Here is a 71,593-nt window from a genome sequence, read left to right as displayed (position 1 = left end):
TCTGTCCTGGGACCGGTGCTTTTCAACCTCTTCATAAATGACCTGGAGACAGGGTTGAGCAGTGAAGTGGCTAAGTTTGCAGATGACACCAAACTTTTCCGAGTGGTAAAGACCAGAAGTGATTGTGAGGAGCTCCAGAAGGATCTCTCCAGACTGGCAGAATGGGCAGCAAAATGGCAGATGCGCTTCAATGTCAGTAAGTGTAAAGTCATGCACATTGGGGCAAAAAATCAAAACTTTAGATATAGGCTGATGGGTTCTGAGCTGTCTGTGACAGATCAGGAGAGAGATCTTGGGGTGGTGGTGGACAGGTCGATGAAAGTGTCGACCCAATGTGCGGCGGCAGTGAAGAAGGCCAATTCTATGCTTGGGATCATTAGGAAGGGTATTGAGAACAAAACGGTTAGTATTATAATGCCGTTGTACAAATCTATGGTAAGGCCACACCTGGAGTATTGTGTCCAGTTCTGGTCGCCGCATCTCAAAAAAGACATAGTGGAAATGGAAAAGGTGCAAAAGAGAGCGACTAAGATGATTACGGGGCTGGGGCACCTTCCTTATGAGGAAAGGCTACGGCGTTTGGGCCTCTTCAGCCTAGAAAAGAGACGCTTGAGGGGGGACATGATTGAGACATACAAAATTTTGCAGGGGATGGACAGAGTGGATAGGGAGATGCTCTTTACACTCTCACATAATACCAGAACCAGGGGACATCCACTAAAATTGAGTGTTGGGCGGGTTAGGACAGACAAGAGAAAATATTTCTTTACTCAGCGCGTGGTCGGTCTGTGGAACTCCTTGCCACAGGATGTGGTGCTGGCGTCTAACCTAGACGCCTTTAAAAGGGGATTGGACGAGTTTCTGGAGGAAAAATCCATTATGGGGTACAAGCCATGATGTGTATGCGCAACCTCCTGATTTTAGGAATGGGTTAAGTCAGAATGCCAGATGTAGGGGAGAGCACCAGGATGAGGTCTCTTGTTATCTGGTGTGCTCCCTGGGGCATTTGGTGGGCCGCTGTGAGATACAGGAAGCTGGACTAGATGGGCCTATGGCCTGATCCAGTGGGGCTGTTCTTATGTTCTTATGTTCTCTCCCACTGAAATGCAGAGGAGACACCAGAATGGGCAACACAGGAGGTTCCAAAATGCACGTGGCCTGTCAAGGGCCTAAGACAGTGGTTCCCAAACTATGAACTGGGGCTCCCTGAAGAGCCATGAAAACCAGCAAGGGAAGCTGTGGATTCCTCATGAAAAACTAGCCGCCCTATATGATGTATAGGAATGTGGTCCTAATGGGGAGCCATAGCCAATGGCCCAGTAAGTCAAGGGAGCTGCCAGTCAAAAATGTTTGGGAAATGAGTGTTGGGAGAGTTAGGACAGACAAAAGAAAATATTTCTTTACTCGGCATGCAGTTAGTCTGTGGAACTCCTTGCCACAGGATGTGGTGATAGCGTCTGGACTAGGTGCCTTTAAAAGGGGATTGGACAAATTTCTGGAGGAAAAATCCATCACAGGTTACAAGCTGTGATGTGTATGTGCAACCTTGTCTTGTGTGCTCCCTGGGGCATTTGGTGGGCCACTGTGAGATACAGGAAGCTGGACTAGATGGGCCTATGGCCTAATCCATGTTCTTAACTGCTAAAAGAAAAGTTAAAGCCCCAAAGAAGCTTATACCCATCAGTGCTAGTGACAGGCTTAATATCACACACAGGGTGGTCCTAAGTGTGTAGAATGAAGCGGGGAAGTGCCTGAGAGCCAAAATCTCAAGCAGAGCAAAAGAAAAGCTCTTTTCACATGAACTTTGTGCATTTGTTGAATGTGTGGTTTGAAAAGGTGGGAGTGGGAGGCAAGCTGTGGCCCAGAAAATGGAAAATGCCTTAGGGCCCGATGCCTGCACAACTCCCTGTATGCCCAGAATCTCTGTCAGTGAGATCAGGGATCCTGCAAGGGGGGAGGTTCCTGACTTTGTGTGCAGCTTTTATGTGCACACAGTTCTAAGTGCACAGGACTGTATGCACACCTTCAGCTGAATGCCTAGAGGTGAGTGTCATGGAGAGCAGGTGTGGCCCCTCTCCCTCCCTTTCATGTATTCTTTGAATGTGTGAAAGCCCCTGCTGTCCTAGGTGCATGACAGGCCTATGTAGCTGATGAACAGAAGATCCTCTCAAAGTGAGTCAGTAGCTGGCAACAAACAGACATGGAATGATCAGCAGCGTAAAGGCCACAGCGGACATGACGCAGGAGATCAGCGATTTGGGTCTCATGAGGTTGGTTTCTTTGTTAGTAATTAGCAGCCCCAGGTCACTGCTTTACAGATTGGGGAAAATGCATGTCTCATCCCAGTACACTCATCAAAGAAGGTGAACTGGCTGTAACTGCGCTGAGTATACTGTTGGCAGAAGGCCTCAATTTCTTGCTGGATTTCGCTGTGCAATGTGTGGACAGGCAACGCAAATCCCTGGGTGGTGAACTGCAACCTTGGAGCTCACGGCACAATTCAAGGTGACATTGATGACCTATAAAGTGGGACACGGCTTGGGCTGGAAGGACTAGCTTCCCCCTGCACCCACCCGCCTGCATCAGATGAACTGAGGCTGTGCTTGCACCAAGTTACTGGGCATGATGCCAAGCCCTGCCTTTTGTCCCCCCATGGCACCCTCTGATGGGCTTGCCACTATTACTGAGGGGTTGGTCTGGCCAGGTGGGCCCTTTGATATGGTGGGTCCTCCTGAGCTGGCTGACCTCTGATGCCAGCCCTAGGCTGCAGTTCTGTTCCACATCCCACTGCCCTACAGTTAGTGGGGATGCAGGACGGGGCCTTTACAGTGGTGTTTCCCAACCGCAAAATTCCCTTCTCTGTCAGGCTCAACTGACCTTACACTGTCTGCTAAGTGGGCACTGAAAACATTTTGGTCCTTTTTTGCATTTCCTTAAGCTGTATCTTATTTTAATGGTTATATTTTGTTATATAAAAATTGATACTCGTATTTGATATTTTAGCTGGATTGTTTCATTGAGGTTGTAAGCTGCCATGATAGCCCTTCAATTGGGGTAGAAAAGTGAGCTGTAAATGGTTTAATACATTAAAAAATAAAATAAATTGTAAGGATTATTGTCCCAGTTCAGCCCATTGTTGAAGGGTCTGCTTCATCTGCAGGGGTTCTGTCTTGCACTGTATGAAAGCCAAGGTTGCTGTTTTGGCTATAGGTACATTAGCAAAATGTAACTATCCCTCTGCACACTTCCCCATTCCCCACCCAGAGGCCCCCTTTCTAGAGGAGGGTCAGGGAGATGAATCTTGAAGTGCAGCCAATTGAGCTACTCACGTTCACAATAAAATGAGGGACAAAATAGGGGGAAGTCGGTTACCAGGGATGGGTAGCCAAAAATTGAGACCTGATGGCTGAAGCATGCACAGAATCCTTTTGCATCATTGCAGCAGGTGCAAGGGAGATGGGGAGCCACCCAGGCTGGAAAGAGCCCAAGCTGGTGAGCAATGTTTGTCACTGCCTCCTGCCCTGATCAGTTGAGATCCCTGTCCTTGCACAGCACTGCGGAAGATTCTGGGGCACAGTGTTAACCACGCCAGAAGCAGCATGACAGCTCACTGCATGGCACTCAGGCTCCACTTAGTTTGTGCCACCTGCTTTGCCTGTCTGAGAAAACGGGCCCTGTGCAAGACAAACTGCTTTTATTCTAGTCCACGAGCAACTGCTGTGAAACCACCAGAGTCGCCTTGACACTCACATTGTGAGAATGTCCAGGCTGCCACTGCGTGCTGGAGAGCAGCCTCCACACATTTCCAGGGCCTCCTAAGTTGCCACACGGAGAGGCATATTCCCTTTCTGCTCCTTTACTGCAGCATCAGTGGAACAGAAGGCAAATAAATAGGATTCTGATTGTCATCTAATCAGTTTCAAAAGTACTAATGGAAAAGCAGAGAGAGAGAAAAGCTCCACTCCCTCATAAGAAGGTTGATTTATTTTCTTTAGCAAGTTATTCTAATCATTGGCTCCCATTAACTACAGACCCTGATGTTTATCCGGAAGTAGATGACTCACCCATCGACTGGGATGAAAATTGATGGGAGATAAATAAGATGAACCAAAATTAGGTAGATGATCGGAATGTGGGGCGGGTGTTGAAATCTAATGGCTTTGTGGTGTTACTGGTGATGCCTTTGCCCTCCCTTTGCAAATCATATTTCTTATGGGAGAAAGTAAACAAGCAAAATAATTTGCAATTATTTTCAGAGAAGGGTGGGAACCAAACATATGAAGCTGCCTTACATGAAGTCAGGCTGGTGGTCCACCCAGGTTTGTCTTGCTTACACAGACGGACAGGGCCTTCCCCCCAACTCTTAATCAAGATGTTCTGGCCTATGCCTGGGGCCTTCTGCTTGCAACTCAGATGTTCTGCTACTGAGCAGCATCACCTCCCTAAACTGAGTTGTAAAAGTCCATGCTTTGCACGCAAAAGTCCCAGGTTCAATCTCTAGCATCTCAGTTACAAGGAAATCTCAAATTGCAGGGCTAGAAATGACCATCAAGAGTTGCTCACAGCTGATGCTGGGCTGGATGGCCTAGTTGTCTGAGTCCCCGTAAGGCAACTTCATATGCCTCTAGAACAGCCATTTTCAACCACTGTGCCATGGCACACTGGTGTGCTGCGAGTGGTCCACAGGAATTTGGGTGAAGATCATTTATTAATAGGGCCAATGGGAGATGTGAGCCCCCACTGGCAGCATGGTATGCCTGGTCAATTGTCAATTGTCAAAACCTGGTGGTGTGCCTTGACCATTTTAGTGCCTTGTCAGTGTGCCATGAGATGAAAAAGATTGAAAATCACGGCTCTAGAATAATATTCAGTAATTGCCAGCCCCAGCCTGGGGCTGCGGCCTCCCTATCCAAGTTCAGACATGGAACTTGGCATCTCAGGGTCCTTACAATCAATGACTGAAGGTGATGCCTGAAGCACTGGAAGCAACATACATTGCTCTGTTCTCTCAGTAAAGAAAGGAGACCAAGCAGCTAGTATTCATCCAGGGTGGGCCAGTTCTGCCAGTCACAGGCAAGACTTGCCACAAGTCCCTAGATCCACGCAAAGACTGTGATGTCTAGACCATGGGTGGGAACTCATACAAGGGTATCTGTGAGAGTGCACTAAGCAAGGCCAGTTGGCACTGCAGAACCCAAGTGAGCAACTTGCTCTGACCAGGGCTAGAGGTGGGCTGGGGCTGTCAGTCTTTAAATTCTTGGGAGGGACAGGCTTAGCTTGTCCCTCCCAGGATCCACCTCCCTGTCTTGTGAGTGGAGAGTCTTAAGAGAGCAGCCCTGTGGCTGGACGTCTTGCTGTCCTTTTCCACTCTGTTCAGTTTTACTGGGCTCAAGTGTGCTGGCACTGGGGAATGCAAGGTTCCAGGGCTTCTTAAGACTCTCGTCCTATGTGGAGCCTAAGACTTGAAATGTTTGATCCGTCTGGTCCTCATTTGTTAAGATGGGGCTCTGAGTGCTACTCATGTTGGGGTCAGGACACACACTCAGGCAGGTAGCTTAGAATCCCCTGCATTGGAAGTTCATCCTTGTGCCACCCCAATGGTAACTACAGTTGGAAGCTAGGAGTGTGTCGTGTGACTAAGCCGTACCCGGCAATCTTGAGTCTCCACCTGCCTACTTTGGTCCCTCTCATCTGAAATCTTTGTACATTTTCAGAAAATGTTCTGAAATATTCTCCAATTGCCCTCCCCCCCAAGTCATCTTTTTTTCCTGCCTCCTCCTACCTTTCTCAGACACCTACATCAGACACTGATTACTCCCTTGACAAGATTCATTGGCCAAGGATCATTCAAGACTTAAAAGCCCAATTATATATAAACACTGCAGTCTGGCAGCTGGAGCCCATTCGCTGATGCCTCTGCCCATGGAAAAAGGAGGCATACAAGGAAGGGGTGATGGGAGCTGGCGATGGTGAGTTACCAGCTTCCAGAGAGTGGCCCATGTGGGAATTATTTCCCCACCCTCACCCTCAACTCGGTTTCTGTTTTATTTCCTTAACTGTGTTTATGCAGCCTCTCAGGCACACAAAGCAGCTAAAATGGGAGGCATATTTCAATCATCGACATGAAATAATTAGGAATATGAAAAAACACTCAATGAGTAAACAGTAATGCAATCAAACACCATTAATAGCTAGGGGGAAAAATTTAAAATGCATTTGCTTGATGTTTCATTGCAGTGAGGGTGAGGGCCTGGGAGGGGGTGGCCATGGGTTTGCCATGGGTTTCTTCCAAAGGCACCACCACTCACAAGGCCTGGCTCTGTGTCTCCACTGATGGCACCTCAGAAAATGCTTAGGGGTTGGGCAGATCTGCATGGGAGCAGCTGGCCAGGCCCAGGCTCCTTGGGACTTAGAGGCCCTTATCAGCACTTTAAATTGCCCTGGACACCATTTAGTAGATAGTGTAGCCCTTGGCGTATGTTCTGCAGCTTTCCACCCACGCCACTCCTTCCCCCGCCTCTCCCTCACACCCACAACTGAAGTTGATTAGTTTCACCTTTGTTGGAGAAGATTTACAGGCTGGAGATCATTCAAGACATAAAACCCCAATTATGTAGCCGTGAAAACAACACGGCCATCCAAATGGCTGGCACAAACTCTGTCTGTGACTTCTACACCTACACCTTCCCTAGGTATTGTTCCAAGAAATTATAAAGATAAAAATCTCCCCACTACCAAGGATTTTATTGTTCAATTTCACACACCGAGCTGTTGAAGCCATTTCCCATCCATCTGCTGGTCACTTAGGACCAAATCATGGGCCCATTGGAACAAATGAGAGTTTCGACATTGATGTATGGCAACAAGGCCCAGGGATTTCAACAGGCAGATAATTCATAGCACTTCTTCATGGACATTCCGATTGTTGTCAGTAGCAATCAAGAAAGGGTTTCTTCGTTCCAAAGAACTCCCACTCTTTAAATTGCAGACCTGAGGAACATTATCCTTCCCTTCCCCACCCCTTGGGCATTACAAAAATGAAATGTAAAAAATAAGATGATCAGCTGTCATTGACACAACAGGAATCTTCTGTTTTGCAACCAATAAAGCTTAGCAGAAGTTCTAACAATAGACTTAGCAGCAGTTCCACCAGCAGGGAACAGCAGGGAACCCTCAACAATAGTTGTGAGGAGTACATTAAAAATGCTGTTGATGACATCACTTGTAAGGTCTGCAGCTTGGGATTACTCCTTGCCTATTACAGAGGATCCAGTGTCAGTTGTGTCAAGAAGTGCCTTTAACCAGCTTTGACTATTCCTGATCCATGCTCTGGCCACTTCTAGTTTAGATGACTGTAATGTGCTCTATGTGGGCTGCCCTTGAGAACTGCTTAACTGTTTCTGTTGGTGCAATATGCGGCTGGGGCAGGGCAACAGGAACACAGAACACCTGTGCTGTGTGGGTTGCATTGGCTTATCATATGCTTCTGGGCTCAACGTGCTAGATTTGATCTTTAAAGCCCCAGGTGGGACCAGAATATCTGAAGGAACTCTTTCTCTTGGATGTACCTCCCCGTCGATACAGGTCATCACATGAGGGTCTGCTTTTGTCCAGGTCCTCAGAAGTGTAACAGGCATCCACAAAGAGCAGGGCCATGTCAGTGGAGGCATCAGCCCTTTGAAATATCTTCCTTCCACCAGTCAGTCACTCACAGGCATTGAATGCCTTTAGGTGGCTTGCTCCAAGAAGGCTTTTGGTGGCGCCTCTCATTTGGGCTCTTTTATCTTGCTTTTCATTTTATTCTATTTTTTGTTTTGTTTTGTTGCTGATTGGTTGCTGTTTGATCAATCTTTGATTATTTTGTTGTTATTTGTCATTCTTGTTGGTAACCACCCTGGAAGGAGATGGTCGATGGCACAGTTCCTGACAAAGAGGAATTGAAAAGTGAGGTGGTTCAGGTTTTTTGTTGTTTTTTTTTAAACCCGCGACTTCAAACTATCCTGCAATAAGCTTGGCCATGATGAATTGTAACTCATAGCAAGAGGAACAGTATGGTTCAAAGGAAGAGATAAAGAGCAAATTAAATTGTAAATGGAACATTTTTAGAAATAATCCCAATGGAGGAAATGGCTGTTCAGTGAAGTGTAAATAGGAGGGCTTCATAGGGGCGCCAGAAGAACAAAACCTTGAGGAACAGTTGGCAGAAGAAATGGAGAGCCGTGGTGGTGTAATGGTTTAGGAGGTGGACTTAGAGGTTCAAATCCCCCCTCAGCCGTGAAGCTCCCTGGGTGACCTTGGGCCAGTCACTTTCTCTCAGTCTCACCTTATTGTGAGGACAGAAGGAGGGAGTGTTGGAGTTGGTACAACTCCGTCTGCTTCCAAGAGCTGGCAGGATACTGTGCATTGAAAGGGTTAAGCGATGACCCAGTGTCATCACCAATTTACCTGTCCCTTTTGGATGACCTATGTGGGGGTGTGTGGCCCAGACCCTATATAACTTTCCTTTCCCCCAGGCTTGCTCTCTTCCTTTTTTTACTTCGCTGACCACTGACCCCTTGGGATGGCGCGCAGCAGGGCTCTGCTGGCAACGCCATCTTGACCACATGGCACACGCAGGACAAGGCAGCTTTAGGGCCTTTTATTAAGTTAGTGTACCTCTGAACATATTCAGATGCTGTAACCATACTTCTATTGGAACCGTGAGTAAATGACTTTCTTTTGAAACTTCAACCAGCCATTGTTGTCTGTTTTTATTGATTAGCAGTCAGTCGGGTGTGGGAGGCTCCCTGGGTTGATTCCCAGCAAGGGGGGGGGTCTGCTGCTGAAGCTACTCTGCTTCCCCCCCTAAAGAGGAAACCAGTTTTAAGAAATTCCTCCAACAGGGAGCAGCCGTGTACACCACCCTGAGCTCTTTGAAGGAAGGGTGGTATAAAAATGTGAAAACTAAATAAATAATAAAAGAAAAATTAACAATAACCATGATTGCAGCTCATAGGAAGTGCCCCTAAAAGAGGTCCAAGTTCCATGTAAGAGTGGGAAAAGACCACCGCTTTACCCTGCACATGCCTAATCTCGTCTGATCTCAGAAGCTAAGCAGGGTCAGGCCTGGTTAGTACTTGGATGGGAGACTGCCTGGGAATACCTGGTGCTGTAGGGTTATACCATAGTCTTTTGAGACTGAAGGTTGCCAACCATCATCAGCAGAAAGGTGATGATTGGTGCTTGGCTGTGGAGCTGAACCTGGTACCTACAAGCTGGCCTTGTAGACTCTGGCACAGAGTCTGGTATCAATGTTCTAAGGAGCTTATCTTGCTCTGCTTTGCTTTTCTAGTTTTGTTAAAACATAAGCAAGTGTACTTAAATTATAAACTGGTGGTTTGTGAGTGTGCATGTCTTTCAATTAGAATCCAAAAGAATCTGGTTTATTCTGGAATCTGCCAGCAGGAGGTGCCAGAGCAAAGTTCTCCCCAGCATGTGTTTAGATCTTCATGCTGGGAAAAGATCAGATGATTATGCTATAAAGATTTCCATCATGAATAGGAGTGTGGGATCCAATCCTGATGAGATGGGACCAGCTGGATGGGATGAACCAGTACTGGACAGAAGCCTGAAGAGACCTTGCAATGGAAGCCCTCAGAGACAGCACCCTATGAGTTCAAGTATCCCCACCCCACACCAAAGAACCAGATGCTTCCATGCCAGGATCTTTATGCTTCCCAGTGCCTGCACACCAATGCCAGCAACAAACCAGGTAGGACTTTATGAAGTCAAGAAAGGGTGTGAGACTCAAGGTCAGAGGGCTGCCCTTTCAAGACTATCTACGAGGAAGGCAGAGCAGGGAGAGGTAATTTGGGCAAGAGGAGCGATTAAAAGCCTCTCTGCCTGTCCCTCTGGGCAGAGCGAATTGCTTCCTTGGCGCTCTCCATGGTCCTGCAACTCTGACCAGCCTAAAGCCACCCAGGTCTGAAAACAACCCTTTGGCATCACAAGCCTCGCAGCCAAGGGAGCTCTTGCCTTCCCAGTTGTTGGCTCTCTGCCCTTCTCAGCAACAGCAGCCCATGCCCTCTTCTTTTCTTGCAGCCTCAGGCCAACCAATCTCTAGTTTCCCTCCAAGTTAGAGGCAGAGATTCAAACCAAGCAAAGCTGAACACAGAACAAACAACTCCCCCAGGTGAACCTTGATATGGTTATGTAAATAAAACAACCAGGACCTGAACTAGTGACTGGAGAATCTGAGAACCCTAAATAGAACACCAAAACCTTTTAAAAACAGCAACAAAAACAGTCAGTTCCATCATTCAAAATAAGTATTTGAACAATGAAATGCTGGTATCATTGTTTTCTCTGGCCCCAACCATACTGCATCACGAGCATGTGAAACTCAGGAGTATTTTGCATCATTACAGCCAAGCCAGTTCACTCTATTGTGCCAAATGACCACAATTCTTCTCCACGCATAATTTTGCTGTAAGCTGTGTGTGTCCACTTCAAGGTGAATGGGAGCCCTTTCCTTTCTCCATGCAAACAGATGGAATAAAGGGAAGGGGTAGATAAGATAAACTGATAAGACTAGACCCCCCACCTTCAAACACCTTGAAGGCCTTGGATATAGATCTGAATGCAGGTGAAGTTATCTCAACAGGCCTAAGCAGGCTTGGTTACGTTAACAGAACCAAAGGCTAGGATCTGTGGTGGGGTGCCAGAAGGCACATGCTTTCATCTTGTCCCATGCTCTCATCTTGCACAGAGAACTTGCTTTCCCTACAAATGTTTCAATTGGGCACATTCTTTTGGAAACTTCATTGAGGCATGTGGATGGACAGGAAGAAGATTCAGATCACAAGGAATTTGCACCCAGACTGGGAGTTGTGTAGGTAAGGAGCAGGTAGGGGTGAGTCTCTACTGCAGAGAGGAAAGAGTGTGTCCAAAGAAGGAAATTATGCTATATTTTTAGACTGGGTGACTGAGAATCATCATGCAGGTCTCCCTATGATCCTATGATGAAGAATAAAAGCCCCCTTCACCCCCAAGTTACTCACTTGGATCCTGTTCTTTATTTTAGTATATACAGTAAATCATTAATAGAAGGTTAGCTGATTTACTTCTGAGGTTTTTTTTCCTATTTTTGACTTGTAATCAGCTCCTCAATAAAAAAAATTGCTTGTTTGTTGCAGATTGGCAGACTTGAATCATGCAGACCTGGCCACGGTGATCCATGCCTCGGTGACATCGAGGTTAGATTACTGTAACACGCTCTATGTGGGGCTGCCCTTGAAGACAGTTCGGAAACTGCAACTAGTGCAGAATGCGGCAGCCCGTGTGGTTACTGGAGGTAGGTGGTTCGACCCTGTCAGTCCGCTTCTCCAGCGGCTGCAGTGGCTGCCCATTCGTTTCCAGACCCAATTCAAGGTGCTGGTTTTGACCTTTAAAGCCCTATACTGCTCTGGGCCAGGGTATCTTAGAGATCGCCTACTCCCGTACAATCCGGCTCGTCCTCTTAGGTTGTCAGAGAAGGCCTTTTTACAAGTGCCGCTGCCTAGGGAGGTACGTGGGGCGGCGGCAAGAAATAGGGCCTTCTCAGTAGTGGCACCAGTGCTATGGAACTCCCTTCCCCTTGACTTAAGAATGGCTCCCTCTCTTGAGACTTTTCGGCGAAGCCTGAAAACCCTTCTGTTTAAACAAGCCTTCTGAGTTTTCGGCCTTTTTAACTTCTTTTATATTTTTTACAGGCCTGATTCTTTTATGATTTGCTGCTGCTCTATGCTCTTTTTACCGGACTATTTTTTATCTGACTGCTGTTTTTATGATATGTGTTAATATGTTTTTTATTTGTTTTAAATTATGTTTTTAATCTGTTTTAACCTGTTGTAAGCTGCCTTGAGTCCCTTTGGGGAGAAAGTCGGGGTAAAAATAAAGTTGTTGTTGTTGTTGTTGTTGTTTTTGCGTGGATCCTTAACCATTTAAGGAATACTTTCATACCTGGTCCAAGCTAGTGCATCATGCCAATGAACAAATGATCCTTGAAGGCATGCATTTGGGTACAGGTGTTGAACAGTTGTACGCAGGAGGGTACTGTGGTCAACACTCACTTGTGTCAAACAAAGAACAAAGGAACAAACAAAGCTTTATGTTGGGAAAAATGGGGGTTGGGGCAATTGCTCTAGCTCCTCAGACCAACAAGATGGTGCCAGTGTTGTCCTTCCCTGGAGTATTTTTCTTGATGACCTTGAAGCCCCTGGAGTTCTATTGCCCTAGGAAGCTGCCTGAATGAGGCTAAGTGAGCAGGCCCTGATTCACACATACAGCATTATGTTTCACTTGCAGTTTCATCACGGAGGGATTTATCATTCATGGAGCTGATTCACACATGCATCACTGGTTTCTTATCATTCACTGACTCACAGCTAAAAGTGTGAACTGATTCCACTAAACACTGTCTCAAGTTAAAAAGATCTCAGGGAGCAGCAATGGGAAAAACTTGCTCTGCTTGAAGGCTTGGAGTGCCACTGTGAGTCAGAGTAGATTAGAGGCCTGGGATCCAGGGAGGCAAGATGGACTCAAGAGGAAGCATCAGCTGCATGTGCTCACCTGGGGTCAGGTCAAAGGGCCGCACCTGAAGGCAGTTGGCAGGGTAACCCCATCTCCTGGCTGTTTCTTACATCTAGGCAGTTTGGCTGGTGGAGAGAGGCAGTGAACTATTGCAGAACTGAAGGGCAGAGCAGGGCAGGAAGCCCTGCCATGAGATAGTATGAAGACAGGGCTGCTCAGGGCAGAACATAAGCCTTGCATGCAGAAGGGCCCAGGCAGCATCTCCAGGTAGGGCTGGGGAAAGATCCTGCAGGGATGTTGCCAGTCCAAGAGCGAGGCAGGTTAATAGTCTGATGCAACAGGAGGCAGCTTGCTGTCTTCATCACTCCATTCCAGTCACCAGACATGAGCCACACTAACCTGGTTCCTTTGCTGTTTCCTAAGTGGAACAGATTTTGGGGGTAGGAAAGACATCATGTTCCAAAGAGGCCCTTATGTTGACCAAGGATGACTAGAAATTAGTTTAGCAATGTATTTCAAAAATATGTTGAGGGGATGGGAGACTCTCTTCCAAGCAATATTGCAATGTCTTACTATTTTATTTTATTAATTATTCTATTTTTAAAATTTATACCCACTTCTCTATTTAGGTTGTTTCCAACAAGAAGAAACACTAAAAATGAGACTGCAATAGAATAAAAGTCAATGACAAAACCAAGGCCAGTCAATCCAGTTCAACAAAAGTGGTTTGAAAGCAGCCACTAGCCAGAGAGATGGACACAGGCAGTATACCACAATGCATGAACAAAAGCTGTATTTTGCATTTCCCCCTACAATTTGAATTTCGTATTGTGTTCCTCCTAAAGTTGTATCATTTTTGCACAGTTGTCTTCCCCAGGTTGGGTTGGGTTGGGATGGACTGCATGACAGCAGGGACCGCAGGGAGGGTCATGTGCAGCAGTTGGGAGCCTTACCAGTATGGCCCAATCCTTTGCAGAAGTAGTCCCATTTGTGGCAGTTGTTCAATTAGGCTTCCTGCTCCCAAGTAACAGTGGAGTGCACAAGAGTCTGCAATTGGAAAGTATGATCGCTACAAACTGCCTCCCCCTTCCTGGGCTTCTCCAGCCAATTCCAAGGCAAGAACCTCCTTAAGTTCCTCTTTCTGCCCTACCTCATCCAAAGAAAAAAAGCAGACCTCCCATCCTTTGTCCAATGATCACTGGTTTCTTCAGAGATGGACAAGAGAGCACACTCCCATCTCTCCCCCTCCTGCCCAATGCAAAAGGAAAATATTAACCCTTTCCCGCCTCCTGACTGGAATGTCCCTGCTGCACACCCAGTCAGAATGATGGCCCCACAAGGTCTTTCATGCCATGAAATAGTAAGCAAGCACATCCAGACACAGATAGACTGGAGTCTTCATGTGTGGGGACTGAGTGCCGTGTCAGTGGCCTCAGAATCAAGTCAATGCCTGAGTCATCGATGGAAGTGACTCAAGTCTGCAAGAGTCCACAAAAAACACGTGTTTCTGCGACTCAAATTTGAGTCACCTGACGAGTTCCCATCCCTAGTCCTTATCCTCAAAACAGCCTAATATCCATGGACTCTTTCTTTCCTATCCATTTCTCCACACAATTAATTTCGGCTTTGTACAAGCTCTCACATTCACTTATACTTTTTCACCACTCATTTTCATGTTGCTGCCAGTTACACACTTTCTCACACTTATACTCACTTCCATATTGTGCTGCACCCTTATTGTTTCACAGTGCAATCCACCATAACTTCCCACCTAGCAATGCTGCAGCACCAACATTTGTTCCCTTGCCCCAGGATAAGCCCCTGCTGGCCTGGTGGGTCTAGTTGGACCTCCACTGGTGATATTGCTGGTGCAAGTCTGCATAGACTTGAAAAGATGGATTTAGGCCAGGAAGAGGATTATTTTAAGCACTGGCGACTGCTGCCAAAACCATCCCCTTCCTGATTCTGATCTGCCCTTCTCCCTGCCCCTGTCATCATCAATTTCTGCGCCACCCCAACCTTCTTCCCACCCCCTGTGCATACACTTTGGGGTCAGTGAGCATCCAGAGTCTGCTGGCACAGAGCCAACCAATTGCTGCTTGCGGAGGTGGCCAGGTTGCACACTCCAGCATGCTGCCTTTTGCAACAGCCATAAAAGCACTTAGTGCCACTGGAACACTTGTTCTGGTGGCACTAGGTGCCTTTAGGATTGGGCCATCAGTTTCACATATGAAAGGAACTCCTATTGAGGATTGCTAGCTCAAGACAACAAAATGACCAGCAACAACTACAAGGGGACCCCCATATCTGCAGATCCCATATCTATGGTTTCATGTATCTGAAGATCGGGTCCATGCCCCCACCCCACACACACATCCCCTCTGGAGACAAGAAGAGCTCCACTTCCCTTGCCTCCCAAGGATGTCATGAGCCCCGCAGAGGTCATGCACATCCACCCACAGCCGCTGCAGGCTTCAGAATGAATGTTTGGGGCAAAAAAAATATGATATTTTTATTGCCTTTTAAGGCATTCTGAGGCCCAGGGAAACTTGAAGTCATTTTTTGGGGGGCCCAAATGGCTATTCTGAAGCCCACAGAGGCCGCAGGAGGATATGTGCGGCCTCTGCGGGGCTCAGAACAGTCTCTGGACCCAATCAGAGCTCAGCTCCGATCAGGTTTGGAGGCCTGGGGACATCCCTGCTTATTCACACAGTTTCGCTTAACTGCAAGGGGTTCCAGAATGAAACCCCCATGGATACATGGAGACGCCTGTAGTGCTGACTCCTTTTAGCAGGGCAGGAGCAGCAGATGAATATTCTTTGTCCTGCAACAGTTACTGCCATCCAAAAAAGGAGGAATTAATCTTTGCAGGCTCCTGATCAAACCAAGGATGCAATATTTCCTGGACCTGCATAATAGGTACTCCATCCAGTCTCCTTATGAATAATTATATGTAGGTTCAATTCTTGCAGACTCTTAACTGATATCATGGGTATAATTTTTCCCTGGTCTACTTTCAGGTGCCCAACCCTACTCCAGAAATCACCACAAATCTTTGAGTCTAGCATTTCCCAAGTCTGTGTTCCAATTACACATTCCTTTTCTTTCTTCCTTCAACTCTAGATTGGCTTTTCCTAATGTTCCAGACCAGTGTTTTTCAAACTGTATGTCAGGACCCACTAGGTGGGTTGCGAGCCAATTTCAGGTGGGTCCCCATTCTTTTCAATATTTTATTTTTAATATTTTAGACTTGATATTACCATAGTTTGTTATTGCATTTGGGGAAAAGTTACAGACCTGTACTTTTAACAAGCTACTATGTGTATTTTTTTAACAATGATAGTAAATGGGAGTTACTCCTGGGTAAGGATGGGTAGGATTGCAGTCTAGGATTGTTAAACATTTTCCTGCTTGTTGATCATGGCATCATTTCCGGTGGGTCCTGATAGATTCTCATTCTAAAAAGTGGGTCCCAGTGCTAAAAGTTTGAGAACCACTGTTCGAGACTGTTTAAAAGGATCTCTGCAAAACTGCCAATAGACCCTGTGATACTTGTGTCACATTTGATATGACTAACACATCTGCTTCATTCTCCACCACTTAAATGTTACCAAAAGAGCTGGCAAGGGGAATTAATTTATACTCCTTAAGAAATAATAAAAAATATATACCCCTTTCACCCAAAAAAGACTGATAGAGAACTATTGTTATGCCCTCACCAGAACGTTCTATATTTGTGAGTACAGGGTAATGAAAGTGTATTTGGTGCATCCAAGGAAAAGAAGGGGGGGGGCAATGTTTAGGCAAAAGATTTCAGGGGTCCCTGCTCTTCCACCCCACCTCCTGGTAACTAGAGATGGGTGGAGAGAGAGACAGAAGGGAGGGATGGCTGCAAGGGAAGGTGACAGAGGCCACATCGCAAATATAACTACCTGAAGAGGATTACCCTGCCAAAGTCCAGAGTGGAAGTTTGAGCAGTGAGTGGAAACCCTGTCCTGACACACAACACACAGGAGTATTGTACTAGATTGGAGTGACAACTTACTGGTCACAATCCCTTACTATTAAAGGATTTGGGGAGTTGCTATTATATGCAGAACTGGGGACAGACTGATTAGTGGGGAAATCAGGATGATAAGGAAGGCTTAGGGTGTTCTGTTTTAATGTTTAAATGTGTAACTTGGTGTGTGAATCAGAAGGGAATTCTTCAAAGGTTAAACAGTGTCAGCTAAAATGCAAATGTATAATGGTCACCAAGCAGAGGTGCCAGGGGGATATCTGACATCCTGAAATGAGGTTTACATAGGTTATGTGCACAATTCAGGTACAATACAACAGGTGAAATGCAGATCTGTTGGTACACAGTACAGAGATTACTGAAGTTGCATTCACTGAGAGCAAAATGTAAATACAGACAGGAGATGCATAGAAAGGATTACAACAAGGGTGTCAAACATAAGGCCTGTGGCCAGATACAGTCTACAGAAACTCTTTATCTGACCCCTGAGATAAATGAGCTCTCCCACTGCTGCCAACAGCTGCTGACAGCTGCTGGGCTTCAGCGGACCTGCTGAAAGGGTGGCACAAGGAGAACCCAATTATCGTGTAGTTCACCCTTTTAGCTGACTTGCTTCTGCTGAGGTGTCACTGCTGAAAGGGCTGCCCACATTATAACTGGACTTGCCCAGCACCGCCTTTTCATCAGCGCTGCATCTGCCAAGGTGTTGGTAGGGAGAGACAGAAGGAGGCCTCAGAAGGAAAGCAACAGTACAGGGGAAGAAGCAGACCTAGAGAGTTGAGGAAGAGTGAAGGTAAGCACTGCTGAGGCTCTGGGGAGCCCAGTTATCATGCAGGCCACCCTTTCAGAAGCGCCGCTTCTACTGGGATGTCACTGTGCAGAGCACCACTCAGCTGCAAAGTGATGTCTCAGCAGAAGCAGCACCGCTGAAAGGGCAGCCCTGATAACTGGACTCTCTCATCGCTTGAAAATATGATTGAGTTCTGCATACTTTCTCTTCTGTCACTTGCATATAATGAAGCAGTTCCCAAAGTCCTACTCAGACTTGAGATCATGGTAAGTAGTTGCAGGGACAGTGTAAGGGTGAGGAGAGAGACTTTGTTTTCACACAAAAACTGGAAGTGGGCTCTGATCGGAGCTATTTGTTGCAGCTCGAAGGCCCACAGAGGGGCCTGCATGCCTCTGGGACCCTCCTGGAGGCATGAGCAACCCCCAGGTGAGTTTTAAATCGACTTGCTCCTGGTGGCGCCATGATCTTTGCGGCACTATTGGGGTACCTATTTCTGGGCCACTCCCCTTAAGGGGGAAGGGCCCTCTTTTTGTTCCCCTGGTGGGTCACTGACCTAATGAGTTCCTAAGTGAGAAAAAAGTTTATTTCTGCTCATAACCTTCTTAATGAAGTCAGTTCCTCTTTCCTACTTAATGACATCACATCCAGCTCTCAGCAGGTGCCATGAATGCTATTTGGCCCACTGTATGAAATGAGTTTACACCCCAGGTGAGAAATTTGCATTTGATTAAGACACAAAGTGAGAGCTCTTCCTTCCAGGATGTGTGACTGGGGAGAGGGGAGAAAACATGTGTACAACCATCTGCAGCTTGACCAGAGTTCTTGAGGAACATGGCCTGCATACCAGAGAAGTGGTGTCATTACTGTCCATTTTGTGTGCAGAAGTTCTGGGAAAACAATTCATCTTGCAAACTGGCATCCACTGATGTTGGCATATGAAACTGGGGGTAAAGTTGCTTGGTATCAGAGTCCATATTGTCCTTTATTGTAACATGAGAACATAATGTAATCGGGAATGGAAAGAAAAATAAAGAAGAAAAAGGGGAACATAATGAGCCTAACAAGAAAAAACGGTGGTGAGGAGATCCATTTGTAACACACTGGAGTAAGCAGCGGCATGGGGGCAACATAATCGAGGCTCATGGATGGGAGAGAGATGAAGGGTCAGGGAGAGGCCTCTACCATCCTGTAGAACCGCCTTCACCCTCCCTGGCAGGGCTCATTTAAGGCACTGGCAATCCTTAAATGAAGAAGAAAAATGCATCCCATTTTGTGTTTGTTGTTCATATATATAAGCCTAATTAACAGGAGAAGGAAAATAGAGACAGGAGGAAACATTGCTGTTAGCCATGCTGTTGTTGTTAGATACAATAATAATACGAATACAGCATGAGTTAACACACTTCAGGGGTTCCAGGGGTTCCCCTACATTAGCTCACTGTAGGCCAAGAGTATTATTGCCATGTTGCAGGTTGTGGGGGGCACTATGGTGCAGTGCCTTGCCCAAGGCCACCTAGTGAGCCTGTGGCAGATCCGAGATTTAAACAGAGGCTGTCCCGCTCTTAGCGGAGCCTGACCTCCCTGGGGTCTCATCAGGGATGCCTGAATGAACAGCTTTGCTTTGATCCTTGCTGCCAGAGAGCCAGTCATCTTGAGAATGAGCCCGCAGCAAAAGCTTTGCTTTGTCCGGTGGTGTGACAGTGTGTCCATGCTGTGTATGGGTGTGTGTGAGTGCTTGTGTGTCTGTGCCAGGGTGCTGGTAGCTCAATGTGTGATAAACACTTTCTGGAAAGGTTTTGTTGGGGAGTGCCATGGGGTACCCAGCTGTTAGTCAGTGTATAAATCAGGTGGCTTCTTAAGAGGGTTGGACTCAGAGATGCACGTGTTCTTGGTCCAGGGAGGTGTGTGTATGTGTGTGAGTGCCTACCATGTACATATAGAGGGGCCACGGTGACAGAGGCACACAGTACAAGGCTCGAACATCAGAGGAAACCTCGGGACTCAAGAGCACACGCAGGTAGGTGGCCACTTGATCTAATTGCCAGCAAGCGGCTGGGTTTTCTTTGTCTTGGCAAACTGAGTTCCTAGCACGGTATGCTCTGTAGCCAAACCCAGAGGTTTACATCTGGGAAATTTGGGCAAGATGGGACTGAGGGGGAGGGGAGCTTTAGGCTTTCCTAGTGACCTTCCTCCCCTGTTCCCAGCTTCTTATTCTGGGGATAAGCCTCTTAAAGATGCCTCAAACAGATGATGAACAGAGTTTGAAAGAATGGTCCCGGTTTTAGGAGGTTCTACTTGGGATGGTTACAGAGTCGGGGATTTGTCACTGACAAATTAGCTGCTACTTTTAAAAAAACCAGCCTTTGGAAGAAAAAGAAGCCATGGGACAATGAAGCAAATTTCAGGCAGAGAGAAATGGCACTTTCTAGCAATGTACCGATTTTCAAAAGGTTTATTTCGCCTCAGTGCCTTTCTCGCTTTTGTCAGGATTTTTGTCTGAACTGATTAGCTCTGAACTGGCTGTTCTTTTTAGAATGAATTGGCAGGAAACCTGCTCAAAGCAAGTACCCTGTTAGCGCTGCTTTTGTTTCATTCTCTCGCAAAGGGAATAATCTCCTGAAAGATGCTGCTATAGCTGGCTTGCGACAACACTCCTTCCCACCTAGGCTGAAAGTTTCCCTCTCCATTGTTACCTGCCCACCGTGGAAATGTTCACGTCCCCTCACCCCATTGATAAACCAGAACCCCCCTAAACTTGGGAACTTGACTATGGATGACGGAAGGTTTGTGCAGAGAAACAATTGAGTTAGAAGGAAATCTTTTTAAACCTCACATGGGGCAAAAGATGAATACTTTTCTCAGAAAAATGTTCTCAGAAAATAAGCCATTTTCTGAGAACAAAAGCAAACAGGAGTGGCAGACTGACTAGCTTTTACTGGAAGCAGTGAAACTTCTTTTCCCTGCCATCCTCTGCCTCTCTGAGGCTGCTTTCCTGTGGCTGTGGGTTTCCAATCTTTGCTTGATGATGCCCAGGCACCGTGTAATTTAGTCAATTATGGTCAATTTCATGGCAGGTTAGGCATCATGCTTCTTGGGCTTCTACAGGCATCTGACCAGCTGGGGAAATCTATAGGAAATGCAGATCTAGGGTATTTTTTCCTGGCTGTTTCTCAAAAGATAGGACAATTGTCCTGCTGTCAGATTTAAAAGATGGTGAGGAAGCAGCCTTCTAATATTTCCAAATTCCATTAAAATACTATCAGGGTTCCAGATACCTTGATGAAGAAATATATTCTGTATATATAGTTTTGTACAAACCGTTGTTTTCCTTTTGGATTGCTGTGCTTTTCAGTAAGGAGGTTAATGAGATCTATGTGGTCCCTTTTGTGTTGAAATCAATGGCAATGCTACTCAGGAGGTGTGTTGCTACTTGGGTGTGTGTATGTGTGTAAGTTTCTAGCCAAGATCTGAAATTCTCCGATGCAGCTCTCCAGCAAGTATTGAGAGAGAAGGAGGCGATGAAACGTGGCACGGGTTTGCCTACAGCCACTGAAGAATGCTGCTTAACAATGCCTGCCTATTTGCAATGCTGGATTCTTTCCGGGTCTATCAGATGTAAGCTTATCTGCTAGGCACACGATGGTCAAATCATGACACGGCTGCGGTATGTGGCCACATTTCAGCAAGGCTTTAGATAAGGAAAGGAAGATATGCAGTATCTTGTGCATATACTTGTGCATCTGCCTCTGCACAAGCGAGAGAAGAAAGATGTGACTGTATGTGCCCAGAGTAGTTCTCAAAGCGCACTTTCTGAAAAGCAGGTTCCGTGGAAATTAGAGGCACTTACTTCTGAGTCTCTGCTGACAATAGGGCTTCATTTCTGTCCCACTGTGTGAGCATAACAATGTTCAGTAAGTTGATGCAGTTAAGCACTCGCTTGACTCCTCCACTGAAAATGTGGCTGGGTTGTGCCGAGGCATTGAGCACAGTGTGTAGTGAGAGACCCTTGGGAGCTGGCTGTCTCTTTTGTCCTGCCAAGTGTGGAAGAGGACCTTTCCTCACTCCTGCACCTAGCCAGAAATCTGGGGAAGCTGCAGCAGAGGAGGAGGGCTTTTGTCCCCCGGTTTCCCACTAGGCGACTGGCTTAGGAACCTGTGATAAACAGTTGCCTGTATCTACCCATAATGTATATAAGTGGCGTTTATGTGTAGGCAGGTTCAATTGCTAGACGACTTCAGAATCAGACAATAACTTAGACTGCAATCCTATCCACACTTTCCTGAGAGTAAGCTCAGGACTATAATGACTATAATGGGACTTACTTCTCAGTAGGCAGACATAGGATTGGGTTCTTAGTTGTGTGAATGGGTCAACACTAGTTTCCCAGACATAATGCAACCATAAAACCTACAGTAATGTCACATGCAGAGAAATTGCAGTGTGCATTTAGGTGTGAGCAACCTCCTCATGCTTGCCTCCCCCCCCCCATTCTTCCACCCTCATAGTCTGATACATCCCTAGTTTCACACCATGATCCTCAGTCATCTGAAGATCTCCTGCTCCACTCTCTGTTTCTTGCTGTCATTAGTCCTGAAATGCTCTGTGAGCATGACAATGAGATACCCCCTCTCTAGCGTCTTAGCATCTCCAGGTAGGGCAGAGGCAACTTCCAACCTGATCCCTGGAGTGCCACTGCCAGTCCGTGTTGACAATACTGAACTAGACTGACCCCTCATGGTCTGACTCAGTCAGAGAAGCTCCCTGTGCTCCTACGGTCTTTCAAATCCTTCCTGAACACCCATCTTTTCTGCAAAGACTTTGGCACACCCCAGAGCAGTGGTTCCCAATCCTACCTGGAAGGTGACACCCTTCCTCCCACTCGTGCCCATCTGGAACCCGGAAGTAAGTGCCAATGACACAATGACGTGTGATGTGATTACGACATTGGCGCTAACTTCCAGGTCCTACGACCAGGAAGTGATCCTAAAATGAAAGGTAACGAGGGCAGGATAGCCCAAAACAGCCTCCCAAATGCTGCATGTGATATATAGCCCATCTGCCATAGCACATTGCTGTCGCACTGCCAACCAGCTCAGCCAGTGTACATTTCATATCACCCCTCACAGTCTGTCATAGTTCCCAGGGGAGCCATGATGCACAGTTGGGGAACCACTGCCCCAGGATGACATTGGAGGTGAGCCTGATCAAGCAGTGGCCAAGGCCTACACCCATCAGAGGGCACATTTGGCCAGGCCATCCTCTGAACCCAGCTGGCAGTGATGGGCCTATGGCCTGATCCAGTGGGGCTGTTCTTATGTTCTTAATGCACCATCAGGGGACAGGCAGAGGAAGGGGATGATGGGGGTTCGGAGCAGGACACTGTTGTCAGAAGGCTAACAACATGCAATGCAGATGCTTTCATTGCTGCTCAAGCCCTCCTCCCCATCTTCTGCTCCCTCCCCATCAAAGCATCCCTACCCTGTTGTAGTTTAGACAGTCAGCTGCTTGGGGTGGACAGCTGCCTTTTCATTTGCTGTTCTGCTACCAGGAACCTTGCACAGTGATGGTGTTAGTTAAATACTAAATGCAGTGCACTGGTCTTGCTTGTGCAGCACACACACGCACCAAGGATCTCGCAGCCACTCTGTATCTCCCTGTCTGTCTCACACGCAGGATGAAGTTTTTTCTTGAGGTCGTATTTTTAATTGTGGGAAATCATAAGCGTTAGTGATGTAAATAAAAAAGAATCCAAAACAATTCCAATGATCCCTTTTAGGGAGCAAAGGGAAGGCAGGATAACACAACTTTGAGTCACACAGAAGACTTCTTCTAACAATGTAGGAAGAGCATAAGAATATCCCTATTGAATCAGACTAAGGTGGGCCCATCAAGTTCAGCATTCTGTTTCTCGCAGGGTCCATCCAGATGTCTCTGGGAACTCCACAGCAGGGCAGGAAGGCCAGAGCCAAGCTACTGCTACTACCTCCAGCAATGTGTACTGTACACAGAGGGTATACTGCTTCCACAGAGGGAGGTTCCACGTAGCCATCATGACTCCTAGTCAGTTGCTAGATCTTCCTCAACTTGGTGTGCTGCTCAAACATTTGCCAGCTTCCATAAAGAAGGCACTCAGAGCTGTCACTTTGTCAAATGGAAGTAATCACACCACCTTGGAAAACTAAGCCTCTTCTGAAAACAGCATGAGACCTTGTCATTCCAAGTGCCCCTTGGTGAGATGAGCATTTTTTTAAACTAAGGCTTGGGGCTGGGTTACAAACACAACTTTTTTCGACCGTACAAAGCTGGCACTTGTAGTATTAAATCTAGAGGATGCAAGGCCTCCTCTATTGCCCATTTTTAATCCTCACCCACCCATTCAGTACCTCAATTCTAAATTCACATTTTATAAGGAAGTCCATTACCATCAATGGAGCCTCTTTGCACACAAGCCTGAAACTCAGACTTTGTTCTCTGTACATGTGAAAGTTGGGACTACCAGTTCCTTTGGGATCATACCTATGGAGCCTATGCTGATGAATGTACTTTGCAGTAATCCAACCCAGATGAACTAAGAGCCGAGTCCTATCCCCTTCTGTGCCATAGCATGAAGCACTCCCAACAGAGGCAACCAGGAGGCAAACCAGAAGTAACAAAAAATAAAATTATTTACCTCTGTGTAGGTCTTCTGGCCACCTATGGGTCTCCTTGTACCCATGCCAACTATGGAGCTAAGGAGAGCCAAGGAGCATTCTAGGAGGGGCTACAGGCAGTGTTTCTCAAACTGTGCACTGTGGCACCCAAGGACACCACAGCAAACTCCCAGGGATGCTGCAGGATGTCCCCACAGCCTCTTCTTACTGGCTTTCCCAGGCAACACCATCTTGAATCATGTGAGATCACACACGATTTTGTATGATTCAAGATGACTGTGCCCGGGAGAGCTGAGCAATGGCACCACCACAACAGGGCACTTTTTTTGTATTGGCAACCTTCAGTCTCGAAAGACTATGGAATCGCGCTCTGAAAGGTGGTTCTGGCACAGCGTCTAGTGTGGCTGAAAAGGCCAATCCGGGAGTGACAATCCCTTCCACACCGGGAGCAAGTGCAGTCTGTCCCTGGTCTGTCTCCCTGGCTATGGGCCTTCCTTCTTTGCCTCTTTGCCTCAGACTGTTGGCAAAGTGTCTCTTCAAACTGGGAAAGGCCATGCTGCACAGCCTGCCTCCAAGCGGGCCGCTCAGAGGCCAGGGTTTCCCACTTGTTGAGGTCCATCGCTAAGGCCTTCAGATCCCTCTTGCAGATGTCCTTGTATCGCAAACAGGGCACTATGACTGTGCTAAGTTTGGGAACTGCTGAGCTACAGTGATAAGTTCATGACTGTGATCCACCCTCTGCCTCCCCTGATGCCTCAGTTCCTCTCCTGAAATGCCCTGTTACTCCTCCTCCCCACCCAACCCTGCCCGACAGCTTACCAACATCAGTGGGTCTGATGTACATGCAGTGCCCCTGGTCCTTTCCTCGAGCAGCAGAATGCTTGTTCCCCTTCTGTAAAAGACCCATAGGATGGGGCAGTTCATTTGTGTGTTACAGTTTACTCAGACACAAATCCCACACCACTCAACCGGCTTACTCTGAAGTTAAGCTTGCCCAGGATCACAGCCTTCATTCTTTTCCCGCTCCAACCTAAGCCTCCTCACTCCTTTCAAGGTGTATAGTAGGACCAATACGGTTCCCCCAATTCGTCTCCTTGACAAGGTGTTCAAGGCATCTTCTTGGGCTGTGGAACCCAGAATGGGGAGTCACGCACCAGTTTCACCTTTGCTGCTGTGGCACTTTCTGTCTCAAAAGGAGCTGGCGGCTGGAGCTGCATAAGGCACAAAGGTTTTCCGTGCTGTACCTCTTGGTCCAGCAGTATTCATGCATTTTTTTCCACTTATTTTTCCTAAGTGAAGAGTGAGAGAACAGCCCACCAGCTACCCCCTACTATTCTGCCTGCATCAGCAGATGAAATGTGTTCAAAAGGACTGAAATGTGTTAAAAGGATGGTAAGAAGCAGTGTATTTCATGGTTTAAAAAATAAACCCATTGCATCTCATGGTGCATTATCTAAAATGCGTCTCTTTCGTGTGCTCTTATGAAATATGTATGACTATTGAAATAAAGCTTTTATGGTGTTTGGCAGATTTTTCATGGAAATCAGTCAGCAATACATATTTATTTATTTATTTATTTAAAGGATTTTTATACTGGTTTTCTAAAAACCCAAAGCAGTGTGCAACAAAACATAAATACACCAAAAACATCAGAATAAAATATTAAAATAAAAACCATAAAATAATTTTAAAAATAACAACAATAAAAGAACAGATAGCAGATAAAATAATGTATAGCAGCATAAAAGTTACAGGGTCCCTAGGGAGTACCTCCCTTCCCAAAGGCCAGGTGAAACAGATGAGTCTTCAAAAACCACCAGAAACCATATACCGAAGAGGCTGCACTCAGACCTTCTGGCAGGCATGGTTCCGAACATGTGGTGCCACAACTGAGAAGGCCCTTCACTTACACCTACATATCATGCCTGGACACAACCATAAGGATAGGTCTCCATGCAAGCCTTGTTGTAAAGGACAGAAGTCACACAACAGCATGACCAAGCTCTTGTGCAGCTCTGGTTCACCAATGGGGTGGTTGCAGGAGAATTTTCCAAATGAATTGTGCACTGTGATTGTTCGCAAGCCAAAGTTACTGGAAAATGTCACCATGAGACCATGTTTCATGTTATTGGAAAATGTCACTATTAGGTCATGTTTCTTTCCTGGTTATACATTCTGATAAGTCTGTTCCCACTCAGTGAAATCTAAACAGCATGAGATTACAAGGTTAGTTTTCTGTGAATGAATGACTAAGGCTGAACTAAATTTCTATGACACCAGTGCAGACCGATAAAGCATAACTAACAATTTGTTAAGGGGCCATCGCCTTGTGGTGTGTGTCATCTCCATCTCCTCTTCCCAGGTGCTTCTGAAGCTATTTGACATAATGGTTCAGACAAGCCCAGTGCAGCACAATACAGTTTACTTCATCAAACAATATGGAAATATAAAAGGAGGAGGGTTGATCTGCCACTCTGGGCTAGCAACACCCTCTCTTCAGCCTGCACTTCTAAGTAGAAGCTCCTCACCTATAGCTTAGTCCTAGAAAGGGAGTCTAGGTATATCTCACACTCCAAGTCCCTCGCTGGGGTATTGGTTCTGCCCACTTCCTTCAGGGAATTGGCTGAAAGTCTCTATATAGCCTTCTGTGGCCTCACCCTTGGGTGGGTATCAGGTGGGGGGGGCTGTACGCAGCTGCTCTGCAGGCTCTTCTGGGGTCTTGTCACAGGAGTGTTCTCACCCTCCTAGCTTCTTGCCCCTTTCTCTTCTTTCTTTCTTTTGGAGGCCCTTGCCACCTTGCCCCTGGAGGAATCTGGTTGGGCACCAAGGTCCAAAAAGGTTCTTCTCACCCTCTGTCCCCTGCCCTGCCCCGCTCTGGCCCTGGTCTCCCTCTCTTCTCCAACCAACTTCTCTTTTCTTCCTGCTCTCTCCTCCCTCTCTGGTTGCTGGGAAGGTCCTTTACGGTGCTGGTGCCAGTCCTCCCCCCAGGCCAGTTGCCACCTGTCAGCTCCTCAGTCCTGCAGCTGGGCACAGGTGATGGCTGGTGACATAACCGGACACGGGCTCCATGCCTAACTGACTACGTGGCCACCCATTCTGCTGACCAGCAGATTACTAGGGCCATGCATCCCACCACCCAGCCCCCCACTAGAACGCTCTCCCCTCTCCACCACTTTGTCAAACCAAGTTGGGGCTCACAGAGTGGCATTTCCAAGATAAATCCTCTCCATATAAATTTCCCATGTGGCATGAGAAAGAGAAAAGACAACAACTTTGTCCTCTACTTCCTATGCACCTCACCCTTTTGTTATTTTGTAAGTACTCGATTGTTGCTCACAGCTGCCCTCTGCCATCTTCCCTGAGGCTCGGCCACCTTCCAAGTTCAGTGTCCTTATTTTGCCAACAGCAGCACATCAGTGCACCCTTCCTCATCCAATCTTTCTTCCCTTACCACCCTGTTTTCCATGGCTGTCACTGTGATTTGTAAATTCCTGCTTTGGAATCATGCTCTGACCTCAGTTCTTGTTTACTTCTTTTTACTCCCAGAACACAAACATGCTTTGCCTTGAAGGGTGTCCAGTCCTATCCTAATTGCCACACACACAAAAATTGTGTTTTGAGAAGCCCTTCATCTACTCCTCAGTCCTGTTGTGCCTTTAAATGCCTTTAGGAGGCCATGGTTCACAACTGGCAAGTAAGGCGCAGACCCATAAGTCTGAATTTTTTCCAACTCTCAACACTTTTGTGAATCTATATATATTACAGGTGGCTATGGAAGTATAACTTGGGGGGATGCAGTGGGAAGAGGCCTCTCGTAAAAGTCATGGGACCCACTGGCGTGGCCTTCAATACAGTGCAAGAAGGCGCAGCCTGAACAGGGAATTGGACAGATCCTGACATGCGCATGGCAGCGCTTGGGTCTACATGCACTCTTGCACAGAACATTGTTGGCTCTTGGTCCTGGTGCTCAGATCTGACAAGTATGCACTGCAGCTTCATAACCTCCTTTCATGCTTTGTGGGAGAACCAGCAAACTGCGATGGGAAGTTGGTTCAGCAACAGTTACTCTGAACTCAGCAACATATTTACCATGTCAGGTAGACATTTCCTGCTGCTCAGGTATTTATTCCAGCAGGGCAATCTTTATAGCCTCTGCAGTCATTTTATTAATTAAGAGACTATTTTCTCCCTGAGACTAAAGAGGAGAACCCTGCGCAATAAGGCTGATTGGAGTCTCTCTCATTAATTAGCCTCTGTTTGCTCTTCTCTTTGATTGCTTCTAACAAATTCCTGTCTCTTCCCTCCTGCCTCTCCTGCATTCCAGTTTGCTTTTGGGGGATCTTGAGGCTTTTGCTCTGACTGACCCTTCCAGAAATAAACCCAAGTTTAGTTTGCTTTGCATCATTTCAATCTCATGGGTTGCAATTCAGCTCCAGCACATTCTGGCGTCTCCATTTCAGAGATCCAAGAGCTCCTGTTTTCACCATCCCAGGCCTTCTGAGATTCTTCTTATGATGTTATACATGCACACCTAGACAGGCACCCCAAGCTGTAAGATTGTTCCCTAAGTGACCCCATCTGAAACAGGTTGATCACTGCTACCCAGGTCCATTGAACCATCTACCAACAGTACGATGATCACGTTGTCCGGATTGAGTTTTATGGGTGAAGAACAAAAGAATTCCTTGCTGGATGAGATCAAACTCCATCTCTAGTGGCCAGCCAAGTGTCTCTTGAAAGCACACAAGAAGGGCAGGAAGGTGACACCATGGTCTCTTGTTTGTCCAATGCATCTGGAACTCTGAGCACTGGTGCTTCCAAATACACAGACTCTGTTCGCTTATTGTCCTCATGGCTAATAGCCAGAGATTCCCATTTCAGGACCCCAAAGGTTGTGTTAATATGCTTTGGATAACATATTACAGTAGCAAAGTTTGGAAGTTGTTGTTGTTGTTTTTGTTGTTGTTGTTAAGAATATTTATATGCTGTTTTTCAACAAAAAAGCTCACAAAGCGGTTGGGACATGTTAACTCTGTCTTTGTCCTGCAGGGATTGCAACTGCTTTACCAGCCTAAACTGCTGAAAGGCACTTTGTGTCACAGATGCTACTTGGGTATCCAAAGTAAGGGCTGGATTTAATATTCAAAGTAAGGGCTATCCCTACCCTGAAGCTGAGGGGAGCAGGCTGCTTTGGGCAGCAGATTGTGGGGGGCAGTTTTCAGGGGGCAATCACCCCTAAACCCCAAGGGATGGCCTGTGAAGGAAGGAAGGAAGGAAGGAAGGAAGGAAGGAAGGAAGGAAGGACTGATAACTGGCAGTAGGAAAGAACTGGGTATGTAATTCAATAGGAAAAAAGAGAACAGGAAGAAAGTGGAGGTGCATCATTAGGTGTGCAGGGCCAGGACAGCTTGTGGGGGAGGTTGAATAGGGTGAGATTGCTGGACATTCAGGTGCTATGGGTCTTTTAAGGAATTCTGTCCTCAAGGTGTGGGGGGGGGACAGAGGCAAGTTAAGAGCATTTATAAACTGATTCTAAGAATCTGCTTGAAAATAGCATTTTATTTATTCATTTATCAGTAGGTAATACACCTGTTTATTGCCCTTGATTTGCGTTTTTGGCAGTTACAGGGAATTGTAAGGTTTTTAGTGTTATTTTTTATTGCCCCCAATTAAAAATTTCTACAATTGCCCCCAAATTAGGAGTTTCAACAACGGTTGTTTTCATGATTGTAGATTTAAACTCATAACCATTTTTATGATGATGACTACATGCAATCAAAACTCCAATTGTCAATATTCTCATGTACAAATGGCCTTGGACCACTATACCATAATACACATTTTATTGGGCTATATGAATTACTTTGTCTCTCTGTTCAATCCACCTCTTACCAATGCAATTATTTTTCTCAGTTTCTAAGTGGGTGATGCAAATGGTTTTGTTTTTTTCAAAATAAAAGATTTGAACTTATGAGTAATGCAGAATTTTAGGAAAAAACAGCAAATGGGGTTATGATACATTGGCATCCTTCAGTTTCCAGAGACTATGGTATCACGCTCTGAAAAGTGGTTCTGGAACAGCATCTAGTGTGGCTGAAAAGGCCAATCCGGGAGTGATTTATAAACCATGTATAGTTTGGTAAAGTTGCATAGAGAGACTTGCTTCTTCCTCTTTCTTAACAGTAGGACTTGGGGCCCCACACTTATAATGATCAGTAGCATCTTAAGTACAGACAAAAAAAACGTATGGCTTCTTTTTGCCTGAACCCATTGTTCGCTTATGGGGTTTGCTGGCTGTGATGGCTGCTGCATAGATGGCTTTAAAATGGACTTGGTCAAATTCCTGGAGAAGGGCAGGTCTATCAATGGTTATTCGGCATGATAACTAAACAGAACTTCCGGGTTCAGAGGCAGTATATTCCTGAGAATCAACTGGGGACAACAAAGAATAGCGCTGTTGCCTTCGTTGAGCTCCTCCATTGGTCTCCTAGAAGCATCTGGCTTCCCACTACTGGAAATAGGAGGCTAGACTGGAAGGGCTCAACTGTCTGATGGTGCAGGGCTCTTACACTTGGTTCTTCAAAGCTGAGAGGACTGAGATCTCCAGCTGGCATGTAAAATTTGATACTCTCGACCTTGGTTACCTGCAAGCTCTTGCTCCTACCTTCAAAGAAACAGACCTTGTGGCTATTTAGGGGTTCCAGCACCTCATGATCTGATTCTCTTATATTTTGCTCTTTCTACTGGAAGCCCCAAATGGCTTCTATGGGACACCCAGTGTTCCCCTAACTAAGCACAGACCAGTTCCACAACTATTCAGCTAGGTTATTCAATGGTCCCAGGCAAGCCATGCATGCTCTAGTGCTGAAATCAGGGTTTGGGATAACTCCTAGTAAAATATAGCTGAAATGCCACTCTGTCAAGGAGCTCCTGGGGACGAAGAGTGGAACCCGCATCTTAGACATTAACCATCATTCATTTGATGCAATGCAAATAGGAAGTGCTTTGCAATCACTCCATTACAAGATTCCAAGCCTCGGGGAACCCTGCGGAAGGCTGCCCTGGGCCCCCCACACCTCCTGCAGCCTCCAGCAGCCCTAACTACATAAATGTAAGTGCAAGCATCCCCCTTAGGAACATGATCCTGGGGGGGTCACTTCCCTGCCCTTGCCCTCCTCCGCAAAGACTTACTGAGGGAGTAAAGCTCCTCAAAGTTTGAGAACCACCATCAGATAAAACCCCTGGCTAATTCTGATTATTGACTGAAGGTGGAAGAGGAGTTGCTGCTGCTGGCCTTATGAGAACCAATGGCCTTATCATGACCTTATGAGAACCAATGAAGTGTGGCTAGCTGATACTAAACACAGATCCATAGGCACAGATCCCTTATTGTTTAAAATCAGCAGGGGGCTCCCTCTGTTTATCTTGGAGACCTTGAAGGAATGTAGGAGAGGAGGCCAGTCCCTTAAGTTTGTCATGCCCCAGTGGTTAGAAAATTCTTCTTCCATTTACAGTCAAATCCCACTTATTAATGTCATATATCTATGAATCACATCATAATTATAGAGCTTTCCTTCTTATCACCTTCATCTTCTCATAAGCTCATTTTTCATCCCAGTTTTACTTGTATTTATTCAAGTATTTAGAAAATGCAAAGTAGTAAAGTTTACTGATCAAGACAATTTACGTTTATAAAAACTAATTGCCATAAGTACAAAGCAAAGTTATAGCATTAATTTGACACCTTCATAAAATCCTTGTTAACTTTAACAACTCATAACTTCACACTGTTTTCCTCAAAGTTGGTTATATCTAGTCCAATACTAAAAGAATCCTTGAGTCACTTGGAATTATTCCACAATCTACATACTTCTCTTACCCCAGAAATGTCTGCATAGTTTCCACTACATGCTGAAGGGGCAACACACTTTTGTGTTTAAAGTTTAAACTGAAAATGGTTTCTCTCTTCAGCGTGTATGCACTTGTAGTAGAAACTGCAAATAAATTTCCTTCCTCAGTCAGCCGGGTGCATGGTTCTCCCCCCTTGGATGTGCTTTGTTTTGTTTTATTGGATCATGGCCATAAAGAACACTCTAAGCAGCACCTCCATCCAAGAAATGAATGAAATGCTGAACTGCTTGACTGATTCCCCCCTCCTTCCCTACTATCATATATCTTCATAATACTCCATTCATTACTCCTTTACTGATGGCTATCAAAATCATACATGAAATCCAGGAGAGATGAATGGAAGGAATTACACGTAGGAAATACAGGCGAATGCACATAAGTATAACGTTTGAGGATGACTGGTCAGGCAGCAGCATTGCAGGGAAGTGATTCAGGATTACAGGTGGTAATAAATTGAGGATGACTCATCGATTGAATTCTATGGCACAAAAAGGCATTGGCCTTTGGGGCTGTCGTCACTGGTGCAGCCTATCCAAATTCAGTAGCAAATGGCATCATTTTAGCGAAATGGCAGGGCAGAGCTGCAGAGAGCAGGGATCTTTGCTGTAGGTTGTCTTTAAAAATAAATAAAATCTGAGGCCTAGAAGGTTTTGTGTTCTGCAAGGTACTGTATACAGGAATGCTCAAAGGTTGAGCACCAGTGATGTGGCGTTGCCCCTCCCAGGGGGCAGAGAAGGAGCACCAACCTTTGAGCTTCATTAGTTGATTAGGTGTCTCCTTCTCTTCCCCACCGGGGGGGGGGGCAACACCACATCATCAGGGTTAGAATAACTGTGGCAGCCCAGCAGCCAGGCTATGATGCAACTCAACATTGTTCATTCTGGCTTTCATTTGGCTTTGGGACATGCTGCCCCAGGCAATCGAAAGTGAGAACTGAAGAGGGCTGGTGGCTCTCTCAGGAGGTCACTTCAACGACTAATCTTGCCCAGGGTTCTGCAGACCAGACCTCCCCACTGTTCAGCCATCCCACGGGACCCTTTCTTAGGTGGAAACCCACCTTGCTCCCACAGGTGGTGGGAAGGATCTGTGTGGCTAGCAAAGGCCCCAGGTTATTTCCGTTTGGAATTCTGGGGCTGGAATTGCTTGGGTAGGTGGGGCTTGAAGGCTTCTGTCTGACCCTTCCTCACTCTCTGCCCACTTGGGGGGCCAACACTGGCTACAACTCATAAGAACATAAGAACAGCCCCACTGGATCAGGCCATAGGCCCATCTAGTCCAGCTTCCTGTATCTCACAGCAGCCCACCAAATGCCCCAGGGAGCACATCAGATAACAAAAGACCTCATCCTGGTGCCCTCCCTTGCATCTGGCATTCTGACATAGCCCATTTCTAAAATCAGGAGGTTGCGCATACACATCATGGCTTGTAACCTGTAATGGAATTTTCCTCCAGAAACTTGTCCAATCCCCTTTTAAAGGCGCCCAGGCCAGTCGCCATCACCACATCCTGTAGCAAGGAGTTCCACAGACCAACCACACGCTGAGTAAATAAATATTTCCTTTTATCTGTCCTAACCCGCCCAACACTCAATTTTAATGGATGTCCCCTGGTTCTGGTGTTATGTGAGAGTGTAAAAAGCATCTCCCTATCCACTCTGTCCATCCCCTGCATAATTTTGTACGTCTCAATCATGTCCCCCCTCAGGCGCCTCTTTTCTAGGCTGATGAGGCCCAAACGCCGTAGCCTTTCCTCATAAGGAAGGTGCCCCAGCCCAGTAATCATCTTAGTAACTCTCTTTTGCACCTTTTCCATCTCCACTATGTCTTTTTTGAGATGTGGCGACCAGAACTGGACACAATACTTCAGGTGTGGCCTTACCATCGATTTGTACAATGGCATTATAATATTAGCCGTTTTGTTCTCAATACCTTTCCTAATGATCCCAAGCATAGAATTGGCCTTCTTCACTGCCGCCGCACATTGGGTCGACACTTTCATCGACCTGTCCACCACCACCCCAAGATCTCTCTCCTGATCTGTTACAGACAGCTCAGAATCCATCAGCCTATATCTAAAGTTTTGATTTTTTTTGCCCCAATGTGCATGACTTTACACTTACTGACATTGAAGTGCATCTGCCATTTTGTTGCCCATTCTGCCAGTCTGGAGAGATCCTTCAGGAGCTCCTCACAATCACTTCTGGTCTTCACCACTCGGAAAAGTTTGGTGTCGTCCGCAAACTTTGCAACCTCACTGTTCACCCCTGTCTCCAGGTCATTTATGAAGAGGTTGAAAAGCACCGGTCCCAGGACAGATCCTTGGGGCACACCGCTTTTCACTTCTCTCCATTGTGAAAATTGCCCATTGACACCCACTCTCTGTTTCCTGGCCTTCAACCAGTTCTCAATCCATGAGAGGACCTGTCCTCTAATTCCCTGACTGTGGAGTTTTTTTAGTAGCCTTTGGTGAGGGACCGTGTCGAACACCTTCTGAAAGTCCAGATATGTAATGTCCATAGGTTCTCCCGCATCCACATGCCTGTTTACCTTTTCAAAGAATTCTATAAGGTTCGTGGGGCAAGACTTACCCTTACAGAAGCCATGCTGGTTCTCCCTCAGCAAGGCCTGTTCATCTATGTGTTGACTCCCAGTCACTCTTCCTCCCTTGGCTCAGGTTTCCTCCTTCTCTTGCCTCCTCCCCAACTCTCAAAAGACTCTCTTGATGCCCCATTATTTGTATTCATTCATTATTGACATTATTGTGAACTGGTTGCCACTTTTCTTGTACAAGGGTTTGGGTTCAATTCCGGGTCACTGAACCGATTCTTTGGGAGGTCATGTTTAGTTTAAAATCTTGCTTAAAAGTGCTTAGCTTTGATTGGATTGGGCCCAACCTTTTAAACTTTGGGGCAGACTTCTGGTGTTTCTCACTGTGATGTCACTGGCACTCTCCAGTAGGTGTGAAAGATCATCATTGAGCTGGTCATAGCCTGACTGATGGGTTGCCATGGTTATTTTAATTCTGATGATGAGTCTCTCCCCCCCACCCCCGTTTAAAGACTGAACATTCGTGACTTGTCTGTCATTCAAGCTAGGAACGCTCACGCAACTCAGTCCTCACTTGGCAATCCTGCAACCATAATTCACACAACAGTCAGAATTATAATGGTTTCACTTATGGGTTGGGAGAGATGTGAGGAGAAAGAAAATTCAGTGGCTAGCTAGTCAGTGCAGGGGAAAGAGAATTACATTTCCCTGTAATTCCCTGTAATTTCCCTGTAAGTAAATATTCCCTGTAGCAAACACCAGGATCCTGGGGGAAGTATTCTTAGACCTTTGCAATAGAAGCACTATTTTAAAAGAGAGGAAAAGTATGGAGCCAGTCATGAAAGCCTCAAGCCACATTCCCTGACCCTCCTCAAATGCAGCCAAATCATGCCTTCTAAATACAATAGCTAAAGAGGGTGTCACCAGTCATCAGGAGTAGGGATCATTATTTAGCACTGAACAAATGAGAACTGGGGGCAATAAAGCATTGATTGAAAAAGGAATTACTCACTTAATTTCCACCCCACCTCAGCCCTCCAAAACAAAACAAACTCTCCTAAATGAATAGCCTCACATCTCTCAAAGTAATGACTATCTATAAAAAGTTAACAACTTAAGCAGACCTGTGAAAATGTGGAAAGAGAATTCACTTTCAAACCCTTTGCACCATCTCTGACCTGCAGGGAATCTGGGGTTTAGGGCCCAATCCTATACAACTTTCCAGCATAGATGCAGCCGCAATGCAGCCCCGAGGTAAGGGAACAAAAGCTCCCCTTATCTTGAGGAGGCCTCCATGACTGCCCTCCTGCTGCAGGATGCAGTGCACACCACATTGGCACAAGTGCATCAGCACTGGAGAGTTGGATAAGTTTGGGCCCTATCCATTAAGAAGATCACCAGTGCCTATGTCACTGCACCACCATTGGTATTCACCATATCCAGATCCTGAGACACATTACTTGGGAGTAAGACCCAGTGCTATCAGTCAGAATTACTTCTAGGAAATGAGCACAGAATCCACTAGATTGTCTATGATGTGTTGTTGGATTACATGTGTTGTTGTTGGAGCTGCGTTACAAGGATATCTGCAAGAGGGATCTGAAGGCCTTAGGAATGGACCTCAACAGATGGGAAACCTTGGCTTCGTCCCGCTTGGAGGCAGGCTGTGCAGCATGGCCTCTCCCAGTTTGAAGAGACACTTGCCCAACAGAATGAGGCAAAGAGGCAAAGAAGGAAGGCCCACAGCCAGGGACACAGACCAGGGACAGACTACACTTGCTGTCTGAGTGGAAGGGATTGTCACTCCTGAATCGGCCTTTTCAGTCACACTAGACGCTGTTCCAAAACCACCATTCAGAGCAAGATACCATAGTCTTCTGAGACTGAAGGTTGCCTACTACTAGTTGTTGGATGTGGAGTTGGTTACATGTTCAATGCAGCTCACCACATCAGATTGCACTGATGTGCAGCCAAGATGTATGCCCTGCATCACAGATAGTGTCATCTGTTTGGGGCAAGTGACATCTGCTCATCCCACACTGCACCATTCCCAATATAAGAAGTGCAACATCTTTTTGGACACTCCATTCTATCACCTGTCGTATAGGCTCTGCAATTTCAAATTTCACTACAGCTATACTCTGATCTTGCACTATGCTCATTACAGGAGCCTCTTCCATGGCTCATGTCTGGGTCTGATCCAATTACCACTGCGGTGATTGACAATAAATGCTTCAATCATGGCACTCACTTCCTTGATTGCACATTGCATCTGGGAGACATCTGCCCAGTGGACTTGAGTCCATATCCCAAAGAATTCTTCCCCCTTTCCCCATCCATTATTATGTGCCAATCACCTGCTTCTGTCACCCTAATCAAGCTGTTAATTAATTCCCTAAATATACACTTGGACTATTAAATGCTGACTTCAGTGAATTTCTTACATCGTTCATTCATGGCATGATTAAATATATTTTGTTTCTTTAAAATGCAGTGTGGGAGGAGAGATCAAACGGGTTTAAAGGTGCCAGGGCCTTTGATCCTAATCAGCAGTGAGCAATTTTTATCCTAATTTGGTTCTTCCAAGGCCTCTTCTCAGCAGTCACAAAGATTATTGTGAAGTGGCTCTTCCTGAGGAGACAGAGTCATGTCTATTCATCCACCATTATTTCAGAGACGCTTGAAGGAAATTACAGGATACATACTTATGCAGAGTTAAGCTCCCTTATTTCAATGATTGTCACCCTTACACACAGGGCAGTTTATTAGTGATTCAAAGGCTTGAGTTGTCAATGTAAATGCCAGGCCTAAATCTCAGATTATTATGGATAAAAGTAATTATCACAATGTTCTTGGAGCACTGAGAGAGTAAGGTAAGGGACGGTGTTCAGGCAGCAGTTTAAGGGATATCCGTCCCTCAGCTAAGGTGGGGAAGGAGGAGAAAGATAGAGGAGCAGGATGTTGGAAGGAAAAGAACTAAGCGCTGTAAAAAGAATTACGGTTTCTGGAGCTTGCCAGCCATGGAACTAGTTTCTGGGCAGCATTTTGGACACTCCTTATCTGTTGGGCTGGTGTCAAACCTCTGGGTTTCAGCTGCCAAGTAATTCTCTTTCTAATTTTCCAGAATGTTTCATGCTTCTGTTCTGGAGTGGATTTTAACCACTTGAGGATTTTTCATTCCTTATGAGGAGCCGCGTGGTTGTTCTATTCAGGGCTGGCAGACCCACAAGGCTGACTGAGGGGACACTTCAGGCAGCAGATTTGTGGGGCGAGGGACGATCTTCATCCACCCACTCACTTCTATAGCTGCTTTTTCTCCTCCTCCTCCCCTCCCCACTTCATTAATTGGAAAAGAATGAGCAGACGTGTAGAGAATGATGAGCTAATGTGACACTCTAGCCCACCCCTCTCCATTAAACCACACTTCCTCTTATGCTCCTCCAATTCCCTCTTCCTTTTCCGGAGCAGAGATTGGGAGGAGCAGAAGCTGGTTTTTTGGGAGGAGCAAGGGGGTTGTGACTACAATGGTTGGCAACCTTCAATCTCGAAAGACTATGATATAAGCTGACAGCACCCGGTATTCCCAGGTGGTCTCCCATCCAAGTACTAACCAGGCCTGACCCTGCTTAGCTTCCAAGATCAGATGAGATCGGGCATGTGCAGGGTTGTGAAGGGAGGGTAAAAAGAGTCCAGTCTCTCCAGAGTGCATGGAGGCTGCTTAAAACAACAGTAATAGAGGCCCAGCAGAGGTGTATACCGCAAAGAAAGAAGGGTTCCACTAAATCCAGGAGAGTGCCCGCATGGCTAACCAGCCAAGTTAGAGAGGCTGTGAAGGGCAAGGAAGCTTCCTTCCGTAAATGGAAGTCTTGCCCTAATGAAGAGAATAAAAAGGAACATAAACTGTGGCAAAAGAAATGTAAGAAGGTGATAGGGGAGGCCAAGCGAGACTATGAGGAACGCATGGCCAGCAACATTAAGGGGAATAATAAAAGCTTCTTCAAATATGTTAGAAGCAGGAAACCCGCCAGAGAAGCGGTTGGCCCTCTGGATGGTGAGGGAGGGAAAGGGGAGATAAAAGGAGACTTAGAGATGGCAGAGAAATTAAATGAGTTCTTTGCATCTGTCTTCACGGCAGAAGACCTCGGGCAGATACCGCTGCCCGAACGGCCCCTCCTAACTGAGGAGTTAAGTCAGATAGAGGTTAAAAGAGAAGATGTTTCAGACTTCATTGATAAATTAAAGATCAATAAGTCACCGGGCCCTGATGGCATCCACCCAAGGGTTATTAAGGAATTGAAGAATGAAGTTGCAGATCTCTTGACTAAGGTATGCAACTTGTCCCTCAAAACGGCCACGGTACCAGAAGATTGGAGGATAGCAAATGTCACGCCTATTTTTAAAAAGGGAAAGAGGGGGGACCCGGGAAACTATAGGCCAGTCAGCCTAACATCTATACCGGGTAAGATGGTGGAATGCCTCATCAAAGATAGGATCTCAAAACACATAGACGAACAGGCCTTGCTGAGGGAGAGTCAGCATGGCTTCTGTAAGGGTAAGTCTTGCCTCACAAACCTTATAGAATTCTTTGAAAAGGTCAACAGGCATGTGGATACAGGAGAACCCGTGGACATTATATATCTGGACTTTCAGAAGGCGTTTGACACGGTCCCTCACCAAAGGCTACTGAAAAAACTCCACAGTCAGGGAATTAGAGGACAGGTCCTCTTGTGGATTGAGAACTGGTTGGAGGCCAGGAAGCAGAGAGTGGGTGTCAATGGGCAATTTTCACAATGGAGAGAGGTGAAAAGCGGTGTGCCCCAAGGATCTGTCCTGGGACCGGTGCTTTTCAACCTCTTCATAAATGACCTGGAGACAGGGTTGAGCAGTGAAGTGGCTAAGTTTGCAGACGACACCAAACTTTTCCAAGTGGTAAAGACCAGAAGTGATTGTGAGGAGCTCCAGAAGGATCTCTCCAGACTGGCAGAATGGGCAGCAAAATGGCAGATGCGCTTCAATGTCAGTAAGTGTAAAGTCATGCACATTGGGGCAAAAAATCAAAACTTTAGATATAGGCTGATGGGTTCTGAGCTGTCTGTGACAGATCAGGAGAGAGATCTTGGGGTGGTGGTGGACAGGTCGATGAAAGTGTCGACCCAATGTGCGGCGGCAGTGAAGAAGGCCAATTCTATGCTTGGGATCATTAGGAAGGGTATTGAGAACAAAACGGTTAGTATTATAATGCCGTTGTACAAATCGATGGTAAGGCCACACCTGGAGTATTGTGTCCAGTTCTGGTCGCCGCATCTCAAAAAAGACATAGTGGAAATGGAAAAGGTGCAAAAGAGAGCAACTAAGATGATTACGGGGCTGGGGCACCTTCCTTATGAGGAAAGGCTACGGCGTTTCGGCCTCTTCAGCCTAGAAAAGAGACGCTTGAGGGGGGACATGATTGAGACATACAAAATTATGCAGGGGATGGACAGAGTGGATAGGGAGATGCTCTTTACACTCTCACATAATACCAGAACCAGGGGACATCCACTAAAATTGAGTGTTGGGCGGGTTAGGACAGACAAGAGAAAATATTTCTTTACTCAGCGCGTGGTCGGTCTGTGGAACTCCTTGCCACAGGATGTGGTGCTGGCGTCTAGCCTAGACGCCTTTAAAAGGGGATTGGACGAGTTTCTGGAGGAAAAATCCATTATGGGGTACAAGCCATGATGTGTATGCGCAACCTCCTGATTTTAGGAATGGGTTAAGTCAGAATGCCAGATGTAGGGGAGAGCACCAGGATGAGGTCTCTTGTTATCTGGTGTGCTCCCTGGGGCATTTGGTGGGCCGCTGTGAGATACAGGAAGCTGGACTAGATGGGCCTATGGCCTGATCCAGTGGGGCTGTTCTTATGTTCTTATGTTCTTATGACTATAGATGCTGGGAGATCTTGGACCAACCCAGGTTCTATGTGTTTATTTTGCTCTTTGAATTGCTGTGCCACTGGTCATTTAAAAGGTGCTGTGAAGTGCTTTGACAGTTAAATATTGAAAAGTAGGGTAGAAATCTTTTAAATAAATAAATTTTCCTTCAGCTGCCCCCCCCAACTCTTTGAACTTAGAAAATCAGCATGTCAAGTCTCACCTTCTTTTTAGCATACTCATTTTCTATGTGTGGGAGGATTTCATCTCTTCCTGGAGGAGCACTGAAACATGCAACCCTCCCCCCCCCCCCGAGCAGCCTGAAGTGGTCCAATATAGGAAAAACTGTACTACACTTTGCTGACTCAAAGGGTTCCAGAGCAGAGAGGCTGACATCCAGGCACTTCTCATTTTAGGAAAAAATAATAGCCTCTTACACAGTCTCTTTTGCAGAATTACCTGGAGTAGACACCGTCAAACACAGCGGGATGTATTTGCCCCACTGGAACCTTCAACCACCTGGTATTGTTAACACAAAGACTTTGTCAATGGAGCTGGGGGAAAACTGATTTGATTTTTTTTTTTCTTCCTTGGGGTTGAGGAAGCAGCACTGCTTTCTGAAGCATGTCAGCTTTACACGATGCTCACATCAATCCCTTGGCAGTGAGGGAGGCAGACGCACATCACAAGGAGAACTTCCCTCTAGCCAGATAGCATAATTCGGTCCATCTGTCACCAGGCCATGAAGCTGGTCGGGAGCCATCACTCCCTGCTTGATATGAAATGCAGACCAGGATTTGCACAAAGAGGCAGAGAAAAAGATTAAACACGTCGCAAGTTTGCTCGGCACAATTCCCGACCATGACAGACCATGAGAACTGCAGCAAAGAGCCGTTTCCTTGATTTAGTAAATGAACAAGTTCACGTCATGCTTATTCTTGGATAGTCACGCTAGGGATGTGGCAAGGGAACGAGACTATCATCTTTCACGCACATCACTTTCGACTACAAAGCTTTCTGACCCATCAATAAAACTACCTCCATTGCACATCAGTCTTACCCTGATCCCTTTTCACTAGGGCTGCAACATGGGCAGCCCAATCCTTCCTAAATCCCCACACTGCGATGCAGCGGCACCGGCACAGCTACCACTGTATCCTGTGGGGGATTTTCCTTTGCTAGAGGTCTCCTCGGAGTAAGGGGACATTTGTTCCTTTGCCTCGGGGTAAGCCCCAGCAGCCACTATAGGTCAACCTGAACCTGTGTCAGTTCGATTGCTGGCACAAATCCACATTGACCTGGGAAGGTGGACCAGGCCCAGGAAGAGGGTCAGGAGTCAGTGTGCACTGCCACCACCAGAAAATCCTGCCCCCCTCCTGGGTTTGATTCCCCCCTCCTCCCTGCCCCCATCACTGCCCCATTCTGCCCACCCCCAGACCTTTTCAAACCCTTCCCCGCCTTCCTCCAACCCCTGCGTGGGCTTAGTGCTCCAGTGGGTCTCCGTGGGTCTGCCAGCACATAGGAGGCTGCTCTGGCCTTCATGCCAATGGGCTTCTGTACTCGATGACAGAGGCTGCCGTAGAGTAGCCTCTGCTGGTACAATGCTAGTTATGCCGACCTGGGAAGGGATTAGGATTGGGACATAAATCAATTAATTGGTGAGATTAATTGATTGAAAAACCTTTACTCAATTAAGAAGACTCCCCCAATTAGATTTTAAGAAGCGTAGATTATTTTGTTTTATATGAAAGCTTATATGAACTGGAGAGAGTGAGCTTTTTTTTGAAGAGGTCTTCCATCCTGTTGCTCACATGAGAATGCCTCTTCTCAGTTGCTGCCTACTTTGACACAGGCGTGCACAACCCCTTAGAACAGTAGTTCCCAAACTCTTACGTTTGGCAGCTTCTTGACCTGCTGGCCATGGCCCTTCATTAGAGCTATAATCCTATGCATTGTATAGGGAGATGGGTTTTGATGAGAATTCTGCAGCCCCCCGGCTGGTTTCCAAAGCTCCCCAGGGAGCCACGGCTCACAGTTTGGGAACCACTGCCTTAAAAACCAAGTGAGCTTCAGCTCTATTTCTTCTTACCAAATGAAAATATATGCAAATTTAAGTGGTCAAGAGATATTGCTCCGAAGTGGAGCACTTGCTTTGTGTGCAAAAGGCATGCAGTCTCAATCCTTGGCAACTGGGAAGGACCCTTCTCTGCCTGATTCCCTCGAGTACCACTACTCAGCCATGGAAACAATGCTGAGCTAGATGGAGCAAGGGGCTGGCTGAGGATGCAGCAGCTTCATGAGGGACTGAAGCTCAGCAGGTAGAGACATCCCTGCTCTGCATGCAGAAGGTTCCAGCATCCTTGGCAATCCTTGGGAGCCTCTCCAAGTAGAGCTAGGAAAAAATGCCACGTGAAACCCTGGCGAGTGGCCAGCCGGTCAGTGCAGATAATAGTGAGCTAGATGGACCAGTAGTCTAACTCTCAGTGAAAAGCAGGCTCAAAAGGGGTTTTGATATGCTTAAATGGTTAAGGGCTCAATCCAGAAAATGAGTTGGGCTGGCACAAGTCCCTTGCGCTGGCTCAGGAGGGTTGCAAACATGCTGTAAAGCATGCTTGTGCCTCCTTGGGAGTAAGCTGGGCCAGCACATGGAGGTACGCCAGCCTGCAGAGGCTGACACAGGCCTCCATGCCAGCTTCCTCGGCAAGCCTTGTGTCAGTCCAGCTGGTGTCAGTCCAGCCACCGCAAGGCTCTGGGGTGGGTGGGGAGGAGGCAGGAGGGAGGCTTTCCTTGATGGGGGGAGGACAAGCAGTGGGCAGGAGGTACACATGCACCCTTTGTGGGCATATTAGCAAAGCAACCTTAAAGATTTCCAAGAGGCTCTCATGACATTCACAGGCGGAAAGATGCCTGGCACCCAGTGGCGTCACGAGGGATTGTGTCATCAGGTGTAGGAGGCCAGCACATCAACCCTAAGATGGACCTCCTCCCATGCAGTGGGTGGGGAAATGCCCCAGGTGGTGGGCATGGTGATGTACCTTCACCCTGCCCCGCTGGTTTTTTGGCTATAACTTTTGACAGAATATATTTCAATGCAGTTTGTTTCATTGCATACTGCTTGAAATTACACAACGATTAATATATAATGTGATGGTATTATTTGAAAATGCCAAGATTTATAAAATGTTGGCAAGTAGTGGTGTCAACCCCCATGTGCGTCACCCAGTGCAGCCCACATGACCCACATCCTCCTTGTGATGCCACTGCTGCCCCCTGTAATTGAAGGATTAACATCAATAATAATCTGAACTGTGAGAATGACCAGCAGTGACCTCAAAACGCACATCTGTTTTCTTGGTTTTCTTTGGCTTTGATGATCCAGGGTTGGAGAACCCCTTGCCATGAGACAGGCAGTGATTCATCTGTGCACTTCTGTTCCTTCTTCAGGTTTTTGGGATTGACACCATGAGGATTATTCTGCAGAGCATCCTGTTGGTCTGCTTGCTTGCCCGTGCACTCAGTGACTGCCGGAGGGACTGCCTGGACTGCCACAGACACTTAGACAGCTATCAGGATGGCTCCAAGCTTCTTGTAAGTAGTCCAGAATGGCTAGCTGGCTCATACATTGGGCAGGCTGTTGCCAACCATGTAAGTAGAAACGGTCTTTGCTTAGTACTGGTCTCATAAGCTCACCCATTTCGTTCCAACACCTTCTGACCCCCTCCCCCCATGTGAGAGGGTTCTGGAGGCTCAAATGTTGAAGAGGATGTCACTCTACCCTGCAAAGGAGGAAGAGGAGCATCTCGAGGGGACAATAAGATCTCCACCCCCTGCTCCTGAGAAGAGAGCTCTGTTCCAGTTTCGACTCTTACAACTCCTCCACCTGCAGCCCAAGATGATCCTCTTCTACCACCCAGCCAGCTTGAAGCATGTTGGAGACATTATTAGCAAGTGTAGCAGATCTAGTGATGCCAAACTGGATGTGAAATCGGAGACCCAAATTCCCATCATTTTCCACTGGGGAGGGGGAGGGTGCTGGTGCAACAAAGGGGAGGCTAACCCTTTCTCTCCACACTGTGGCCCAGATCCAAATTCCCCCCTCTGTACAACTATGCCTGCATGTCGTCGTCCCCAACCACTGTCACTAGCAGCTTGGGGGGGGGGGATCTACATAAATGAATCATGCAAGCACAAATTCCCTCCTGCCTCTTCACCACAGCCTTGATCCAAATCCCCCTTCCCTCAAAAAACCCAAAATGCTTTTTTAAACAGACATGGGGTGTTCCACTCCGTGCCACTTCTGGCTTGGCCCTGAGTGCGGCGTCAGGCCTTGCTGTGAGCCATTCATGATCCAGATTGCTTGTTGCCTGGCCTGTACCTTGCCACACCTGGCTGGAACAACCCAGCAGGTCCCAGCCTGGAGCAGGAGGATGTCTGGGCCAGCCACAACAGCACCCCTTGCCACCCTATTGACCACAGCCCAGCAACCTGCTACATGCTTGTCAATAACCCATGTGCCTGGAAAGTCTCAGTCAGGGAACACAGCCAGGATTTTCATCAAGCCACAGGCAGGCCATATGCTTTGCGGAGCTTGACACTGAGGGTCACAGTTCTGCAGGGTGACAGAGAAGGGTGATATTTGAACAAGGTCAGTAGGTGGAAGACGGACTCCCGATGGACAAATGGGGCAGGACTCTGACCCTGCAGGTGCCTCACCTGCTGTCCTGCTCCTCCACTGATAGTGTCCGGTCACCCATCCACTATACTCCTCGGCTTGTGTTAGCCAGCAGGACCCTGACTGTATCCAACAATTGATGTGGGGTGAGGGGGGAGACCTCTGGGGGTGGGATGGACAAGGACATGCCACTCATCTGGTATCTCAGCCAGTGGTTAAAGGTATATCTCTAGAAGAGTTCAGTGCCACCCTAGTGAAATGCCTGAGTCCCTTCAGCAGACTTGAGTCTCCCTCCATGGTGGAAGCCTTGCTGCTGGAAGATGCAGAGCAGGGATAAAAAGAAAGCTGTGCGGCCCGTTCCCTTGATTGAGCCTTTTCTTCCTGCTCCGTTGATAAATGGTGCCACTTTTGCAAGGGACATTACTTCCCTTATTGTGCTTGCTCCTTTTCATTTGATGAATATTGATTTCTCGCCCCCCCTCCCCTGCCTGCCTCTGTTTCTCCCTGAGTGGAACCCACTGCATACATCATTACAGGGTCTCCTTGTTTTTCTCAAGGTCACTCCACCACCTTGGAAACGCCTCCAGCCATAACTTGCTTACCTGCAGCAGAGGTTTATTCAAGCACAAGCCTGGTTCCTAGCTTCTGTTACGCAGAAAGCAGAAGTATCTGACAGTGGAAAGGACACACCTCCAGGCCCCAATTGTCCCCCTCGACACCCACTGCTGACCCTGTGCCAACTTACCACTACCTGGGGAGCCACTGTTTTGCACTTGATGCTGTTCACTAATTGTGTTAGTGACCCAGCAGCGCATGGTAGTGGCCCAGCTTTCACACCACTGGAACACACCTTGTAGGGCTGGAACACAAGCTCTGGTAGCACAGTTCATGGACATATTTAGGCAGTTAGTCTTACATCTATAACACAGATCTACACACATTTTGTTGTCTTAAAAGTTATACCAATTCTTGGGTATATTTGGGGCGCTGAACCAAAAAATGGCTTTGGTTTTGCCCAATTGGTTCTAATTTTGGGGGTAGAGAATAGACACCTTATATGCTGATTCAAGCAGCTTTCTCATGAGGAAGACTATGGTCCTATGTAATGTTAGGACAGCTTGCATGTGCTACAGTGTCCTGTCATGGATGGATAGTCTAGTTGTGACAGATCAGGAGAGAGATCTTGGGGTGGTGGTGGACAGGTCGATGAACGTGTCGACCCAATGTGTGGCGGCAGTGAAGAATGCCAATTCTATGCTTGGGATCATTAGAAAATGTATTGAGAACAAAACGGCTAATATTATAATGCTGTTGTACAAATCGATGGTAAGGCCACACCTGGAGTATTGTGTCCAGTTCTGGTCGCCACATCTCAAAAAAGACATAGTGGAAATGGAAAAGGTGCAAAAGAGAGCGACTAAGATGATTACGGGGCTGGGGCACCTTCCTTATGAGGAAAGGCTACGGCGTTTGGGCCTCTTCAGCCTAGAAAAGAGACGCCTGAGGGGAGACATGATTGAGACATACAAAATTATGCAGGGGATGGACAGAGTAGATAGAGAGATGCTCTTTACACTCTCACATAACACCAGAACCAGGGGACATCCACTAAAATTGAGTGTTGGGAGAGTTAGAACAGACAAAAGAAAATATTTCTTTACTCAGTGTGTGGTTTACTCAGCGTGTGGTTGGTCTGTGGAACTCCTTGCCACAGGATGTGGTGATGGTGACTGGCCTGGACGCCTTTAAAAGGGGATTGGACAAGTTTCTGGAGGAAAAATCCATTACGGGGTACAAGCCATGATGTGTATGTGCAACCTCCTGATTGTAGAAACGAGCTATGTCAGAATGCCAGATGCAAGGGAGGGCACCAGGATGCAGGTTTCTTGTTATCTGGAGTGCTCCCTGGGGCATTTGGTGGGCCGCTGTGAGACACAGGAAGCTGGACTAGATGGGCCTATGGCCTGATCCAGCGGGGCTGTTCTTATGTTCTTAAGTTTGAGGAAAGGAATGATGGATGATGAATGAATGATGGATGGATGGACCAATATACTAAAATGTGCTCCAGCTGGCTGGTCCAGTCTCCTCTGTCCACTGCGGGCACTGTACAATTAGACAATGAAGAGAACGGTCATTAAAATTCATTTGGAGAGCCTCTCTGGACCATGCCATGCTGTGCCATGCTGCATATTTCAACAAGATGACAAATTTCATTCAGAACAACCTCCACCTTGAATGTAGTCCAAGGACACTGCAGAAAGAACAGGCCTCTGCAAGCTGCTTAGTGCTGCTGTACCCAAAAGCAGAGATGTGATGGTCATGCCAGGGGTCTGAGACACCTGGTCATTTTAGGAATCCATGGTTCTGTTGGCGGTCACATGGATAGGGTGGAAGTGCCAAATGTATCTAGTGACGTAAGTGGATTCACAGGCTGCCCATGGCATGATCGTTTCTCTGCAATTGCAATGGCAATGAATGCAGATATTGCTCATATCTGAAACCCCACTCCTAGGTCATGCACATACACACATGAGTAGCTTTTTCTGTTTTGCACTTTCCTTTCTCTGTGTGGCAGCAGGATCTCCTTTTGGAAGGGAGAGGTCTGGAGACTTCTGGTGCCTTTGTAATTATCAACCTTTTTACACATATTGCCAGGAATTGCAAAGTCCAGGCCTGGGAATTCACTGCTGTGTGTCTCAGTTCTCTGATGAGACACCAGGGCTGCATGTTGAAGCACCACCTCTGGCAATCAAAGGTTCCTGGATCTGCTAGAGAGACGCTGACCACCCAAGCTTGCTAATGGCTTGCTGGAACAGAACCTGCTCTAAAAGGCTTCTTGTCTAGGCTGGGACTTTGCCTGGACACCGTTGGTCTTTACCAGCTCTGGTCTGGGCTGAATGTTGGTTTACTCCCTGGTTCTGACCCTCCAATCTGCCTCCTGGCTCCAGTTCAGTACCTGCCTCCAGTTCAGCCCTGACCCCATGTTCAAGCTGAGCAGCTGTCCCCAGTGGGCAGAAGCCAGCACAAAGGCAGGCAGTGCTCATTCCAAAAGTCCAACCAAAACTTAGCGCAGTAAATCACAGAAATGATTCTTCTCCGATTATCTTTAGCAATTTCAGAGCCAGAGTGGATAAGTGCACATTCCAGACAGCCAAGGACAAAGAGGTGGAGCACCTGCATCACTGAAAGTAATCAGAATGGTGATTTTCTATTCCAGAAGACCCTCTGGATCAATAAACCTGGGCCATGGCAACTCTTCTGCAGCTGGGAGGGAGGAGGGGTTTTTGACCCTGGACTTTACCTGTTCATAAACTCTCACCCCATGGCTAATCTATCACAAATAGGCACTAGAAGCGAGTCACTGACTTCCATCTGAAAAAGACTAAAATGATTACTGGGCTGGGGCACCTTCCTTATGAGGAAAGGCTACAGCGTTTGAGCCTCTTCAGCCTAGAAAAGAGGCGCCTGAGGGGGGACATGATTGAGACATACAAAATTATACATGGGATGGACAGAGTGAATAGAGAGATGCTCTTTACCCTCTCACACAACACCAGAACCAAGGGAAATCCACTAAAATTGAGTGTTGGGATAGTTAGGACAGACAAAAGAAAATATTCCTATACTCAGCGTATGGTTGGTCTGTGGAACTCCTTACCACAGGATGTGGTGATGGCATCTGGCCTGAACGCCTTTAAAAGGGGATTGGACAAGTTTCTGGAGGAAAAATCTATTATGGGTTACAGGCCATGATGTGTATGTGCAACCTCCTGATTTTAGAAATGGGCGATGTCAGAATGCCAGATGCAAAGAAGGGCACCAGGATGCAGGTCTCTTGTTATCTGGTGTGCTCCCTGGGGCATTTGGTGGGCCGCTGTGAGATACAGGAAGCTGGACTAGATGGGCCTGTGGCCTGATCCAGTGGGGCTGTTCCTAAGTTCTATTGTGAGATAGCAACAGTGGTTGCCACCGCTTCCTTTCTTCTTCATCTGAAAGGAATTGAATTGCCTGCAGGGGGCCATTAAAAGTTAGGCATGATGAACCCCAAGTCTCTTTTCCTGTGTCGGATTGTTAAACTGTTCACTTTTCAATCACACCATCATTTCTAAAGGTAATTGTTTTCTTGTGTTAGTGTCATGGCAAAATCCTCTGGAGTGGTGGTTGTTTGATTCAGAGAGAGAGAAAGAGAGGGAGAGAGAGACTTTCTTCACAGGCCTTGCTGCACTAACTTATTCTGCACAGTCTGCCACAAAAAAATAAAAAAAAATACTGCAGCTTCCTGGGTCTTCACTGTAGAGGCTCATCCTTTTGAGCCTAGTGCTCCATCCTACAATATGGTGGTTGCATGGAACTGCCTCCAAATGACAAGCAGAGTAAGACACAAGGGCTGGGGCTACACATGCAGCAGTCTATGGTGGATGTAGGATCTGTAGGAAGACAGCTGGGCTAGAACCTTTCTCCCTGATGTGTTCATCTTCTGGCTAAAAGCCTGTTTGGTGTAGCAGAAAGTGTCAAGCCAGAGAGATCTGTTGAAACCCCCACTTGACCACAGAACCCACTGGTGGCTCTTGGGCCAGTCACCAACACAGTCCTAGGTCACAGCCTAATGACACATAGTACAGCCAGCATGCTGAAACCAAGCAGGTCTAGGCATAGTTGATACTGAGAAAGTCACCATGCGTTCCATACTAAGAGGCTGGCAGGTTATGGCCGTAATTAATCTGAGCATCATTTAGTATTTTCTTAAAGTGCAAAGCACTTCACATCTCTTATCCCAATTGACCATGACCATTAGCATAGCTAGAGAGAGCGCAAAATACTAAGTGTGCAAACAGGCCCTCCACCTTCCCTTCAGAGCCATTCTGGGTCACTAGAGCAAAACGGAGGCATCAAAGTAATAAAACAGCAAATAAAAACAGCTTTAAAACCACTTTCTCAAAAATGGAAACCAAAAACACAAAATTCTATGGGCTTTAGGATCACATTCCCCAAGATTAGCTCTTCTTAACATTTCACCCTTAACTTTGAAGGGCATTATCAAAGGACTAAAATTACACTTAAAATGCTGAAACCATCAGGAGCAGATGTAGAAGCTCCACTAAAATACCGAAAGGAAGACTAAAACACCAATTTTCCCAGCCAAAAATTCGCTAAGGCCCTAGGCCTGGCTAATTCAAGTTAAAATCTGACTTCTACAAAAGCCCATTCCCATCTGAATGCAGAGAATTCAGCTAAACTTGGGGAATGTGGTCCTAAAGCCGGTAGGAAAGAATTTTGTTTTCCATGACAATTCAGACCACAAAAACCTTCGTTCCTATACTTTCTCAAAAGTTTAAAAAGCCTGGGCAACTAAAAAGGCCTTTGCCTGGTGCCAAAAGCACATCAGACTGGGCACCTGGCAAGCCTCCTTAGAAGACATCCACAAATGGGCCATCTCAAAGGCATGGCTCAGCCCCAAGGAGCTTCCAATCTAAATTATACAACTGGAGTGGAGAGAGGAATAACAGACCACAAGGGAGGTAAGGGACCTGCCAAACCAGTGGAGCAAAGAAAGGATGAGCTTAACAATGGAAGCAAACATATGCAGTTGCTGGTCCATGGCAGCTACCTCTCAGTTAGAGATGAGGACTACGGACCGTAGAGGTGAGATATTGAGGGGAGATATGAAAGAAGAAACAGAGAAGGGCCTCATGTAGATGCTGGGGAAGGGCAGAATTCCAAGCATAAGGAGCAGCAAAGTAGCCTTCCTCCACCATGATGGATTCTGTGTTCATATTGTTTCTCCTTCTTAAACCATCCTTTTAATAGAAAAAGGAAAAAATTCATTTTAAAATAGCCTGCAGCGGCAAACAGAAGCACTTTAATAGCCATTTGCTAGTTTTCCTTTGCTAGAGAGCATGATGTTTAATTTCACTCTTGCCGTAAGCCCCTGAAATGAAGGATGCCCTTGACAATTGCCCTCTGCTCCCTGCAGGTCTGCGTCATGGAATGCGAGGGAAAGTTGGTCTCCAGGGCCACCTGGGAGTTCTGCCGCAAAGCTATCCAGAAGGCCTCCTTGCAACGAGACTTGGACAGTCTGGAAGAAGCAGCTTCTCAGCCCTTGGAGACATGGGATGGCAGCCTGCTCAGAGGCAGAGGCAGCCTGAAGCACCTGGGTGAGGATGAGAAGCAAGTGGCCAGAGTGAGGACCCTTGTCCACCAGCCTGAGGCAGGAGCCGGCACCAGCAAAGGAGACCGAGCCCCACTGCAGGACTTCCAAGACCAGCTGGAGTTTCCCCAGAGGCTGGGTGGTTTCCTGAGGGAACCATTCAGTGATGGGCAGATGGAGGAGCCTACAGCACAGGAGCTGCAGAAGCGGTATGGCGGTTTCATTGGTGTCCGGAAGGCAGCCCGGAAGTGGCATAACCAGAAGAGAGTCAGTGAACTCCTGAAGCAGTACCTCAGTATGGTTCCACGTTCCATTGAATACGATGGCTTGGCCGATGACCTGAAGGAACAGAATGAAATCTAGATGAATGGACTTCCTCTGGGTTCTTTTCATACCACCAATATGTAGTGAATCAGTCTCAGACCTGCCGTGGCTAAACAAGTCACCCCTGTTGCCCCTTTCCTGCCATGTCCTTCTTGCCCCCAGCATTGCAGTTGGCCAACCCTTTTAGAGAGGGAGTCCAAGAGCTCTGTGAAAGACCACCTGCTTTGCATGCAAACAATCACAGGTTCAAGTGCCAACATCTCCAGGGTGGGAGGAGAAGCATTCCTGTTTGGAGAGCTGCTGCCAGTCAGTGTTGACAGCACTGAGCTGGATGGGTCAGATTCTGTCCAAGTCATCTCCCAAGCTGCTATCAAAGGAGTAGTGTAGCATGTCCACACATCAAACCTAAATCACTGCATGCAATAATGTTTCACAGTTCTTACCACCGGTTCTTAAACATACTTGCACAGAAGTGAGTGCCACAAGATCTAGGGGAGCTGTAAGTCCTGGTCTACATAGGTAGCAACAGAGGTGAAAAGGGGTGGTGGTAGGATGGACTGCACCACTATAGGCTGCACATGGGGGAATCACATTTTTGAAGTTCCCATGCATGAAAAGTGAAAAGAAAACAAACACAGCAGGGAGCGGGGCTGAGTTGGAGCCTTTCTCCTCGTCAAGGAGAAAGTCGGTGTCAGTACTGGGCTTTTACACTGGGGAGCATTCAAAGTGCCCCCCCATTCAACCAGAAATAGTACAGTCCACTCTATCACCACTAGATCCTATGACATGAGCCTGTTTCTTGTCCTGCATTAAAAAAATACCTGAGAGTCAATCTGTCCATTGTGCTGAATAGGGTGGTAGACAAATGTGAACAAGATCGCTTGAGAATATGGATAAAGGAGTGGGGCCATACTTTCTGCATATGTAAAAGTTCCCTGCATGTAGTAAACTAGTACTTCAATGGGAGGGCTTTGTGAAACCATTGTCTCTTATGTGTTGGTTTTCTACCTGCAGAGAGCATTGCTTTTCTTTTCTTTTTTTTAATGTGGTGCAACTTTCCAAAAACACAGCTCTTCCCACCTGCGGTCTGAGCTGGTCTGTCCAGAATTCAGCCACCTCAGTCTGCGTTAACATGTGAATTTGCTCCTCCTTCCTCCTCAGTTTGCTTGGTGGACTAGAATGGAATCAGGCTCTGGGATTCAGGTTTGCAACTTTGGTTTATTCCTACGGGGGATTTAACTTGGACAGAACAAAGATTTATCTGCTGCAGGGGGTTAGGAGAGGCAGCCTTGTTCCCAAATGGGGCTGACTTCTTTGGCATGGCAGGTGCAATAGTGTTTGTGCATTCTTGTTACAGGTTTCCCACCTCCCTCCCTCCTCCCTCCCATGGCATGCTTTTTGTCCAAGCCACTATCTCTGGGCTGTTGCGTTCAAAGGTGTATTTTTGTAACCGCCAGGAGGAGGTGCCAGAGGAGCACCCGTTGCCTCCACCCTTTTCCACCCTGCCTGAAAATGATTCTCAGACAAGACGCATGACCAATAAGCAATGTAGCTGCTGGGGCTGGGGGCCTCCTTCTGTTAACTATCAAATGTTAAGCAATTGAAAGCAAAAATGAGACACAGACCCTGTTCTTTTTAATTGTTTCATACCCAAAGAGATCTCCATTAAACTTGTACATAGCAAAAAGAAAAAAAAGAGAAAAGACGAATAAATTAGTTTTCTATTTCTACTGTAGCATTGTGATCGGCACACCATCAATGGGCATGGCGTTACTGGGCACCTACAACTGTTTCCAACACCACCCTGATGACTCCCACACACTCAGCTCCAATCAGGCATAACTGGAGATATAGGTCACCAGAGAAAAGCAACACAACTTCATTTCAGAGCAGGAGTTCAACCTGGAAATGTATAGAAAGCAGGTTCTGATATAGCTCTTTAGAGGTGCTGCCTGCCCCACAGTGGATAAGATGACCTTCCCCATCTCCTCTTGGCCGGCCTCCAAGAAGTAGTGGGTTCTTTTGTTAGGTCCAAGGCAGGTCCCAATTCCAATTTTAGGCCTGCCCTGGAGGGAAGAAAGGAGAGGTTTGATCAGGTCCTTCCACTCCCAAGTGGGGAGGTGGGGAAGGCAAGCTTATCCACTGTGGGGCAAGAGTCACAGTAGGGCTCTTCTGATGTTCTTAATGGTTACCAGCCATAATGGCTATGTGCTACCTACAAGTTCAGCAGCAATATGCCTTTATACAAGTTGCAGAGGAGCAATAGTGGAAGAGAAGTATGCCTTTCTCTCCTAGGAAACAGGATATTGAAGTGCCCATCTACATTGGCCTGATCCAGCAGGGTTGCTCTTAATGTAACCTATGCAACAGCCTAGACAAAATTTAATCATGTAAGAGATATTGGTTCATCAATTATGACACGCTTTACACAACCAAATAGACTACCTATCACAGGACAATCATAACCATAATTTGCTTTCTGTGTTCTGTATTGTCATTCTTCAAAAACCCACAAGATAAGCAAGTATTATTTCTACAATGCTGAGGCTTGTCCGTGGCCATTCAGTGAGTTTGTAGCAGAGGTGGTACTGAAACTACATGACAACAGCTAAGGAGAGGTGACCCCTCCCTCATCACTAAGTAACTCCAGCTGTTCCCCAAAGATCTGGGAGGCACCAAATTTGGGAACAGAAGAAATACATAAGGTGGCATATCATGAGCATACCATATAGGGCAGAAATCCTTTCTACAATCCATGGCTCAATATACGTACATTCCAGACTATCACACCTTTCTGCCTCTTGGGGCCTGAGAGGTTACTTAATTCTACTCCTGAAGAAATTTTCTATTACCAAAGTGGAGGAAGCGCAATAGGTGAAATTAAGGAACTGATTAAAAGTGGAGACAAAGCCATCAGCAACAGAACACTCATCTCAGACTTTTATTAGAACTTTGTTTCCTCCAGGCTGACATCATGGGGTAATAACAAGTTAAGCTAATGGTATAGCTTTCTCCCAGCCCCTAAACTGGGGGCTTTGGGGGAAAGTGCAATCATCTTTATCAAGAACCAAGAGGCTTGTCCATGCTGCTTACAAAAAAAAAAAAATCACCTTCCCACACACTCAGAGAGAGAGAGAGAGAGAGAGAGAGAACAGTTCAAGATGTCCTCGTGTGGTTGACTGTGAAGACCACATTCTAGCCAAGTCCCATTCATTCTGCACTGCACCTTTGTTTCCTAAAGCAGAAACGGAAGAAAGTAACCCCAACTCCATTCCAACTGCCAGCATGGCAGCTGTCTGTCTTTGTAAGCTGATGGCTTGCTGCTGCAACTTGTACAGCATGGATTCACTTGAATTACACCCTCTTCTGGGAGCTGAAGAAGTTAATCCTGTTGTAGGACTCCCCGCTGCCACTTCCACTGGCATTCATTCATTCATTCAAACTTCTCTGGAACCTGCCTTTCAGTGTAAGGCTCTCAGGGTAACCAACTACATTTTAAAACAACAGACACATTAAAATCACAAAAATATAAAACAAATCAAATCCTACAGCAGACTCAGAGCCAGACCCAACAGTATGTTTCCCCCAATCTGGCCTATCAGGGCACACAGATCCTCTCTGTCCATTCACCATACTGTCCCCACCCCGTTGTCCCTGCATGTCCACGAAGAAATGAAGCATTTAAATGCCACCCAATTTCATGGTTCATTTCCTACTTCAATGTAAAGGACAAGCTATGCAATTAAGTAGCTTTTGGAGATTTACATAGGGATGACCAGGACCAAGGGCAACTCACTGGACATGTGCAGAAAAGAAGTGCACACTTGCTCCTCCCCTCAGTCAACAACCAGTACAAAAACAGCAATCAAATCAGAGTACTTTACTAAACAAAGAGAGAGTTGTTTTAGCTGTGGCCCCTAAACTCAGTGAGTGTGGCTGTCTGGCAGATTGCTAAAGGAGAGATGTCACACATATTGAGGAACTTATGTGCCACTGCACCACATCATGCCTTGTTGCTGACTTTAACGAATGATAGATGCTTGGAGGAGCTACTTCTCACAAGAGAGATTAAACAATCCATAAGAATAAGATTCTGATAAGGAAATGTATTAGGATTGGCCTGTTTGATGATGGCCTGTAAGTGTCTGGAGTTAGGTGTGAGCCAAGAAGTGACCAAGCCTGCAGTTATTCAGTGACCAAGTTATTCAGTGAAAACCCAAATGGACTGCAAAGAGCTTCCAAAGGATGGGTAACCAAATGGCAGATGAGATTCAGCATAAATAAGCTTTTGAGGATTCCCCTTCAAGGGACTGCTAAGGAACTCCATCTCCCTGAAGTGTAGGAGGAAATGAGGAAGCCTTAAGGAAGGAGCAAAAAGCTGTACAGAATATAGGTCCACCCACTGAGTCCTGGTATCATTTGCCAACAGTATCAGCCACACATGTCCAAAGCACCCTGCATAACCTGGAGGACTAGTACTTTGCCTTTCTTTTTTAAAGGGGAGGGAACTATATGTTTTTCCATGGTCAAAATTCTACCCCAGGTCATGTGCAGGTGACACTGCAGAAGTACCAGAGTTCAGTGCTCTTCCTCAAGGACCACATCCCTGTCCTTTCTTTTTCTGTTTTAAAATAATCATATTCCAATTGTATTCTAATTCATAGCAAACTGATGAGGTGATGGCATCTGGCCTAGATGCATTTAAAGGGGGATTGGGTTACAAGCCTTGATGGGTATGTGCAACCTCCTGATTTTAGAGCTAGACTACCTCAGAATGCCAGATGAAAGGCACCAGGATGCAGGTCTCTTATTGTTTTGTGTTCTCCCTGAGCAGGGAGAGCAGATGCTAAGGAGGACAGAGCGCCTATACCTTTAACCATTGCACTGAAGAGGGAATTTTGGCAGGTACTGCTTTTTAAACCCTTCCATGTTGAGCTGCACCTGCCAAAATTCCTCTTTCTATGTGATGGTTAAAGGTATAAGCACTGTGTCCTCCATTGTATTTGGTCACCCTATTCCTGAGGCAGCTGGTGGGCCACTGTGAGATATAGAAAGCTGATGGGCCTTTGATCTGATCCAGCGTGGCTCTTATGTTTTTAAAGTCTAGGAGTGGTTTCTGTTACGTGCCTGTACAGTCAGTGGCTCCCAGCTAAAGATGTGAACTACATCCAGGAATGGGAAAATCCAGTGTGGCTTGACTTTGAGTTGAGTCACCGAGTCACTGCCCCCCACAACTCGACTCAAAAAGGAGTCCTAACAGGGGCACTTTCTGAGTCTCCGAGTCACCCTTTAGTGACTCTAATGGACTTGAGTCAAGTTGCCATCTGTGATAAAAACGGGGCTGCTGCCAGGGAGTGGGAGTGTGTGTTGGAGCTCTCTTTGAACACTCCCCTGCTGTCCCCACCCATCTGTAAACAGGGCAGGAGGAGTGGGAGAGACTGTAAGAGAGCAGGGACAGAAGTGGTGAGAGGGAGGAGGGTCAAAAGCAGCAACTGCAGGGCTTAGCAGGTTGACCGAATCCTTGGCAGCCCTACTCAGAAGTAGTCCCACTTTAGCTGGTCATTCAATGAGCGTTGCCCTGCCCCTCCGCCTCCTCCTGCCCCCCCTCAGCCAATGATCACCCATTCCTTCCTTCCTATCAGAGATAGGAGAAGAGAGTCCAGTCCTGCCTCCCCCTCCTGCTCACATTAACCCTTTCCTGCTTCCCTGCTGCTCGCTGGGTCGGAATGCTTGCCCCACGAGGTTTTCCAAGTAGCAAAAACAGTAAGCAGTCACCCCCAGACACAGGCAAACTTGAGTCACCACACGTGGGGATGTGCGCCAAGTCAGGGGGACCCTGACTAGAGTCTTTTTCAGAGTCTTCAACACATGCAACTCATGAGTCGCCGAGCCACCCAAAATCACACATTCTTGCAACTCAAGTTCCCAACACTGGCTACATCCCTTGAAAAGCACAACAGGGTTTGTGTGTCAGACAATAACAAAAACTCTGTTGGTGATGCGTGACCAGGGATAACCCTTTCCATTGGGTAAGTCACTATTTGATGCAATGATCACTGAATGCTGGACTTGCATGAACCAAGCCTGGACTTGTACCATTTTCAGGTGGTTCAAAAAGCAGAGACATCTGACAGCAGCCAGTGCAGGGGAAATGTCATAATAGGGCATAGGCAGGTACAAGCTAGAATGATGTGATGCAGCCCTGGAGTGCTGACATCACAGTGCCAGTGAGGGGAGGTGAAGCACCTGTTTTATATGCCGGGAGTCACACAAAGTGCAGACTACGAGCCATCCCAGTAACTCTGTGTAACTGTGAAGTCATCAGCAACCTGCGTTTATTCTAAGGGAGAACCAACTGACATCTTCCAGGTACCAAAGGTTCATCTAAACATCTGGTCCCTCACAATGGTCAGGCAGATGCTTCTGAGAAGTCCTGCTGGTACCATCCCTCCACAGTTGTTTGTCCCACAGCAACTGGTATTCACTGCTCCTGACCTGGAGGTTCAGGCACAGCAGTGAAAAAGACCCAAGTTGTGTGTCCACTTGCTACATCTCAGATGAGGGTTGGGCACAGAACCGGCTGGGGACTCTGCTCTGGTGTGGTCAGGAATGTCCAAGTAGGCTCATATGAGACAGAGGTGCCCTTACAATCTCCCCTACCCAGACTATTCAGGGCTTTACAGATCAAAATCAGTCCTTTGAACCAAGCCCAGACAACCTAGAAGCCAGCCAAGGTGGGGTGGTCTCAGTAGGAGGGATACCAGCACAATATAGGGACTTCTGGCAGTTTGCCCAAGCATTTGACCCAGGCCTCATACTAGAATGTATCTAGAGCACTCTTCAAAGGCAGCTCCATGATGAGCTCACTGCATTTCTTAGGCTGCAATTCTAAACACTTTTAAGAGAGAGTAATCCCCATTGAACGTAAGGATATTTACTTCTGAGTAAACAAGGATAGAATTATTGAGAGGCTGCTGACATCTTACCTTTCTGTCAAATGTTTTGACATTCAAGACAAGAGGTAACATAAAACTGTCAAAACACAGGACAAGAATCTATCAAAACATGGAAAGGATCAGCCCCCAAAGCTAACTGTTGCCAAAGCATGTGCGGTAGTTTCCAAATTCAGGAAAGGACATAGCCACTGGCCAACAGCAGTTGGCACTGCTGATATCCACTCCATTTCTGTGTGCCCAGCAGCTATTAAAGACATATGAGCAGCACCTGTGAAAAGGTGGGCCCCTTTTTTCAATTGTTCTTTCTATTGTTCTTGACTGGTGAAGGCCAACAGTTTAGTAGAGATGCCAGGTCTGCCAAACTGTGAACTCAGCATCACCCCGGCCCCTGAGATTAAAGAGTTCTGAGCAGATTAGAAATCCCAGTTGAACAGCCCAGATCTCACCTATCTCTTGGCAGCTTTTCTCCTTGATTCAAGGCCTGTAAAAGGGGCCAGATGACCAGTTGAAACCAGACAGAAGAGACAGAATGGTTACTAGCTCAGGCCTAGATGTTACCACTAGAGAAGTTTATAAGAAAAAAAGAAGATTTCTTCGAGGTTCTGCAGGTGAGTTAAAAGGCCTGGGCAATTCAAGCTTATGCTGCACAGAACATGCACTGTGCAAAGGAGTGCATCCACGGGTTTGTCTTTTTTCACTGTATGGCTACATCCATTTAGGTTGCAGTAACAACTGCATATGTTCCATGCGTCCCTATTTCTTAGGGACAGCCCCTTGTGTTCTGGTTCCTGACCCTGATAAGTCACTGACTTCAATTTGACTCTAGTTTTATTTTGGGGGGATGCCTTATAAAAATTGTTAGCACAAATTCCTACAGTTGCCTTTCTTTGGGGCTTCAATTTTCAGGGTCTCTGGAAGTTAAACCATGAAAGGAGAAGTGAATGTGTCTATTGTCCATGCTGTGCACAGAAGCAAATGCATTGTTCTGTGTACATTGCTGCTATTCACCCTTGGTAGTAGCCAAGGTGTGTTTGGGATACAGTGCTGAATCAAAATGGCACTCTCGTTTTCATTACCCTGTTCACAGATGGTAAAAAGGAGACTCCATCTTGTGGGTTTTCAGGAGAAGATGGAGGGCTTGCCAGCGGACCCTACCATTTTCCCCTCAGAATGCACTTTAAAAACAAAGCTGTGTGATGATGTGGTGTCATTTACAGAGAGCATTTTGGGGGGGAAAATGGTAGTGGTTGAAAGATGGAACCGAGAAAGAAAGGTAAACTAGCTTTGACCTCTTTCATTCTTCAGTTCCCCCACCCCAAATGTGTACTTAAACTTCTCCCTTAAGAACAAACACTCTCTTGGCTTTTAAGCTGGTGAAAGATGGGCGATTACAGAGCAAATGAACACAGCATACAGAAACCAGAATGAAGCTTTTAGAAATGTGTAATAGTAGTGGAGGGGGGTACTCGGGTAGTGATCCTTACTATGAGACCTCGTGTGTGACAGGCATGTCCTGATTTCCCTCTGTGAAAGATTGGAAAGGATGCAATTATAGTTTGGAGACACACAGACAAGAAATGTCACCATGACAAATGCTGAGATTGAATTTATACTTTATCTCTTAGCAGTCATACGGTACAAAAATGTCATCCTTTTCACAAGGTTAGCCAAAATAAGCACCAAGTCTAGGAGAATGGGCGGTAGCCTAGTAAGAGCTTTACAATTATCTCCAGTCGTGCAGCACCACTGAGTTTTTATTTCTTCAACAGTAGAAAAGCTGATGCAAACCTCCAAAGTTGTTTGAGATATGGCGTGCGGAGACAGAACTGCTGTTCAAAGGGTAGAAGGCAAAGAGCCCAATGGGAATGCTCAAGCCGTTCGGGGGGGAGGGGGTGTCCAGAATCATGGTCATGCTCTGGAGCTCATCTGTAGTGTGAACACAGCTCTGAGGTCAGAAGGGCAACTAATTCAAACAAATAGTCAACCAATAGTGGAAACACACCAAAAACAGGCAAGACCTTCAGTTGCTTGACCAGAGAATATAGTCTCTAGAAGAATGCTTCTCAAACTTCCAGATGTGGCCGACTGGAAACTTTTTTCCCAGTGTGTTCTAGACTATATCCTCAGGAAAGGAACAGCAATAATAACATGGCACAGGTATGGTGTTTCTTTCGTGGAAATTTGCCGTAGACCACCACTTTGAATAGCACAGGCCTAGAAGACACACAATCATCTTCTGCATCTTCTCCATTTGTCTTGAGAGGTTGCAGACAGTGCCCCTGGGGGTGGGAATGGAGTGAAGAGGACTGAGTTTTCTTCCATAGACCAGATGCAGAGACAAGCAATACTCTCTTCTACTCTGACGCTTGTTTCAACAAGGTGTGAGGGGCAGATGCTATGCCCAGGACCTGTCAGAATGGATGAGACTGGGGCAGTTGTGTTGTCTGTGAACGTTGACTGGCTCCACACAGGTGTTGCTTACTTAGATAATAGATTTCTTATCATGGTTTATTCACAGTCCCTGGCAGGGTTCTTAATGTGGGCCTACCATGCTGTTTCTTCTAGGCCAGGGAAAGAGATGGATGGTAGATACTGGGCTGAGGGGACAGGTTCAGTGAATAATTCATTCCCCAGTATGAAAACAGCAGATTGAGGCACTGAGAAGAAATGGTTTACAGTGCTCATGTGAGAGGAAAAGGAGGAGGCAAGGGAAGGCCAGGATTGCAATTCCCATTCTGTACAAGCCAAACACTTTGAACCTCTGAGCTACAGATTGGATCATGGATAATAGTGTGCCAAAACTGAGCTATGGTCTCGTAGCTTAGTGCTGGCAGAGGAAGAGGGGCAGATAATTTGTTGCTATGGATAGATGCCCTAGAAACAGAGCCGCAGAACCAGGAAGAGTCTCCCAGAAACCAGAAGTGACATCACATGAGGTAAAGACCATGAAGAAGACCATGGAGGTCAGTGTGCCATGAGAAAAAAAAATGTTGAAAATTGCTGCACTAAGCTATGAGACCATATTTTTTGTCTCAAATTGCTAAGGCAGCAATTTTCAGCTGTTGTGCCACTGCACATAGGTGCACCACAAAAGTTCCAACCGTGTGCTTGTGGGAGTTTGGAGCACAGCTGTTAAAAATTTCTGAAAAACTCTTTCAGGTTTTGTGGCTCTGTTTCTAGGGCAACTGACTATGTAGTAACATCTGCCCGTCTTCCTCCACCAGCAGAACCAGGAAGCTCTCATTAACCCCATCACAATTCCCAGGGTCCTGTGGGAGAGGAGCCACGATGGTTGGCCATGAGACAGGCTAGTGCCAACTGTGCACTGTGCAGCTCCACTGTAGTAAGGGCTGCTGTTGTCTCCTGGCTGTTAGAAGCGGTGCACTACTTTGCACAAAGTGTCTGTGCCATCTTACTTGCAGGAGGCCCAGGAAAGAGATCGTTCCATGCCCTGCACTCAGACTTCTCCTTTCCGACGCAAACCCCTGTCAAGACAGTGCTGCAGAAGTACCTCAGGAAAGGAGAATTCCCCCTTTTTCAGCGTGTGGCAATGTTCGAGAGCAGCTTTCTCCAGGTAAACAGCATGGAGGCAAACAGTCTAGTAGTCACTCACAACAGCAAATTCCAGAATCCAGCAGATGTTGCAGTAAGATTACTTCCACATGGCAGCATGTGCAAGGTGAATGGACATGGACCTGGTCCATAGAAACAACAGATGAGGTGGTTACCCTATGTCTAGGCTGTACCACTTCAGACTGTGTGACTGTGGAATTTCCCTATTAGCAGCTCTCTGGACAAAAGAACACTGAAGGTTAACCTGGACGCTGACAGGAACGTATTTTAAAGAGGCATGATACCCCTGAGAGTGCTTCTCTTTTCTCACACACATGCACCAGCTGCAGTCGGTATGATCCTAATTGGGATTGCAACGTGCGGAAGGAGATGTTAACCCTTTCCCTGGAACCTCTTTCCTACCACAAATTGCACCTCAAAGGTGGCTGCTTGTCCCTGAGGCAACTATGTGCAGAAAATAAACACTTTGGGAATAATTAGGAAGGGAGGGGAGTCATTTTCAACATGGAAAACAATGCAAAAGAAAGAGTACCCCCCTAACACACACACACTTTTCACAGTCCTGCTCAGAGTCTCTCTCTCTCTCTCTCTCTCTCTCTCTCTCTCTCTCTCTCTCATACACACACAGACAGCCACACACAGCTATTTTCATGGTGAACAAAGAGGTTGGAAAGTTGGAAACCTCTTTACCTTAATTGCTTTTGCTGAAGACTCTCTTGCCTGCTACCCTTCTAGAAAACCAAGAAGAATTCTGCCATCTCATCTCATTTGTTTTATGATGATTAAGCAAATCACTTGCCAATTGGGAACATGAGGATGTATTGTGTCTGGATTATACTGGCTCTGCTGGGTCAGACCCAGAAGAGGTGCACTTCTGCGCACTGCCATTGCTACCCAGAATAGCTCTGAGGAGCCACTTACACAGCTTGTTGTAGTATACCACTGGTATTGGACCAGGTCAGCTAGTTCAGCTTCTCCAGCCCAAGACAAAAACGTTGCTTAATGAAACATCAGTTCAATATGCAGTAGTGATGAAAAAGGAAATTCTGTTGTTAGGGATGATTCTTAAGAAAGGAACTGAAAATAATTGGGATTGTAACATCTTGATACAGACCTCTGGTGTGCCAGCCTTTGGAAGCCTGCCTTCAGTTCTGGTCACCTCATTTCAAAAAGAATATTGTAGAACTGGAAACAGGGCTGATTTATCCATTAGGCCAGTAATTTTCAACTGGTGTGCCACAGCATGTTGGTGTTCTGAGAAAGGGTCATAGATGTGCTGTGGAATTTTGGAGTACAGTGGTTGAAAATCACTGAAAAACTCTTCTGGGTTCTGGGCTCTGTTTCTAGGGCAACTGTCTGTAGGACTGGGGCTCAAGAAGGTTAATTAACCTACAGACTTTGCTGCTACAAGCTGTGATGATGGAGAGGAACTTATAATAACCTCCAGATTCAGAGACAGTCCACCTCTGTATACCAATTGCAGGGTAACAGGCAACGGGGGAAGTCTTTTCCTGCTTGTGGGCTTCCCAGAAGGATCTGGTTGGCCATCACTGTTGAAAACAGGATGGCTGAATAGGTGGACCCTCAGTCAGAACCAGCAAGATGTTTTTCGGTGCTATGTTTTCCAGTGGTGAGCACCACACAGGCCCTTGCAAATTTCAAAAGTAGCCCAGGATAGAATCTGCTGTTGTTGAGCTAAAAGAATGCACAACTCTAAGTCCCATCATTGTAGTTCTACTCTTGGTTTCCTCCATTCCAGGTCACAAGGAAAGGCAAGCATATTTTCTTCCACAACCACTACCATGAGGCCATCATTGGCATTGCCTCCACCAACACCAAACTGCCATTGCCCAACTTGATGTTCATTGCTCGTCCGGCTGCTAGCCAAGTGTCCTCAGAACAATATCCCGAGGAAATTATGCTGACCAGGTAAGACAGGCTACAGAGTCCCACTGCACCTATGTAGAAGCTACAGTTCTGTTTTCCCAGATATTGCACAGTTCCTTTTTCCCCAGAACAAATATTCCCACGGCCACTCAAATGCCAATGGGTTTGATTTTCAACATGCAGTCTAGTTTCTGCATTCATTTGAAATTCTCTGCCACCCCAGAAATCAGAAATGGAGTAGGGTAATGGTTTCCAAGCACCTTCAGCCCTCTTACAGGTTACTAGAACCTGCTTGTCAACTATCAACTTGCTTGTCAAGGAACTTGAGCCACTGAGCTCCTGTGCATAGTAAACAACTCTGGGGCATAATCATTTAACATGGAGTGCTGTTCATTCATACTATTGAGTCTAAGCATTGCTTTGCATGCATTACCAGTGCACCAGGTAGAATTCACCCAACATTCTCCAAAGGCTGCACCGTGTAGGGGGAAACCATGGTGGTGAGTGAGTGGACTTTCACAGATGCTTGTTTGCCATGACAGTCTGTCTCACAGAGATTCTGAGCCTAGCTTTGTTGTCCTGAGGGCTCTGCACTTTCATCCTCTTGCCTTTCCTTCAGGCTCCTTCCTTTGAAATTTGTGCACATCTCCATCTATGACTCTAAGAAGCAGCTCATCAAAATCAAGCTGATCAATGGACGCTCATACTACCTTCAGCTTTACACATCCACAGAGGAGGAGAAGGACCTGTTTAAACACTGGCTAACGCTTGTCTATCTCCTCCATCACCCACCTCCTTGCTACCTGCAGCCCCAGCCCAAATCCTGCATGCAATTGGATGAACTTAGCATTGATGTCATTCCAAGTGAGGAGGAAGCGGTGAGTACAAGCATGGGAGGAGCCAGAGCTCAGTGGTGGGCCACATGCTTTGTGGTGAATCACAATATTTCTGGTGCTTTGGGTGGGTGGAAACACCACACTTAGCACCCACTTGTGACAATGGGCGCTTCCTTCCCAAGGCAGTCAGTCCTGGGTTCCCCCAATCTAGATTAGGACTGTGATGGCAGAGAAAAGGGTTAGTTACTCCTGCATGCCACAGTCTCTATATGGCTTGGCACCTCCTGAACCTGCTACACACACACACACATACCCAGAAGGTCTCATGTTCAAGGGAAGCCCCTGCCACTTTGGGTGAAATGGTCTTGGGTTACAGAGGTGGGGAAGCTTCTGTCAAAGACTTTGGGGGGGCCACTGGGGCAGACAATGTGCACAATCCTAACCAGGTCTACTCAGAAGTAAGTCCTATTTTGTTCAATGGGGCTTACTCTCAGGAAAGTGTGGTTAGGATTGCAGCCAACATTGAGCAAGCTGGACCCACCCATTCTGACTGAGGGCAAGGTATTTTCTTGAGATCACAGAGGAACCGAACAACATTGTGATAAAGTGTGGCTCTGGCCCCCTGCTTAGATGCCTGCAAAGGGGCTTAGACAAATTCATGAAGAGGGAGAGGCCCACCAGTAGCTCTTTGCCATGAACCTTCATGTTCGGAGGCCATGTGTCTCAGAGATGGTGAAAATATTGTTATGTTTAAATGGTCAGTAACTGAAGCTATTGCAGGACTCCTATTTTAAGGCACAAGTTTTTATCTTTGTACACTGCCCTGTCTCCTCCCCTACAGCTCATGGAAAGGTGAGCTGTACACCCATACAATGCAAAGCAATGCAAAAGACATGCAGGAGTCAGAGAAGAAACACAATCTCATCCCTTTGCACCAGCAGTTTCTAAACTGTGGGTCATGATGTGATGGGTCACAACCTGATTTTTGGTGGGTTGCATACCGCTGAGCAGAGCCTTCAATGAAAACATTGGTGATGGAAAGAACCAATAACTAATTGCCCCAAGTCCTGAAGCTCTTCAAAAATCAGATAGCTGCTAAGTGCCCTGCAAAGAGCTGAGCTCCTGCCGTTTGTAAGCATGTGTAAATAGAGGGAGATAAATAAATAAAAATAGTAGTAGTAAGTAAAATAGTAAGTAAGTAAGTAAGTAGTAGTAAAATAAATATTTTATTTCTTTCTAGATTTCCTTTTTTAAAAATGTCTCTGAAACCTAGGTGGGTCCCGACAGAGTGTCATTTTAAAAAGTGGGCCTTGGTGCTTAAAAGTTTGGTGCGAAAAAGCGGTCCTGAAAAGTGGTCCTCAGGCTCCAACTTTGCAAGTCTTTATGTCCTCAAGGCAAAATTGTTAAAGGAATAGGGGATGTTACTTGGAGGATCATCTTCCTTCCTTGAGAGTTTCCAGAAGCATCTGGATGACTGTTGTTGAGACAGAATACTGGATTTGATGGATTCAGCAAGGTCCGCATGGGTACACAAATGCAAAACCTTGCCAAGTCTGTGGGGGGAGGGCGGAACTGAAGTGGGGCTGTTGCTCTGTTGTAATGAAACTGCTTTGTACGCAGAAGGGCCCAGGCTAAACCTCTGACAGCATATCTAGGTAATGCTGAAATCTCCTGTAGGACACCTCTATCAGCCAGGGCAGTCCTGCATTTAAACTAGTAAGGGTGAAGGTTGGGGGAGTGATCCAGATGGTGGTGAGGTAGGGGAGTTAGGGCCCAATCCTATCCCACTTTCCATCACCAGTGCAACCACAATGCAGTCCCAAGGTAAGGGAACAAATGTTCCCATATCTTGAGGAGGCCTCTGTGATTGCCTTCCCAACACAGGAAGCAGTGCAGGCCCCATTGGCACAGCTGCACCGGCACATGAAAATTGGATAGGATTGGGCCCTTAACCATTTCTGCCCCTGTGCTGTTTTCTCAATGAAAATACTAGACAGACAGACAGCTCTGTTATTTGCACAAGAGGAAGAAACATACAAGGCTTCTTCCGGCCCTGGAGGAATTTCCATTAATGTGTGCCCCTTTATTAATGTTTCGTTAAAGGAACATGCAAGGAGACATTATCTAAAGAAGAATAACAACAAAAAAGGAGAACAAAAGTCACCCGATGCAGCAAAGTCTCAGAGTCTGGACAGCATCGCAAAAGAGACATATACAGAATATGAAAAGCTCATACTCCGGACACCATTTGCTCAGAGTGAATGGTCTTTGGAAGAGGTGGAGAGCTACCGAGGGAGCTCCGCACCAGTGCGAAAGCCAGCCAAGTAAGCTGTGGGGGAGGAGGTGGGAACCAAAGTTCACCTGTTGCCCAGAGGGTGGAGCACCTGGTTTTCCTGCAGAATGTCCCAAGCTCAGTCCCAAGCAGCATCTCCAGGTAGGACTGGAAAAGACCCCTGGCCTGGAACCTAGGAGAGCCGCATGCCAGTCAACACCCTGCATAGTCCAGCACAAGCTCCTTAACTCTTAGCCCTCCATATCTTTGCCTGCCCACTGCTCAGCTCTCCTGTCCTGCTGCACTCCTGCCTGTGATCTTCGCAGCTGCACCATCCTCACACATAAAGGTCCCAGTTCCCTGAAGTGGCTCCACCCCTTGTACCTAGAACTGCCTCCTGGAGCACTTTCTCGCTCATGGCCTTCAAATCGCCCATTAAAACCCACTTTTTCCATGAAGAATTTGGCCCTACAGCTTAGCCCTCTCTCAGTATGGTCAATGTTCATGTCATCAGAACTGTCACATGAGCTTCCCCTATGTGCCTTCTTCTGGAGCAAAATGCATTCCATGAGTGACATCAGTGAGAATCATCCCACATGGGATTTGCAAACACATGCTCACTGCAATCTGTGGCTCCCTTCTTAGAGAAAGTCACACTAGTCCCTCCTCCAGCAGACTTCCCATGTCTGCCTGTGTCCCAGCAGTGTCTGTCTGCTGAAAGGGACAGAAATGTCCCTCTGAGGAAAAGGAAGAACCATACATGAACCCTGAGCAATTTGAAGGAAGGGTGAGAGGTCAATAGTAACTGATTTGCTCTCAAGGATTCCTTCCCATGGCTCATCAACAAGTGCTGATAGAATTCTCCCACAATGAGTGCATGATTATGGGGGACACAATACCAGCGTGCATACAATTCAAGTGCCAGTTTTGTTCAGTCACACCTGTCTCATTGAAGGTAGTCATGGTGATGTCAGGTACCCTGTGCCTTCTCTGTGGAGCTGTCCTAGGTGCTGACAGTTCTTATTGCTGCTCACCTTGGGGCTCCCAATCACCTACAGATCATAGTGGCATGTCAGGAAAACCGTTTGCTGATAAAAACATTTTCCTTCTGGCTTGGAGGTTCCCCGTGTCAAAAGCTTCCTTTGCACATCTGTCAGATCAGTTTCAATCTGTTTTGGTGACCACGGTTACAAGAGTACTTGGGGAGGTGCCAACTGCCTGACCAGGTCAGCTGCATTTTAGCTCAACCACTTTTGCTCAACTGGGAAGGCCAGTTTAGAGAGGCTGATACCTTTATTTTTGGGTGGGTGCGTGGGAGTTATTCATACTTCTGTCAAGGAGACAAAGATGCCTGGTTACTTTAAAAGGCAGCTATTAAAACTTCATGGGGTAGGAAAGGACTCTTCCACCCTGGATCAAAAACCTCCTTTTTTGTAGGAAGTTTGTTAAGCAACTGTCAGCCCAACAACAGTACACCTCTTCTGCTGCTGCTGACTGTTACAAAGCTGTCTGCGCCAGTTGTAAGAGGTGCACTCTGGAAGTGCACAAAGCTGCATGCTGCTGGAGCACCAATGGAAAGGACAGAGCTTTCCTGTGTGCTCCAGAGCAACTGGACACCGCCGCTGATGGAGGTAAGGTGGTGGAGAAGCGGATGGGTGGTGGGAGGGAAAACAGGGGTGCGGGAGGGTGAAAGAACATAATAATGGGGCAGAGGGTGGACAGATTAAGTCCAGAAAGAGGAGAGTTCAGTGGGTGCAGCAGTCACCAAATCTTAACTCCCTTCCAGAACCTGATCCAGAAATGAGGGTCCATCTGGACCTGCACCAGCTATTTAGCTAGCCAGGTCCAGGTAGGCCCCCCCCCCCTTGGTAAGGAAACTATGGTTCCCTTACCTGGAGGAAATCTCCGCAATTGCCCTCTGCAAGATGCAGTGGTAGCCATTTCGGTGTCACTGCATCAACTGGAAGGGGGAAGAATAGGATTGGGCTCTGTGTCTCACAACTGGAGAAATATACAGATAGCAAAGAGGATATTTTTATTCATGCGGTCTAGTTTCACTCACTTCTTATGCACAGTGCAGATGGTGTCATTATCTAAATTGTCACATTCTAATCTGCTCCATGTTGTCCTCCCGTGTTTCTTCAAACTTCATTTGTTGCCATTTTTTTTTATGATAGAACACAATTACCCCACCATCCTGCCCAGTGATAACAAGATGCTACTGAAGTTTGCAGGGGAAACTGTATCTGTAATTAAAACCTTCCTGTTTGATGGTTCTGTCCCTGTTATTGCTTCCTGCTCAGGATGTTTGGGGAATTAGTTAGTCTTTCCTTCACCTTCTCTCATTTGTCTCTGTTCCTGACTTTGGAGGGAGGGATTCAATTAGTAGTAATTAAAACTCTCCTCCCCAGGGATGCTTATGCTAATTTATAATGACAATTAAGGGGCAATCATCACTAATCTCCCAGCTGTGCAGGAGGCAATAAAATGGGAAAAATCTGAAAGCAGGGATCTTTTACTTAAAATGACAGGGGACCTTTTGCTGTGCTTGTGAGCAAACATTGTGAAATGATCTGATTCTTGGCCATGGGGAAGGGCATTGCTAGATAATGTAGCACTATCGTAAGTGTAGTATGGAATGTCTTGTTTCAATCCTACTTGTGGAAAAACAGTACCTCAGCAGTGCTAAAGAGCTCTAACATGGAAGATTCCAACTTGAGGAGATGTGGGTACAAAACATCACTCAGTCCTGAAGCTCACTAAATGACCATGGAAAGCCTCAGCTGGCTTCACAGCAATTCCTGCCAAAACGTGGGGGGCACGTTTCAAATCAATCTTTTCTGATGAATTTAAACCTATTTCCATCGTTAACATGCCACTCCCGTCAGATATCCCAGATTGGCCTGCAGTCTCTGTGGACAAAGTTCTTTCACTCATCAATCAGTTAAAACAGGGTAAAGCAGCGGGACCAGATTCAATTCCCCCTGATATTTATAAAGAAGCACCAGAATGGTGGGCCCCAATAATTGCAGAACTATTCACTAGAATTGATAAATTTTGGGTATTTCCAGACACCTGGACTAGATCCATCTTGGTTCCCATCTTTAAAAAAGGTGATAAAAACTTCCCCCCAGTTACAGGCCAATCAGCCTTTTAGACCTAGCAGGGAAAATGTATGCCTCCCATCTACTGAAGAAACTCTCGGCCTGGATTTCTGATCATAACATCATAGGCCCAGAGCAAGCGGGCTTTAGGCCAAACAAGTCCGCAATTGATCAGTGTGCGATATTATCCCATCTAATCTCTAAACAAAGGATTCAAAATAAATCCCAACTTTACATGGCCTTTTTAGATTTAAAGTCAGCCGTTGACTCCATAGATAGAGATAGACTTTGGGATAAACTTGGGAAGATGGGACTGGACAAAAGGCTATTAATATTAATTTGTGCCCTTCATGCAAACACTTCTTGCCAAGTGAAACTATCTCCGAGGGGTGGCCACTCGGCCCCAATTCCAATCAACAAGGGGTCAAACAGGGGTGCGGTCTTGCACCAACTTTGTTCAATGTCTTTACCAACGATTTGGCTCCCTTTTTAGCTAACTTCGATGCGCATTCTCCCAAATTAGGTTCAGTGGAAATTCCTTTACTTTTGTACGTGGATGATATGGCCTTGATATCCCGTACTAAAATAGGATTACGGAGACTGGTTAACGCCTGCATAGAATATTTTACCAACAAAGCCCTGCAGTTAAACTATGATAAGTCCAAGATTGTGGTGTTTGGGCACTCTTGGAAACCGCAGTCTTGGTTCTTTAGTGGTAAATCAATACAACAAGTCAAGGAATTCCAGTATCTTGGTCTCTGGTTCCACTACCGGCACTTCTGATCTTCCCATCGCCTCACAGTAATTAACTCATCCAAATTAGTTGTCCAGGCTATAACCTGCTTTTTCTTTTCTTGGGGTAACTCATTTATTCCAGCTGCTCTCCAAGCTTTTAATGCTAAAGTTACACCTCAAAATCTGTATGGCATTCCTGTATGGATGCCAGCATTAAATGATTTGATTGAAAAGATCCATTCAAATTTTCTATACAAAATCCTAGGTATTCCGCATTGCGTTCCCTAGGCCTGGAGACAGGCCAATATAGGCTGGAATTTCTAGCATGGTCCAGTTTCTTAAAATACTGGGCCAAAGTGTGCTTCAGGGCTGATCAAAACCCAATGTTAAAAGGGATGCTGACTGACCCGCTGTTATTTTCCTGCTTAGCTCTTTTCTGTAAGAAAATCAGACAAATGGGCCTCGAGGCAGATCTACAAGGAGCTGCTACACCTGAGGTTTCTATTAGGCTCCTGATTACAAGATTAACTGATATAGAAAGGCAAGAGATTTTGGGTGCAGCACCAAAAAAATGTTTGCCCCTAAATTTCCACCTCAATAATACATTTGGTCAACAACCAAAGTATCTGACCTTCTTGGAGTGCCCCTTCGCAAGGAGGGCTTTTACATTAGCTCGCTGCAACGTGTTGCCTTCTAAAGACCTACTTGGC

General features: G+C 46.5%; 2 protein-coding genes and 1 pseudogene across 2 annotated transcripts; 2 read left to right on the top strand and 1 right to left on the bottom strand.

The window, feature by feature from the left end:
- Nucleotides 1-38,036: 38,036 nt before the first annotated feature.
- LOC136637855 (5S ribosomal RNA) lies at nt 38,037-38,133 on the bottom strand (annotated as a pseudogene).
- Nucleotides 38,134-43,838: 5,705 nt separating this feature from the next.
- Nucleotides 43,839-51,559, top strand: PNOC (prepronociceptin). Its single transcript, XM_066611977.1, has 2 exons — nt 43,839-43,964; nt 51,023-51,559. Exons 1-2 carry the CDS (start codon nt 43,839-43,841, stop codon nt 51,557-51,559), a joined length of 663 nt encoding a protein of 220 aa, XP_066468074.1.
- Nucleotides 51,560-61,764: 10,205 nt separating this feature from the next.
- On the top strand, nt 61,765-67,100 carry LOC136647904 (Golgi-associated RAB2 interactor protein 6-like). The gene is made up of 5 exons (XM_066623780.1): nt 61,765-61,783; nt 61,899-62,050; nt 63,809-63,978; nt 64,556-64,814; nt 66,876-67,100. The coding sequence occupies exons 1-5, from the start codon at nt 61,765-61,767 to the stop codon at nt 67,098-67,100; spliced, it is 825 nt and encodes a 274-aa protein (XP_066479877.1).
- The last annotated feature ends 4,493 nt before the right edge of the window (nt 67,101-71,593 follow it).

The sequence above is a fragment of the Tiliqua scincoides genome, chromosome 1 (assembly GCF_035046505.1).
Source record: "Tiliqua scincoides isolate rTilSci1 chromosome 1, rTilSci1.hap2, whole genome shotgun sequence".
NCBI lineage: Eukaryota > Metazoa > Chordata > Lepidosauria > Squamata > Scincidae > Tiliqua > Tiliqua scincoides.
The sequence above is the reverse complement of the archived record's forward strand: the minus strand, read 5'-3'. Positions and strand labels throughout refer to the sequence as shown.

Bases quoted from the DNA above. Each gene is read 5' to 3' on its own strand.
- LOC136647904 (XM_066623780.1), top strand. The intron at 62,051-63,808 runs GTAAACAGCATG...CCTCCATTCCAG, and splicing joins TCGAGAGCAGCTTTCTCCAG to GTCACAAGGAAAGGCAAGCA. The intron at 64,815-66,875 runs GTGAGTACAAGC...GTTTCGTTAAAG, and splicing joins TTCCAAGTGAGGAGGAAGCG to GAACATGCAAGGAGACATTA.
- PNOC (XM_066611977.1), top strand. From the start codon at position 43,839: ATGAGGATTATTCTGCAGAGCATCCTGTTGGTCTGCTTGCTTGCCCGT. The intron at 43,965-51,022 runs GTAAGTAGTCCA...TGCTCCCTGCAG, and splicing joins AGGATGGCTCCAAGCTTCTT to GTCTGCGTCATGGAATGCGA.